General features: G+C 38.2%; 1 pseudogene; it reads left to right on the top strand.

Moving 5' to 3' along the window:
- Positions 1 to 29,626: 29,626 nt before the first annotated feature.
- Positions 29,627 to 54,891, top strand: LOC141594376 (CSC1-like protein RXW8; annotated as a pseudogene).
- The last annotated feature ends 17,198 nt before the right edge of the window (positions 54,892 to 72,089 follow it).

Raw genomic sequence — 72,089 nt, 5'->3', positions numbered from 1 at the left:
GACTATCAGCTCCTTATTTTTGGTCTTTCCAAAAATATAATATGTGTTAAATTGTCATCTAGTGAGGATCGAACCCATGACCTCTTGGTATGTGTACCCTCACTATTACCACTATGACACATTCATCTTGTTGATATTAAATACAACTGATTATATTTAATTACGAATTAACAGATTAATTCGTCCAAGCTAACATTATATATATTTAATTAAATATAACTTATTATATTTAATTTACGAATTGATTAATTGTCTCAACTAATATTATTTAATTTTCATTAAATAATTATCTCATCAACACATCGACTAACTTTTTAGTCATTTTGGGCATCAATGTGATTATATTTCTATAACCACATTTCTCAAACACATCCTATAGGTGTGACCTTTAGGGACCAGTTGATCACCGCCATCTGTATGATAATAACGTCAAACATTCTAGCAAGCCAACCGTTATTAGGTAAACGTTAATCAACTGATTAAATATACGAAGTATACCCTTGTGAACCTGTAAGAGATTTACAAATGTTATCACACTAATTTGTGGAGGACACAAGCTCCAACAAACTCCCACTTGTCCTCACAAGTGTATGTGCGATAACCGATTCTCATATCCTATAAATTTTCTCCCACTCAATGTAAAACAATTTGCAAATCCGAATTCACAAAGGTCGTATTTTACAAGCGATCAAAATCAAGAGTGGTTTCCCCGACTAGAGAGTAACTTAACTGATAAACGAATCAACATTCGAGCATGGCCATGCATTTCAGTTACAACTCCTCGAGTGGCCCTGAGAAATAACTATACCTGAAAAGGGTTGGATATTTTCCTCAACTCGAATCCTGCAGATGTAAGCACGATATGAAATGACCCGAAAAAAATCTACTTAGCCTCCGATTCACGGCGGACCGTGAGAAAGAAACCAAAGTCACCCAAAAACTGCCTTAATCTCAAGAGACAGTCGATAGTCAAAAGAATCGACTCTAGGAACACAATGGATGTCCTATCCACGACCTGGCACCGAATGTTATTAAACATTTAGGACTCCATTACGTTGTCACAAAAAGTTGTCCTACGAGGTATCGTCATAATCTCGTATCTGTGATCGACTAGTCAACCGTTTAACTTATGGCTCGTTGAACCCACCATCAATCGACTGCACAATATAATAGCTGGATTTATCAGCTCACATTGGGGATTACGGACCAAAATAAATATAATGTAATTCAGTTCACTTTGTGGCGTTCAATGTTGTCAGTACAATCCACATGAAAAACAAAATATTATATATATAAAACGATGAAGTTATAAATAGTATATGAAAAAGATAAGGTATCAAATCCATAATCAAGTACTACAACTCAGGAACATGTTTAATTCCCATGGAGTTAACATGCCCTACATGCTTATCATAATTCAACGGTTTGGTGAGAGCATCCGTGATGTTATCATCCGTCGCAATCTTGTTAATCACTATCTCTTCTTGCTCCACGTAATCACGGATCAGGTGAGCTTTCCGAAGTACATGTCTAGATTTGTTGCTAGACTTTGGCTCCTTAGCCTGGAAGATGGCACCTCTATTGTCACAATAGATGGTGATCGGGTCATTCGAACTAGGAACTACCGAAAGCCCTTGTAAGAATTGACGCATCCATATCGCTTCCTTTGCTGCCTCCGAAGCGGCATAGTACTCGGATTCAGTAGTAGAATCTGCTACAACACTCTGTTTGGAACTCTTCTAGCTGACCGCAGCACCATTAAGAGTGAAGACGAACCCGGACTGAGATTTTGAAGCATCTCGATCCGTTTGGAAGCTAGCATTTGCGTAACCGGTTGCGCATAGCTTAGTATCGCCTCCATAAGTCAATACCCAATCCTTTGTCCTCCGTAGGTACTTGAGGATATTTTTGACTGCTATCCAGTGTGTTTCACCTGGATTCTTTTGGTACCGATGTAACACCCCCATATCCAGAGGAGCCTTAACTAGGCCTTCATTAGCATATCAGGGCGTTACCATCTCGGTTGCCCGAGGAAAGTAGTTATCAAACGTCAATAAAAGAACTATTAAATTATATTACAAGTGATTTAAACCAAAATACGATACAAAGGTACAACTCAAAGACTACTCGCTATGACCATCATATCTCGTGAAGACTCATCCTGCGCCTTGACTTCAAACTATCACCAACATCAACACTGCTAAGACCGACCGATCACCATAAGGGATCACGGCGGACACATAACAAACAAACAACCACACAAGGTCGATCGAGACAAGATAAGACAATGGCAACTACAATCAACAATACAAACAATGATATCGGTCCCAACCGCAATCACAACAATCCAACCAAACTCATCATCGATCGTCCACCGGACCGATCCCGCGATGGGGACCGCAGTCGTTCCCACCTAAGCCCCGCTCATCATACCGAGCGATAACCCTGTCCATTAATGTGCACATCCCCTTCCGTGGCGGGTTCCACGAAGGGCGAAATTAGGGCGTGAAGTCACTCCCGCAAGTGACCCCACTCAGCCGAGAACGCATCTCGAGAACCATCAACAGCAATCACAACCACAAACACAGTACAATCATTATATCAAACAACCAAATACAACACAGCCACAATATCCGACACACTAGACCATCTACAGAAACTGAGTAGGCGAACCTACCTTTAAGCAACCGCAACCAATCCACGCCGACAGACAACATATCCAGCGACCAAGCAAAGCCTATAACCACCATACAAACATATATTACTAACAAGCAAACCCTAACTATAGGGACAAAGGCACGGATGATGACTATGACATACCTATTAGGGAAAACTCAGCAAGAGATCGCTACCCGACACCGGTGACGCCCTCCCAAGGTTCAAAGATCTTCAAAAAGGCTTCCATGGAGGTTTTGAGGTGAAGGGAAGGGAAAGGGGCGACTGAAGGATAGGAGGAAAGTGGCGGAAGTGATTTGCGGATTTAACAAAACGCGATATAAAACCCTCACTGAAAACCCGGCACTCGATCGAGTACCCAACATACTCGATCGAGTAACCCCCTACTCGATCGAGTAACCTATCTACTCGATCGAGTAGCCTCTACTCTATCGAGTACCACTCTTAACGCGCACCCTAAGATGGTTTTGGCATACTTTCCTAAGATTACTCCCGCTCCCAAGGACAGTCAATGATGGTCAAAGGGTCCCTAAAAGGGCGGGTATTACAGTCTTTCCCCCTTAAAAAGAACTTCGTCCCCGAAGTTCACCTCACCCATCTCCCGCTCGAGACACGAGAACAACACGTCCTCACTCATCTTCCCGCTCAACCCATTACTCCCTGGAAATATCATTCCCCCCCCCCCCCCATGTCATCGTCATCACCGTCTATACTTATATCTAATGACTTTTACTACTATCATGCAAGCACTATTACCGTTACAACTGCTCTGGCGGCTGGTAATGCAGGCACACGGTCTCCTTCAGGACATCCGCAAACGTTACTTTATATACATATAAACATCAAACCCGCAACGCGAATCACCACTCACGATCACCCGACATACAGTATCGACTATCAAACTATCGATCTAGAACATGTCTCATATCAACTTTCACGTGATACAACTAATGCCACCATGTTACTTGGCAACGCGATTCAAATACGATTCATCGCACTATAACTTTTCTCCACAACCACACTCTCTTAAGAACTAAAGCAAGTCGTTATAACTTTTTTTTTTCTTTTTTTTTTTTTTTTTTTTACATGATACCAACCACATTATAAACAATTACCAAAGTCTAACAACAATATCACCATCTAACATCAACTACTATCAACAAAGATAAGAACGAGGAGTATCACTCCTCCTGCTGCTGCTGCTGCTGCTCGAACATCACCTCATCATTACCACCACCACCTCCGGCCATGCCCGCACCTGATGAACCCACCCCCGCATCACCTCCTGCTCCTGCTCCCGGGCCACGTACCATGGAGTCAAGCCACCGTAAGGGAAGGACTGAGGTGCCCCCCACGTCGACTGATCCACCCCGTAGGAATGGAAAACCCCTTTGTAGTCCCCGACTCCACTCCACCAAACCGGGTGGGGTCCCTCGGTCCCTATCCCCTGAGTGTACGCCATCTCGTGCATGTTCCGGAGTGTCAAGGTAGATGACACTCTCTCCGCCAGGTAACTGGATCGCGTCTCCGGGGTGTCGAGGTAAGGGTAGCATGGAAAAGACTGCTGCTGCTGTGGTGCTACTGGCTGTGGCCTAGTCTCCGAGGCCCTCTCCCTCACTCGACGGGGTCCCCTCACCACTCTGGGTCTCTCCACCACCTGAACTCCCGTATTCTCACCCTTCGTCAGCTTCGGCATCTCCTCAAGGATGGTACCGTCGATGAGATAGGTCTGTAGCTGGCGGGGTCCGTCATCATCCTCCTCCTCCTCGTCACCGGAGTCCACCGTCACTACTGTCGGCTCCAAGGGCTCCGTGGGTGGGAGGTGCTCAGGAGCTGGAACCTTCATCCAACTCATCCCATACACCATCAATGCTAGGCTACCGTCAGCCAAGGTCCTCAACCATTTCAGGTCGAGATAGTATTCACGATCCATGGTAGGCACTGGAGTAGCTAGAGGCACGTACGCCGAAGAAGCCTCAAAGGAGGTTATCTTTTCAGCTAACCGAGTGGCAATGGCACCACAACTCGGTCCAAAAGAGGAAGAAGCCATCAAGGCAAGGGCAAAGACAAACTATAGAAGGAGCATTAAAGACCACTTTCCTGGCTCTCTCCGGGTTGAGGTAAGACATCGAAGTAAGACCTCATGATTGTTCAATTTAACCTTTCGGTCATAGAGGAGGTTCGAAAGAGAACGGAGAAAGATCCTCAAGGTAATATGCTGAACATCATTAATCAGCATGTTGCTCGAGGTGGGAGCTTGCTTCCCAATCAAGCAAGGCATTAGGCGGCAGACGCCGCACTCACCGGAATGTCGGTGATGGAGTCCTTGGGAGGCTTGCAACCCAAGGTAAGAGGCAAACAATTCCATGGTCACGTAAAACCCAATTCATCAATCTAAACTCGACATCGACCCGCTTTGGTCATAATTAAAAGAGCTCATGAACTCCAAGGTGAGAAAAGGGTAAGTATGCTTCCTCAGCCTATACAAACCCGTAAAACCCAAGGTCTCGAATATGTGACGGACATCCGTCTCTATCTCCAACTCCTCTAACACACTGGTGTCTATACACTTTGTAGGTCTCATTTTGCGTTTTTGTAAGGCTACAAAACGCTCCCTTTGCTTGAAGTCAACAAAAACAATCGTAGGGTATTCGGGGATCATGTACCACAGTCCACTTCCTTCCCCTAGCTCAGGTGGGTTACCCCTCCCCCGTTTACTTTGGCGGGTTCCAAGGTTCAGTCTCGGCATCTGCTTTAGGTATAAGTTCAAACAATTTGTATAAAACATGTAGGCATATACTTCATACAATTTGAGTTCTATATACTTAGCAAGTTCACTAACTCATCAACCAGTTCAATATTTGAAGCTCATAAATCATGCCATTAAACTTAGATGCTCAGCTAGGTACACACATTCCATCAATAGTTTCCTCAATTTTAACATATAGTCTCAGTTTGTAGCCACTTATAAACCGCAATTACGAAAATTTGGCATGTGAACACATATTCTCAGCAATTCGAATATCCTAGCATGCTTCTAAAGGTCGTTCCATTTACATTGCTAATTACATGTTACTAATTCAAAAGAAAGAATAATTTATGGCATACCATCATCACTTTCATATTATGTTCAACAACTCAACTAAAATTTTTAGACGGTCTTTACAGCTGAGACAATTTTGGCATATTTTCATCAAGCCTCGTTTCTATTACCATATTGAAGTTCAACTCGTGCTTGTACTATCAATTACAACATCAATTTTTCAGTTATAAATCACGAATTTCCCTTTAAGGCACTTTTAAGACGGAGTTCTAAGGCAACTTTCTAAGGGTAAAACCATCAAAATCTATCTTCCAACATGATATAAACAATACTTAAGGCTCAATTCTACCATCTAACCATTGTAAAACAACCAAAAATCGATTTCAATTTTGGAAACCCTAGAAATTTCGGGTTCATCTTTGCAATTTCTAATCTAATTTACAGCAATTAACCACCAACAAACATGGAAAGAAGGCATGTGAATCATGTTTCAACAATTAAAAGCACCAAATTGGTCATTATAATCGAAAATTTCAGATTGTTTTACTTTCCTAGCACATTCAAAGCAATAAACCATGTACATTAGGAAGAATAGCATACCTTGATTGATGAACAAAGTGGTATCAGAGCGACGATTTTGGAACCTGTAACAAATGAACATAATGAACGTAGGGAGTCTAATAAAATGAACCTGGCTCTGATACCACTTTGTAACACCCCCATATCCAGAGGAGCCTTAACTAGGCCTTCCTTAGCATATCAGGGCGTTACCATCTCGGTTGCCCGAGGAAAGTAGTTATCAAACGTCAATAAAAGAACTATTAAATTATATTACAAGTGATTTAAACCAAAATACGATGCAAAGGTACAACTCAAAGACTACTCGCTATGACCATCATATCTCGTGAAGACTCATCCCCGCCTGGACTTGACTATCACCAACATCAACACCGCTAAGACCGACCGCTCACCATAAGGGATCACGCGGACACATAACAAACAAACAACCACACAAGGTCGATCCAAGATAAGACAATGGCAACTACAATCAACAATACAAACAATGATATCAAGTCCCAACCGCAATCACAACAATCCAACCAAACCATGTCGACGATCCCACCGGACCAGATCCCCGCCAGATGGGGGACCGCATCGTTCCCACCTAAGCCCCGCTCATCATACCGAGCGATAACCCTGTCCATTAATGTACACATCCCCTTCCGTGGCGGGTTCCACGAAGGGCGAAACTAGGGCGTGAAGTCACTCCCGCAAGTGACCCCACTCACCGAGAACGCATCTCGAGAACCATCGGCGATCACAACCACAAACACAAGACAATCATTATATCAAAAAACCAAATACAACACACCACAATATCCGACACACTAGACCATCTACAGAAACCGAGTAGGCGAACCTACCTTTAAGCAACCGCAACCAATCCACGCCAACATGACAACATATCCAAATGACCAAGTAAAGCCTATAACCACCATACAAACATCTATTACTAACAAGCAAACCCTAACTATAGGGACAAAGGCACGGATGATGACTATGACATACCTATTAGGAAAACTCGAAGAGATCGCTACCCGACACCGGTGACCCCCTCCCAAGGTTCAAAGATCTTCAAAAAGGCTTCCATGGAGGTTTTGAGGTGAAGGGAAGGAAAGGGGCGACGAAGGATAGGAGGAAAGTGGCGGAAGTGATTTGCGGATTTAACAAAACGCGATATAAAACCCTCCTGAAAACCCGCACTCGATCGAGTACCCAACATACTCGATCGAGTAACCCCTACTTCGATCGAGTAACCTATCTACTCGATCGAGTAGCCTCTACTCTATCGAGTACCACTCTTAACGCGCACCCCAAGATGGTTTTGGCATACTTTCCTAAGATTACTCCCGCTCCCAAGGACAGACAATGATGGTCAAAGGGTCCCTAAAAGGGCGGGTATTACAACCGACTCGTCATACTCAATGCATATGCCACGCCTGGACGTGTGCATATCATGGCATACATGATCGATCCTATTGCAGATGCATAAGGAACACGACTCATGCGCTCAATCCCTTCAGGCATCGTGGGTGACTGAGACTTGCTCAACTGCATCCCAGTCGTCATGGGAAGGTTCCCCTTCTTGGAGTTGGTCATGCTGAACCTCTCAAGAACCTTATCCAAATAATACTCCTGACTAAGTGATAACGTCCGTCGTGATCTATCTCTGTAGATACGGATTCCCAAAATGCGTTGTGCCTCACCCAGATCTTTCATCTGGAAATGGTTCTTCAACCATTCTTTAACCGAAGATAGGAGAGGAATGTCATTCCCAATCAAGAGTATGTCATCGACATACAATATCAAGAATACAATCTTGCTCCCACTCGACTTGATATATAAGCATGGTTCTTCGACCGATCGAATGAAGGCATACTCTTTTATCACTTGGTCGAAACGATGATTCCAACTCCGAGAAGCTTGCTTAAGTCCATAAATGGAATGCTTAAGCTTGCATACTTTCTTAGGATGTTCAGGATCTATGAAACCTTCGGGTTGCACCATGTACAACTCTTCCTCCAAATAACAGTTTAAGAAGGCGGTTTTCACATCCATTTGCCAAATCTCATAATCATGAAATGCGGCAATCGCTAAGATTATCCGAATGGAACGTAGCATGACTACAGGTGCAAAAATTTCATCATAATGCAGTCCTTGCACTTGAGTGAAACCTTTTGCCACAAGTCGTGCCTTATAGATATCCGGTTGCGCGTCTACAGAACGCTTTATTTTGTAAAGCCATTTGCACTGTAGAGGTTTTACCTTTTTAGGTAAATCAACTAGATCCCATACGTTATTCTCATACATGGAGTCCATCTCGGATTGCATGGCTTCAAGCCATAGCTTTGAGTCGGAACAGGCCATATCAACTTTATAGGTTGCGGGTTCATTACTTTCTAGAAGTAAAACGTCATTCTCCTCGACCATACCAATGTATCTGTCCGGAGGATGAGAGTCTCTACCCGACCTCTTAGGTTCCTCAGGAATATTAACTGTATCATCAGTTGGAGGTACAGCTTCCTCCATCCGTTCCTCGGTTGTTGGTTCTGGAATCTCCGACAGCTCGAAGGTTCTATTACTCGACTTGTTCTCGAGAAATTCTTTCTCTAAGAACGTCGCACTGGCCGCAACAAAAACTCGATGTTCAGTAGGCGAATAGAAGTAATGACCAAATGTTCCTTTTGGATAACCTATAAAGTATGTCTTGACCGATCGCGGGCCGAGCTTATCCTCGTGTCTCCACTTGACATAAGCCTCGCAGCCCCAAACCCGAATAAATGACAAGTTGGGTCTTGTTCCTTCCACATTTCATATGGAGTCTTGTCGACAGCTTTAGACGGACTTCGATTAAGTATAAGAGCAGCTGACAAAAGAGCATAACCTCATAATGAATCAGGCACTACGGTGTGACTCATCATGGATCGAACCATATCAAGTAAGGTTCGATTTCTTCGTTCGGACACACCATTCAATTGAGGTGTTCCAGGTGGAGTAAACTGCAAAACGATTCCACGGTCTTTCAGGTGTTGATCAAACTCATTTGAAAGATATTCGCCACCCCGATCTGAACGAAGTGCTTTAATGTTTCTACCCAGTTGGTTTTGTACCCTATTCTGGTATTCCTTGAATTTCTCAAAGGACTCACTTTTATGCTTCATTAAGTAGACATATCCGTATCTACTCAAATCGTCCGTGAAAGTGATAAAATATTTATAGTCATCTCTAGCGGTAATTGACATAGGTCCACATTCGTCCGTATGTATGAGTCCTAATAGGTCACTAGCGCGTATTCCAACACCTTTGAAGGAAATTCGAGTCATCTTGCCAATGAGACATGATTCACACGTGCCATATGTAGAAAATCCGAATGCGGGAATAGTCCCATTATCGACGAGTTTCTTTACGCGTTTCTCATTTATGTGTCCCATTTGACAATGCCATAGATAGGTTTGATCTTTGTCACCAACCTTTAATTTCTTATTATTCATGTGTAATACTTCCGTGGTTTGATCTAAGATGTAAATTCCATTCATGGAAACTGCTTTGCCATAAATCATTTCATTAAAAGAGAAAATACAACTATTATCCTTTATTGAAAATGTAAAACCGTCTTTAGCAAGTACGGAAACAGAAATAATATTCTTGGATAAACTGGGTACATAGTAACAGTTATTTAAAGATAACTCAAAACAACTAGGGAGTTGGATTACATATGTTCCCTTCGAGGAAGCAGCAACTCGTGCTCCATTCCCGACTCGCAGGTCCACATCACCTTTTTCGAGAGGTATGATGTTCTTTAGGCCCTGCAAATGATTACACAGATGAGAACCACAACCAGTATCTAGTACCCAAGTTCCGAAACTTGCATGGTTAATCTCAATCATATGAATATAAGATGACATACCAACAGGAACGACGCGGCCTGCCTTGATGTCCTCACGGTAGACGGGATAGTTCCTCCTCCAATGTCCAGTCTTGTGACAATGGTGGCACTCTATGTCACCGCCCTTGCTCTTTGTCTTGCCCTGTGAGCCACTAGTCTCACCAGGTGCACTCTTACCGTTTCCTGGCTTCATAAACTTTGGCTTACCTACAGTTAGGTCGCCATGAGCCTTGCCCTTACCTTTACCTTTGTAAATCGTGAGAACATCCTGCTTCACGCTCCCACTCAATTTCATATCCTTCTCGGTCTGTACGAGGAGGGAGTGTAGCTCATGAGGACTTCTTTTCAAGTCATTCATATAGTAGTTCGCCCTGAAAAGGACAAAACCATCGTGAAGAGAATGAAGCATTCGGTCAATGACAATGCTCTCACCGATTTTACAATTCAAAGGTGCCTCCACTTCTCGACATTCTCAATCATGTGAAGAATGTGTGGGCTAACCGGTTGGCCCTTCTGGAGTTTCGCATCAAAGAAGCGACAGGTATGCTCATATGTAACGATTCTCGGTGCCTTTGAGAACTCGTTAGTGAGCGTGGTGAAAATCTTGTTTGCACCTTGGGCAATGAAGTGTCTCTGCAAATTGGTTTCCATTGCAAAGATGAGTACGTTCTTTATCGCACCCGATTCCATAACGAAATCACTATAAGCGAGTGACTCGTTGACTCCTGCATTTGGGCCGGGGTTGACCGGTATTGGCTCAGTTAAATACCTGAGCTTACCGTCAGCAGTGGCAGCATTCCGTAGTGCCGCCTCCCAGTCCGCAAAATTGGATCCATCATTCTTCAGTCGAGTGGACTGATTCATTTGGTCCATGAACATCTTAAGCCAGGACGAACGATCTAGTGTGGCACTAGGCATTGGGATTGCGTTATTTCCAGCCATTTCGTTGTAACAGTATTATGAAAAATAATCGTGTTCTACACTGCGAAAGAAGAATAAAATAATAAGCATGTGCATCGTTTTTATTTTAAGTCTAATGAGCTAATGTCATAACGCGAAGACTAAAAAACATTTATACAATTGACCTCCCTCAAGAATTATATAAATGACCCCAAGACTCAATTCTCTGTAAATTGATAAGCTAACCTTTTAGCTAATTCTACCGTTAGAATTCTTGGTCGATAAATTTCTGTAAATTCTATCTATAGTCCATCATAATCACGAGAAACTCTTCGGACTATGATGTTGAGGTAAACTAAGTCAACACAACTACTTACCCAACGTAGAAGGGGTCATATTAGGCCTACCGACGAAGAAGGGATTCATAGATGTTTGCCCTTATAAAGACTAATCTCAATTTCCGTTTTAGAGGAAGATCCCATCAACTTTATTTTAATTCATTTTAAGTGAACTATAAACTAGCATGCGAGAATGATTAAACTAAGGTGATGGCTTAAAGACTGTGACATCTACATGTCCATGAAAACTAACATACAACCTATATGAGTCAATTTTCATGCATTTTAGTAGTAGCTGGTTTGGTTTTTGGCGGAATATGATGCATAAACTAACATGTGAATGAAAAGCAATAAGAATGAAAAAAAAACGTAAAAACAGTAAAAGTCCTAGTGTGGCCTATCCTATCAAAATGAACAAGAAATACAAGTTTGGAATCCATCCTTGGACCCGAGAAGCTTGTCTTGATGTTCCATCTTGATCCATGTAGCGGGAGTGAGCTTCAATCTCCATCTTTAGTCTTCTTTGAAATTACAATAAATAAAATTACATAATTGACCTATTAATTACATTCTAATTTCAAAAACCCAAAACTAAAATAAAGGAGATTCGAGATCTCATAATTACATAAGAAATCATGTTTCCTTCATTACGAAAACATAATTTGACTAAGGCCACACTAAGTATTACAAATTACAACCGATTGCAAAAATAAATACGTAAATAAAATTCATTCATTCGATTCATTCAACAAAATTAAAAGCATCAACTAAAATAAATTAAACATACATAACACAATACATTAATTATGTTGATTAATTTATCCAAACCACCTATTTAAATTAAATTAAGTGACAATTCCGCAATTTAATCACATTAATTTCATACTTAATCCATATTAAACTTGTAATATGAATTCTATCCGTCTAAATTTTAAACCGCTTTAAAATAACTCGGTATCTTTAAATTGTGAACCGATTCACAATAACTAATTGGCCAAAATAAAATAAAAAAACAAAAACCAATTAAAATTGGTCTCGGCTGAAAATAAACAACAAATTTTTTTTTTTTTTTATTTGGCAATTTAGGAAAAACAAAAAAAAACTTACCATATTTTTTTTCTCGGCAATATGGCAAAAAAAAACAAGAAAACAAAACTTTCCTTTTTTTTTTCTTTCCCGGTTTACCAAAAAAAACAAAAAAAAAAAAAAACAAAAATAAAAAAAAAAAATTTCTCTACGGCAAACCCTAGAACCGTCCTTCCTTTTTTTTCTTTTGCGGCAATATGCCCTAAAACAAAATTTGATGACTAAATTGTTTATCTTTGCTATTAGAACATGATTAGCATATGAAATAATATACATGATTATATGCCAAAAACTATATAGCAAAAACTATCTTTTTATCATAAACATGACGATCCCATTTAATTTTAACTTAATCTGCATTAAATCAAAAATTACCAATTCTTCATATGATAATTTTAACTGATTATAAACTATGATATGAATAATAGAATGGAAAAATATCATCAAACTGAAAGAAAAAAAACGGCAGAAAAACGGCAAAAAATTTTTTTTTTTCGAACCACAAAAAAAATTCGAAAATCCTATTGTTCACATACAAATTTATGAAAATCGTCAAGATTAAAATCGTGGCCTAGTGCTCTGATACCACTTGTGGGAAATAATCTGTATACTTCCCTTAAACTAGAAGGATTATAACGAATTTAACAATGATGATTAAAGGTCATAAACAAAATACATAAACAAAGTATAAGGATTTAGAATTAACCTTCGGTCCTAGCAAAATTGGCCTAAGAACAATATCAAAATTGATATTCGCCTATTAGTTGCACCCAAGACGATCTGAGATATGCCATTTGATTATGCTAGAAATCGATCTAAAATTTTCTGTAAAATTTAGTTGTTTTTGTGTTTTTTGTGAAGAGAGAGAGGAGGCAAGGTCAAGAAAAAGCATTAAGGTAGAAATAATTCTCTCCCTTTCTTTTTATACTGACCGAATTATCGAGTCAATTAGGAAAGAATAATACTTTCCTAATTTTCGGCCATCAGGCCGAATTAAGGACTATCAGCTCCTTATTTTTGGTCTTTACAAAAATATAATATGTGTTAATTGTCATCTAGTGAGGATCGAACCCATGACCTCTTGGTATGTGTACCCTCACTATTACCACTATGACACATTCATCTTGTTGATATTAAATACAACTGATTATATTTAATTACGAATTAACAGATTAATTCGTCCAAGCTAACATTATATATATTTAATTAAATATAACTTATTATATTTAATTTACGAATTGACAGTTAATTCGTCTCACCTAATATTATTTAATTTTCATTAAATAATTATCTCATCAACACATCGACTAACTTTTTAGTCATTTTGGGCATCAATGTGATTATATTTCTATAACCACATTTCTCAAACACATCCTATAGGTGTGACCTTTAGGGACCAGTTGATCACCGCCATCTGTATGATAATAACGTCAAACTTTCTAGCAAGCCAACCGTTATTAGGTAAACGTTAATCAACTGATTAAATATACGAAGTATACCCTTGTGAACCTGTAAGAGATTTACAAATGTTATCACACTAATTTGTGGAGGACACAAGCTCCAACAAGCCCTTCTTATCCAAAGCTTGAATGATCTCGCCAAGCACCAACCATGATAGATCCCTACCATGCTCCATTTGCTCAACCACATGCACAAGGGTCATACTACCATAGCATTTAGACCCCTCCTTCTTCAAGGCATCGACAAGGAGGTATGCATGCACTAGGCAAAAGTCAAGAGCCCTTCTCCTAGCCACCTCCGAAACATTGACATCCAACCGGTTTGAGAAAATGTTTATAAGAGCCAACATATCCACACCGTGAGGAGCAAGGAGAAAGTTGACTTGACTTGTTGACAAGCCCAACATTGAACGAAACTTCTCTTTATATCACAACCGAGTCGAGGGAAGCACCGGAGTGCAACCCGGCCATCCACCAATGGCGCCTACTTCTTCGGCAAGAGGACAAATTTCACCTTTCGGGAAAACGAAAACATGATGTTTTGAATCTCAAAACCGAGAGCACGCTTCAGGAAACGAGAATTGCACCTTGACTTGACGGAGCACCAACAATTGACCAACTCCCATTATAACGAGTTCATACTTCTCGGGAGGTGACAAATCCCGACACCAATGTCGCAACCTATTTTCGAAAACATCCATGAATAATTTTGTGGAAGAAGAAGAACGGTTTTTATGGAGATGTTTTTTGTGTTTAGGATGATGAAACAATGAAGCACAAACGTCCCTATTAATAAAAAACAATCAGCGTTTTTTTCCGAAAAAAGGGGAAGCTCATTTCCATCGCCCAAGGCCTCGCGCCTCTTTGGGGTGGTTCTCAGGATCCGCACCTTGATTTGTCCCTTTCAAGTTGCGTTTCTTCATGACACCTAAAACCTCTCGCATTGGATTCGCGCCTCTTCAGGCCTATCCATGAATTTTTGTGTTTTCTTACACTTACATTTCTTTGTTTTCGCGCTTTACGAAATTCGACACGGTTTCCATGACGCAGCTTTAAACATACGGGTTTTTCTCTTCTTTTTTTAGGGGGGAAGGGCTAGTCGCCCCGATCCGCGATGGATCGTTTCTATGTCAGTCGAAATTCCGAAATTTTTTTCGCTTTTCGCATTTTCCACAAAATCGAAAATTGATAATACGACGTTAGTTTTCTTCAAAAATTGAAGCTCTTGCAAATCCGAGTCTTGATCTCACAAAAATCAAATCAAATACACTCGCAAAAATCTCTTTAAAATTCACCCGTGACGGTTTGAGTTTTAGTTTTTCGAGTTATAAATCAATTACAAGCAAAATTCGATGCAATTTAATTCAAACGCGAGTTAATTGCTCGAAATTTCAAAATCAATTTCTTTTTTGAAAAATCCAAACGTGACGACCTGTCGCGGAATTTTCAAAATGTCAATTTAAAATAAAACTTTAACTTCGAGTCATCGTGGTTAATTTTGTTATTATCAAATACTTTTACGTGTTTACGTTTGTGCATACGTGCTACCTGTTGCCTGTTTTCTACACTAACATTGCCGGAACTAATGCAAAGCAAAGGGGAACTAGGAGCTGACGGTGCTTCTCCGAAACACAACACAAAAAAAGGCAAACACAAACAAACCACAATCCAAAAACACATATATACAAACCGCCTCACGCAAAATGTAAATATGTACAAACAGAAGTCCAAAACACGGACAAATAACTACAACTACTCAGCGCCTCCCGTCGGACCAGCCCCGGTCTCACGAGGAGTCGCGGCCAAGAAAGACACCACCTCTAGCTTAGGCCTCCTCTCCGGAGAACTCTCCAACGTCACGTACTCCATCATGACACGAAGCTCCTCCGCCGCAGCCAGCTGAGCCCTAAGAGAGGCAATCTCCGCATCCCGGCTCCACAACCTGTCCTCGCAACGCCTCAGCTCCTGGTCCCGACTGATGATCCCCAGCTCCTGTCTCTGACGTCGACCTCGCTGCGTCCAACTCAGCACGGACCCGAGCAAGCTCCGCCGGATCCGGAGTACCCTGCAAAACACAATACAGGTCATTGAGATCTAAAACGTGAAATACAACACAAAAACACACAAAAACAACCAACAAAATGCACATGTGCAAGCCGAGACACCCTCGCGGTCAGGTCACCAGCAAGTGCCCTCCACCGGTTAGCCATACGCCACAAATCCTGATGACTAGCGGTCGACACCTATAACCAGAAAGGTCCTTCAATACAACAAAAATACAAGGCAAAACATAAACGGGGAGGAGTATTCAGACCAGAAACTCACCCTGAAAACAATCAATCTACACTCCATACAAATTTCGGTCACCTCAGCGGTCGCAGGCTCTGGCAGGTGCAGTTAAAGCTCCTCACCACCCGGCCCCCGAAAGGTGGTCTGTGTCGGGAAAACCAGGGGTTGGGTCCTCATCAACGCATTGACCCCCTACAATATGGATCCACGCCGAAGGTAACAAACCCTTCTGTCAAAAAGAGGCAATAAAAACGAAGAACAGAGGAATATATACCTCAATCGGGTAGAAGGCAAGCCTCGACAAATGGAAGGTCTCGTAGTCGGTCTCCCGCAACAACAACTCCTCACCTCCGTGACCATGAAGGTGCTCCTCAACCTCGTCGGGTGTTGACTCCTAGAACAACACCCTAGGGGGATCGACCTGTACCACAAAGGTCTCACTAAAGCACTGACGAGCTAAACGCTCGCCCAGGTACCAAACCAGCTCCATCGCCGTCTCAAGGTACAAACGCTGCGAGGTCGCAGACGCTCCTTGACAGCAGCTGACACGCCTGTCTAGTGCTCCCAAGGCCACCCAACAAACTCCACTCAAGGCAAAGATAATCAAATAACTGGGGGCTTTCTAGTCTACCTTGTCATCCTATCTCTGTCTGCTTCTACAAAACAAAAGAGGTAGGAAGCAATAACTTACGTCAGCAACTCGGAGGCCGTTTACCCGACGCCTGCAGTCCTCGTAAGTCGACTTAGTCGACTTCTTCCGAGCCACCGTGCAAGCCCTCATGGTAGGGTAAGCCAAAGGAATGCCACCAGTCATCCCCGGACGCAGAAGGACGAAGTAAGCGTACAACCAATCCTGTAACAAAACACAGCAATCACAAATCACCCAATTTTTCAAAAATTGACGAAAAATCAAAATCAAACCACAAATCAAAATCAAAATCAAAATCAAAATCAAATTCAGCAAAAAAAATAAACACAAAAAGACTCGTACCTCCAAGATGAGGCCGGGACCAACCAAAGCGGAAGAACTCCTATCCCACATCACCTCCGGACGCACCGTACGCACTCGTAAAGCCAATGTCACCAGTTAAACACCCAAAGTGTCTAGGTCGGCAAGTAAAACTTGCCAAAGCTAATGTCACCAAAGTACGTTAAAGTACCACAACCAAAGTGTCTAGGTCGGCCTCCGAAAGTACCTTGGCGCGACAAGAGCTCACCACTCTCACCAAAGTGATCCCTCATATACGAATTCGCAATCAAGTAAGGAGTGACGTCAGACGGTGCGGGCAAAACATTACCGATCAAACCTGTAACCACGGCGGAAGACACCCTCTCCGGGAACTCAACAGGCGTCTCGCCACAAGGGAGGCCCGATATCATGGCAAAGTCCTCTAAGGTCACACCGACCTCCCCAAACTCCATGTGGAACGACGACGTCGTGTCCCAGTAATGGTCCAACATGGCACGGATCAGACATAGGTTCGACCTAATCGAAGCCCTGTGAATATCACACCAAGCAGCCACCAACGACCCCATAGCCGACTTCTCTATCAACGCCCTCGTACCGGTCCGGAGAACGTCGTAAAAACCCAAGCAAGTCGAGAAGCCTGAGAAAGTCCTCATGGTAGCAATCTCCTAAAAATGGGAAACAAACAGTGTCAGAACACCTATTCAGGTCTGAAACGGCAAAAACAACAAAATTCGACAAAGCAGTAAATTTGCCAGGCCCTCGTGTGCCCGGTAGGAGAGGTGAGTGTCTAGCCGCAGCAATAACTGGCTACCGTCGAAACACTCAGCCCAGAAGATGTCGCCCGCAGGTTCAACCCCGCAGAGCTGTATCCCGTCTGGCGTCCCAACCCGCGACTTAAGCGCCATCCACTTCCGTCTCCGCCCCCGTCTCTTCAGCCCGCGAGACACCACACGACGGGGAGGAGGCCTCTCAACGACCCTAATGATGTTCCGAAGCTCTTGTCTAGTAGGCCAAGGACCCCTCCTCCTAACAGTATTAACCCTCCTCCCAAAGGTACCGGCCTCAGACCCTGTTTGAGCCCTCCCTGCACCAGCAGCCTCGACAATAGGCTCCTCACGAACCTCTGTGGCTTCCTCAGCCCTAACGACCTCCTCGGTAGGCTCCTCCTCCTCGGAAGCATCCTTTACTACCACCTCAGGTGCACTAACCGGAGTACTAACCGACCCGGTCCCAAACAAGACCTCTAGGGTCTCAGCAACAGACTCGGTGGGCCCAGAACACTCATGTGCAATCAGGACAAAACAAAATGTCAGCCGAAATTTCGGCATTACGACGGCACAAAATAGACAAATCCAAAAAGAAACACCTGCAAATGCAAAACAAAAACCAGGGCAAACCCGCCAAAACTCAACCAACAAAAAACAACACTTCACAAAACCGCACAAAAATGACTCGCCCTTCTTTTCAAGCAAAAGACGAGTCAAAACAACAACAAAAATTCGAAAATCACCCAACACCTCAAGGCCCGCAAAACAACGATAAAAATTCCCGACGCAATTGGGTATTTTTCAGAGCTCAAAAAGGCAATTTTACGCCAATTCGGGCACAAATAGGTCAAAATTTCAAAATACGACCACCACAAAACGACGTGAATTAATTACGTCCCAAAGTGACCTAAACTACCATTAAGGTCCATTTCAAATCAAATTGGCTCAATTGGAGCTCGAACAGACGCTCATTTCGACAGACATAAGGCCGTCGCAAAAGGCAAAAACTCAAAATTTTGCCCACAACACCCAACGAAGGTTCAATATGGCAAACACGGTCTTCCCCGACTACAATACAACCTAGTGGGGCACACAACTCAAGCAAACAAACTTGGCATGGTGAAATAAGATGGTTTCATCGTCTCATTCACGTTTTTCGAGCATAGGGAGCGGGAATGGGGACCAAAATGCGAACTAAAAGCACCCTTATACTCCTAAAAAGGTTTATAATCTAACGCAATCATCAATTTCGCTCGAAAATGGACTAATAAAAAACGCCCAATTCGATTTTCGAAAGCTTAGGGTTTTGCCCTAATTCAATTAACAAAAAGACAAACAAATTCAAATGGATTCAAGAGGATTTTCAACGCAACGCGGCTATTTCCCACAGTCGGTCAATCGACAATCAACATGGCTAGCGAGCGTCACAACGCACGTTTAACATGGCTGGCGATCCTTAAAACGCAACACAATCAACGCGGCTGGCGAGCCCTTTATATAGGCAATGCGGCTGGCGAGCCCCTTCATATAGGCAACGCGGCTGGCGAGCCCCTTCATATCAGCAATGCGGCTGGCGAGCCTCTTCATATCCGCAACGCGGCTGGCGAGCCCCTTCATATACGCAACGCGGCTGGCGAGTCTCTTCATATCTGCAATGCGGTTGGCGAGCCCCTTCATATCCGCAACACGGCTGGCAAGCCTTTGTCCACAAACAAGAAACGATTCAAGGACATATCCCGAAGATGCCTCAGGTATGACTCCTTATTATGGCTGGCGAGCCTTTATACGTAGTCTAATGGACTTTAAATGATCTGCACGGACAGTCGACAGACTCTAAACTTCGGTCTCCAAGTTGTAATCTTCGATTGCCCGTGGGCTATACTTTGACTTTCGCCCTGTCCAAGCCTCAGTCAAAGTGGGGGCTCTGTAAATACCCAGTATCTGCAAGTCTCCAACAAACACCCGATGATTATCGGACTACAGCATGCTTAGGAATCGCAGCGTTTGATCGACAGTTTTGTACAACTATATGTCGGAAAACTTAAAACGATTTCGAAAATAAAACATTTTAAAACTTTTCAAAAGTACCTGGAGTGTTTAATGCATGACGACGGGGTCACAATGACACTAATTAGAGTCAAAACCGACACCAGGCCAAAAATTGACTCAAAATTCAAATCCCGACTCCAACAACGAGTCAAATCGAGTCAAACACAAAAAACAAACCTTTCAAGACTTCCATGTTAAGTATTTCCCGGAATACCTCATGGTCAAGTACAAATCAAGTTCATCCAAAACATAGGATAGAACAAATCATGATTACAATTGCGTGATAGTGACAAGACACCTCGAAGACGCGCGAAATGGCTCGCGCCTCTTCGAGCAGCCCATGCGGCCACGTCACTCATAACACACACAACCACCCATTTTCCAATAAATACCCCTCAAATGCAACCATTTGAGAGTTACACGAGTGTCCGTCCCCTCATTTCTCCCTTAAAATTCTAGACTCGACTTTTTAAGTCACAAACTGACATGTGTTTCCGACCTACCGATCGAAAATACAAGCCTTACACATTGTTTAGTACCGTCATCGTGCATTAAATCACTTGACCGACCATTTGGACCAACTCCACCATCACTAAACTTAAAACACTTATTTACATTGCTAAAACGGTTTTCAAACCGAGTTTTCCGACCAAACAAGTTGATACACTTTCGTCGATTTCTCGTCTCAAGCATAGCATGTAAGTATGAGGGTGTAAAAATCCTCTTCTATCATGTTTTTCATTTGTTTCACGACTATAACATGCAAAAATATGCATAACATGGTCCAAACATGGGATAAATGAGCCAAAACCGGATTTTGGCCGAGACAGGGGCTGCTTGTATAGCATGGCTCGCGCCTAAAGCCCCTCTCAGGCCTTAATCCAGCCGTGTTTGGTCTCTTCTTCCCCTTTTATTTTCATTTCATATTTGTAATCGGTTTTTACCATTCCAAATATTTCAAATCATTTTTATGACAAACTTTTAACCATAAAACATTTTTCACCCTTGGTTTCTAATACCATGACGGTTTAATCCGTGTCTCGGTGATAATATTTGGTTAATTACATTTTAAAAGGTATTTTAAAACGTTTTATTTCATTTCTTTAAATTTTAAAAGGTATTTTAAAACCTTTTTATTTCATTTTACATTTTCAAAACAAATGTATTAGTCATAAATACAAAATCATCCTTGGTTCTACATACCATGTCGGATTTTAACCCGAGTACGATGATAAACATTGACTAATTAGAAACAAATGAACTTAAAACAATTAGTTCATAATCATTTTCAAAACTATTCATGTCAAGCTTGCAAAACCAAACCCGACATCGAAATTGTCAAAACAATGACGATTATTCAAGTCTCGTTCTTCACATCAACACAAAAGCGGTTTAAACGACCTTTTTAAATCAAGACGGGTTCAAACACCCTCTTTTCAAACCGTTTTACAAACTTTTTCAACGTTAGAAGACGTTATTCAATCGTCTGTTGACCCGCGCCTAATCAGGCCACTCATTTTTCCATTTTCAAGTCAGGACAGGCCTACTTGCATCGCCTGATGGCTCGTGCCTATATAGGCTGCCTGATGTAGGGTCTGTTTCCTTCCACCACTCATCTAGGATTATCCCGACTTCGATTAACCCGAATACAGGACAGATCAGATGACAAATCTGCCCATTTTACGTCATATTTGCAAAACACCTTACTAAGACAAATGGATCACGTTATGCACCATAAATCTAACTCGGTAAATGGATGTTTAATTTCCATCTTGCATACAAATCAACATTAAATCCAACTCGACATCAAATACTTGATACTTGGATTAAACCACCGACATAGAAAGTTCACATGTTAGGTTTAAACTTTTGGATGCTCTTTCATGCATTTAAACCGTTTTATCAACTTTTGCATTTAACCAACCAAGATCGATCAGTAGAGGCCGCTACCGCGGGCGGGATTGGGTGTCCGATTAAAGGGATTCCCAATACATACCTTCACCTCTTACTCAGAAACTTTGGATAGTGGACGACCTTATCCAGGGCGTACAGAGAGTGATTCTAGAGATATGATGCTAAAGAGGGACGATTCCTTATCTTTAGTACCTATGTCAAACACCGCTTTTTGCCTTGATTGACCTAGGTATAAAGTGGATTCGAACGGGTTCCAAGCATCCCATAAATGCTTGGTGGCGACTCCGAACATATCTTGCATCGTTTCGAGACCCTTGTCGAGACGAAACCGACCGTTCTAAAACGATCTGGTCGAAAGATTTTTATGCCGCCGAGCGTGGCTTTCAAAAAGACCGCTATACGTCCATAGATTGGCTTTGCGTGTAGGTGGCTATGTCCACAATTACGTGGTTTGTATAGGATGAGACGGTTCCTTGAGACGGTTTTGGTCCGAATTCGAGTAGCTTGAGGAGTTTGCTAAAAGGTAGGTTAATCCTACTCGATTTCAATAATGTGATGTTTATGTTGATGTTGTAGTTAGTTTTACATAATTAGGGCATTTTCATTATAACATGTTAGGGGTAATCACATCATTAAGAGGATAATTATGATATGTCGGTTGTGGTTCATGTATTGGTCATTATCACATGTTGGAGGATTTGTTGTTGTTGTTGTTGTTGTTGTTGTTGTTGTTGTTGTTGTTGTTGTTGTTGTTGTTGTTGTTGTTGTTGTTGTTGTTGTTGTTATTATTATTGTTGTTGTTGTTGTTGTTGTTGTTGTTGTTGTTTGGAGACGTAAGACGGTTGGGAGACCGTCTTACGCTTAAGTCACCTCTTGGAGTTTCCCACTCCAGGAGGGATGTGCACATTAATGGCTTGAGTTACGGAAGGACTCGTGTGGTTGAGACAAGGCATCTGGCAGGGGATCCGGTTGGCTTCCGGGCCCAGTACGTCTGGGCGTGTCCCGGTACTTGTTTGATATTGTTGGTATGTCTGAGCGTGTCCCGGTACCAGTGTGGTTGTCGGTATATTTGGGCGTGTCCCGGTACCATAGTGGCGGGGGTTTGATAGCATCACTTTCACATTAGTAGTCATGTTGTATGTTTACACTTGAGTCGTGTCATCTTTTATTTGTCTATTGAAACTAACGTTTGTTGTGTCTGTGTATTTGTCACCTGTCTCTCTTGGGGTGGCCTGCGTTGATCCATATGATGTTCTTTGGTCATATGGGGAGCAGGTTAGGCACAGGTTGTTTGGATAGTACGTAGGAGACGGGACAAGCTTGATGAGCCACGAGACTTGTATAGTTAGTTAGATGAGTATAGTAGCTACGAGTTGTATTTTAATCATTAGTTTATGGTTTGTAATCACTAAACTCATCATTTATAATAAATGTTTCTTTATCGTATCTCTGATTTATCGCCTCGGGAAACCGAGAAAGTAACATCTCTCAATTACCTTGGCCGGGTAAGAAGGGGGTGTTACACAAGGATTAAGTAAAGAGTACAGAAATTTTACCAACTTAGGATGATCAAATATAAAGCAAAGAATAATAGAAGAAAACTTGATGAATGATGAAGAGTTGTCAATTCTCTAATGAACCCAAATAATCTTCAAATTACCGACCTAAATCTAAGAACACTTGAATAATTGAAGAAAATTAAGATGTGATTAAGATTGAATTATGTAATAAAACTCTATTAACACTAATAAAAATTGATTAAAACTTGGTTATGAACTTGGTCAAACAATGGAGTATTTATACTAAGTACAAGTATTAGGGTAACTAAGGGCTTAAATGGCGATTAAGTCCCAAAAATGAAGATTAACGACTTGCAAGTCGTCCATGGAGACGCTTGAACTGCCTCTGTTGGACGCCCATGCTGTAAGGAAAAATGCTCGTCCTGCTTGTGGGACGCTCGGGTTGAGTCTTGGGACGCCCGTCTTACTCTTCAAGATGCTCGGGCCGAGCTTAGGACGTCCGTCTCAAGGGTCAGTTTGGCTTCTTCTTCAATTGGTTATCTCATGATCCGTGGGGATCATTGAGGAGCCTTGGGAGTCTTTCATCATTGCCCAAATACTTGTTTTATTGATCTAGGCCTTTAGAATTGGTCTCCTCTGTGTTGCTTGGTCATTAGATGCAATCCATTTAGCTCCGTTTTGCTCCATATATGCAAGGCTAGCATTCCTCTTCTACCAGGGACACAAAACCTCAAAGAATATGCAAAATAGGAACCTAAAGATAAGAAACGACCATAATGCATGCAAGAAAGCATAGGAATGAAGCTAGTTAGGGGACTAAATGTGCGTAAATACGAGTCACATCATGTATGAAAGCGGATTCTGCTATAAAGTTTCCGGTTAAGTGAGCGGGTGTTGGAATAACATTAGGTAGGTCCTCCTCGGTTGGTGCGGAATGTGATGAGAATTTAGGCATGATTGGTTAATTTTGTGGTTGGTTTGGAATTGGGTTTCCTTCTCCTTGGATTGCAAAAGGGTTGGTAAACTCAACTCTATACACTTGAACAATTCCTACTTCCACAAGTCTCTCGATACTTGAATTTGGTGTCTCCCTTGTTGAAGTAAAACCACCCCTAAAGGTAATGCGATTGTCTTTTAATCTCCTAGGCATGCAAACTAGAAAACACTAGAAAACAATTAAACCTACCTTGAAGAATTGACTTCCCCAAGGTAAAGAAAGACACAACTGAAAAGCAAAAATGATAACAACTTAACAATACACCATCCCCGACAATGACGCCATCTTGATTCGAGCCCGTGGTATACTCAGTAAACAATATTTATATCTCAACTAATAAGCATATCAAGCAAGTAGAGATAGAATTTCAAAGGACGGTTTGTTAAATGGTTATCTAATGCAAGCTAGCTATGTCTTAGTGTCATGATTGGGTTTGAATTGTAAGCTAAACTATTGCAATGAAATGTAAACAAATGAAAGGCAAAACAAGTAAGTAAAATTAGATGTGTAAACAAATGATTAAAAGAACTAGGGTGTTATGGATTCATAGGGGAAATATGGTAAGATCAAAATAACAAGTAATACAAACGATTAAAGTTATCATGGAATCGAGTTGATTTATGTCTTAGAATTCCTAGAGAGACTTAGGTCTCGGAGTCGAGTTGATTTATAGCTTACGACACCTAAAATGACTTCACTATCCCTATTCAAAAATATGCATGGTCTAACAAGCCTTGAGTTTATTTATGTCTTACAAGTCTTATTGAAAGGAGAAAGAATTATGCTAGGTTGTCAATCAAGCATTTCATCAAGCATAACATGTGCATAAGTTGAAATCACAACATACAATCATTCATATAAACTAATTAAGCACGGATCTAACCCATGATTACTCCCCTAAACCCCCCCCCCCCCCCCACACACACACACACAAACACACACACTAACCCTAGCTACGAGACTACTCACAAGTCATCATAATTAACATGTCACAAATGGTGTCAAACATCTTAACATGTATAAACATGATGAACAAGTAAGATAAATAAGAAAGGATTAAGTAAAAGATTAAGCAAAGAGTAAAGGAATAATACCAACATAAGATGAGCAAAGGAAATGAAAGAACAATAGAAGAAACTTTGATTGATTATGAAAAGTTTTCAATTCGCCAAAGTAAACCCAAGAATTCTTCAATTACAAAACTAGTTCGAAGACTACTTAAATAATAATTAAGGAAATATTAATGTGTAATTACGCTAATTAAAAGTATTCTAAACTAATATGAGGTCCCTCTTCTCATCTAATTACATGAGCTATTTTACTAAGTACAAGTTTTAGATTAACAAAGGGATTAAATAACGATTAGGCCCCTTACGAAAGTCCATTTGCCTTGCTATAGCTAGAGAGGGTCGCAAGAGCTGCGTCCTTGGAAGTCTTGTTCTGTCAGCTGGCTTGGTCGAGCTGAGCCTAGCTCGCTCGAGCTCAGCTGCTTTCCTCCTTGGCTCTTGTTTGACTGCCTCCTAGTTCATCGGAGCTGGCCTGGGGTCGTGAGGATTCCTCCTCATTGCCCAAAACCTTGTTTTAATGACTAAGGCATTTAGTCTTGGTCTCCTATTTGATGCTCGATCGTTGGATACGGTCAATTTAGCTCCGAAATGCTTCGATTAAGCAAGGTTAGCGCTCTTCTCTTTCCAAAGGCACGAAAACCTCAAAGAATAGCAAATAGAAAACCAAAGACAAGAAACAACCCTAATGCGTACGTCCTTGTTAGGGGACTAAATGTGCTCAAATATGAGTCACATCAAAGCACTAGTCATTTACGCTTATCAATGGACATGAAACCCCCACTTGAAAAGCACAACGTCCTTCCTGCGCCTGAGAGCATAACCACCCCCCCCCCCCCCCTTCTCGCGCGCTAAGTGGGTGATCACAATGGAGTGTGTAACAATTGCCTCCCATCAACACAAGACCACAGCGTTGCTCTGATACCACTTGAAGCAACCCGACCCAAACCATGGTTAGGAGTAGTTACTCACCGTAGTTCATCAGGCTGTTTATATGGCCCACGGATCAACACGGGTCCTTTTCAGCGCATTTTGTCCTCATTCATGTGCATCCTGTGAACCTTTCAGATTTAAACTTGTAGGATTTGCAATGTAGCAATGATATTTTAGATTTGTACTAGTTAATCATATATAGGGCATTTTAACATAACTTGAAGTTTTGAACTTTTCAGAATTGAACTTATACGATTTGAACTAAACTTATATGATTTTAATTTTTCTAAACTGTACTTATAAGATCAGAACTGAACTTATATAGGAGCTTAACTAAATCGAACTTATAGTATTTGAACTAAAATTATATAATCTTAACTTTTCTGAACTAAACTTTTAGGATTCGATCCAAATTTAAAGGAAGTGATTTGAAATCTAAAAGAACATGACCTAAGAGATAGCGCGCGCCGTGCGCTTAGACACACACAACTAATCATAAGACTAATCCATATAAAAACTAATCATCATTTTATTAATTGGTTTTGGTCATTTTAGGTTTGAGTCATTCCGATTTGGAATATTTTGGTCAGATTAGGTATGGTCGAGAAATTTTGGGTTCGTTTCAAGTTTGGATCTGTTATTGTTACGTTATCTAAATATAATTGTTTAAAACGTAACACTAACATTGTTTTGGATCGAATAGGATATGGTGAAATCAATTCGAGTTGTGAGTCAAATTTTGATTCTCTATTCAAATGTTGATTGGACCTGATCAAATTATTCAGATGGAGTCATTTATATCATAGATCTAGTAGCCTTTCTTAGAGACGGTATCTTTATAATATAGGGAGACCAATTACATTTGGAAGAAATATTACTAAAAATAATAAACTGTGTCTAATATAAAGTTGTCACAATCTACGAACTAGTTAAACGAAAGCGGCAAATTGTCATTTAAGTTAGTTATATCTGTCTTAAGTTTAAGATGAGTCAAATATACCCACGTGGGATGAATAAAAAAAGTAGAATGCATAAGAAAAGAAAAATATTTATCCTATATACACATGTGGAGACATTGTGGAGTGAATTTAACCCATTTTAATATTAAAATAGATACATTCCTAGGCTTCCTCTTAAAGAAGAATAGTTGCATGAAAACATGTGGAGTATTAAAAGAAAAAACGTAATTTTAAACCATAATAAATAATCAAAGAATTACACCAAATATATGAAAAAAAACGTAAAAAGGTCTTTAATAATAAAGGAGAAATTGTGGCTTTTAGTAAGAAGGGATATATATAAGACATTGATTGTTTCACAAATTATGTAGTCCATCTAGAACAACTCCATACATTACGTTCATTCAATCATTTCTTGAGATAAAAGTTTCTCGAGTTTTTCTTAGAACAATCCTCTTAATATACTAATTATTTTGTTGCTATTTCCCCAAAATTCCCTTCATACCTCAATTCTTGAATTCTTCCTCCATTTCTGGATGTCAGGTCAATTTACCATTTACCATTTTTCCTCTTTCTCACATCATTTTTCATTTGAATTCATTTCGATTAAGTAGACGAAGACACTTTTTTTTTCATGCTTTGTGATGTTATTTTAATTGACATTGAACATTTATCTTGTTTTAGCTAATATATTGTTAAATTGGTGCAATTTTACAATATTGTTCTTGATTATATGAATTTTTTGCAAGAAATTTGCAAACCAATATATATATATATATATATATATATATATATATATATATATATATATATATATATATATATATCAAGTAGTATATGTTTAAGCATGCGCGATTTGGATTAATGCGCGAGGTGACAATTGCTTTCTAATTTTCTGGTAGTATATGTTATTCTAGGTTGTAAAATTTTTTTCAAGGGCAAGTAAAGAGGCTTATTTAAAGGATCATTTGACGGACACATAACTAAACTAGTGTGGGCTTATCTATTGGTTTGAAGAGTTGCATTACTTGATTTAGGGGTTGGATGGGAGAGTTCAAGGAAGATTTAGTGACATTTATAAATACTTGTAAGAGCCATTTTTTGCATTAAATTATTGAGAGACATTTTTCGTACTTATTTATATATTTTTGTAATCGTTTTTATTGTTAATTCTGGCCGAGAGTGACTCTTTATCTAGCAACTATTTTCATAATGAGTGTGGAAATTTCTTGTTGATTGTGATCATTTTTACTATTTAAATTTTTTTTTTATATTTCATACTCACTGTTTACTTCTGATACCAATTTTTATTTAAATTATAAAATAGTCTCAAAGCAAACATATTGTGAGATTGTCTCTTAGGTGACTTACTCTAATAAGAGTGAAGCAATGAAAAACCTAGTTTTCTTACACACTAAAGATTTGACATGCTCGTTGTTCATTTCCCTCAAATTTATGTAATTGTTAAATCTCCTTCACAAATTTTTGAAAGTGTGCACAATTTTTTGAAATGGAAGTAATGTTATTTAGGTGGTATTAAGAAATTGGTTATTAATCTTTCGGGTGAGAACTAAGAGACTTGTTTGATACTATGAAGTACAAGTCTTGGATAGTAAAACATAAAGAATATAAGTGTGTTTATTAGGTTTCTTAGGTACATAGCATCACCAGTTTTAGGTGTTGAATTTTGCTGAAAGAGTTGAATTATCCTTCTTGTAAATCGATATTTATTGGTCTAGAAGGTTGAATGATGTTGGTTGTGGATTAAAATAATTTTCTTATTTATAAGATTCAATTATGTTGATTTTTCTCCTTGGTGAAAGTTTAGCCACAAAAATGCAGCTAACTAGAGGAGATTTTTTATTTCAAGCGAGCTAATAGTGTGACTGTTACCTTAGTTTAGAAATAAATCAACTTTTACTTTTTCATTTGAGTGAGAACATATATGATATATCCAACCTAATATTCATGTAATTGCTAGATTCTTGTTTTGTGTTGGTCCATGTTCGTGTTTATGTTTATTCTAAATCCAGCTTGTTTTTTTCTTGACTTGGCTAATCAGGTTCTATTCACGGTATCTACATCTCTCTATATTACATTTTTCTACCGTTCGAAAATAAGGCGAGCTTGTTGTGATACAAGAATTAATGTTCTTTTACCGTTTGCTATTTGGCTGACGAAAGATGCAAAATTTCTCCCAATTGTTAGGCCACAATGGAGTTATCTGCTCTTCTGACCTCCGCAGGGGATCAATATAGGCATTTGTGCTATACTTTTCTCATTGTATTCTATATTGAGAAAACAACCGAGCAATAGAAGTGTTTACTTTGGACGCAGATTAGCACAAATTCAGTCAAAAGGTCGTCATGATCCTTATTGGTTTGACAGATTTGTACCTTCTCCTAGTTGGTTACTAAAGGCATGGGAGACATCTGAGGACGTGATATTGACTATTGGAGGATTGGATGCTGTTGTATTTTTGAGGACACTTGTCTTCAGGTGATCAACCACTTGTTTAAAACTCATTAAATATTTGTTATTTATTTGATAGGATTAATCCCAACTATGTGTGGCCTTCTTATAATAATCTCAACTTCGTTTAATCTCATAATAAATCGCACTATTATACCCATCTTCTTGTAATAGACTCGAGTATTTGTAACCTATTATTACAGGTAAAAGGTAAAAGATAACTGGTATAACAAATTAATAGAATATTAAGGACTTTTAGAAGTTATCACTGTGTTAATTATTCTTTTTTTTCCCTTTCAATTCAATCTTCATGTTCTTTCTCCCCTTCATCTTCTTCCTTCTTAATGTTTCTCAATCTATATAAATCTATTGTTATCAATAAAGTATTTGAGCGACATTTCTACACCGTTTACTTTCAATTTCACACTAATTCAGAAGATAACATTGACCCAGATGAGTAGTTTTCCTATCTCGTGGTCATCTGGGTAACAGGTTTCTTCCTTATTCAACCACAAAGCTCACTTTCACTTTCTCCCTCTCAATTTCCCCTCATCCTTCTCCAGCACAATTCTTGTTAACCTTCTCAATGTCCCAAATCAAAACCACTTTCCACAATTGAAACAATATGGCGAGCGCGGTGAACATCATCCTTGAACACGTTGATCAATTATTGACTATGACTCTAACTTTAGAACTATTTCTTTGCCCACCAAATTAAATATAGGGTTTTGTTTCCCGGCCCCAAAGTTTCCCCCAATTTGTAAGGTTACCAAATTTGCTTAATATATTTAATTATTTATTAATGAAGGACGAAGAAGATATGCAGCAATGCAACACCGCAGATCTGCAAGATGACGAGGAATTGAAACTAAAGAGTGAGGAGTTGGTTGGAGAAGGTGACGGAGTTGGGGTTTTACCAGGAGACAGTAAGGTTGACGATGTCGAAAAACCAATAAAAGATGGGTGGTGGTTAGGGGTGTTAAAAACGGTTTTGGTTCACCGAACCGGTAAATTGAACCGGTTAACCGGTTCGACAAAAAAGAACCGAAAACGAACCATTTTTAGCGGTTATTTTCGGTTCGGTAAACCGGTTAAAACGGTTCAGTTTCACCGGTTAACGTGAACCGTTCCACCATCATAAAAAAAAAAAAAAAACAAATCCAATGTGGATGATACTGGCCACATTCCATGGGCCAAATTTATATCACTACTCACAATTAACACACAAAGTGTGTATATCAAAGATACATCACATAAATTAAGCAAATAAATCTTGGATCGGATAAAAATGGTACAATCGTAACTCTAAACCCAGATTTTAGAATTTATACATATGATGTGACAGTGGAACCACCCATCGCCTAAACCTTATCAGCGCGTGAAAACGAACTCCGATAGCCAATGGAAAGCAACGGAAGGCGGGAAGCGATGAACGACACTGAAGTGTAGCACACGATGGCGACGATGACGGGGATTGGGGAAGCGATGAACGACACTAAGGTATGACTGAACGATGGTGATTGTTAACGCCGACGACGTAGATTAGGAAACGATAGTGAGTTTTGACAAGGACGATGAAGTGAATGAAGATGATTTTGATTTGCGTGGTTGATACTTTCATATTGTGAGGCTAGAGATTAAGAGTAAGTAGCAGTAGTTTGAGATTTAAGAGGCATATTAGGTTTTTTATTATGGTATTGGACCAGCCCATGGACCCTTATGTCATGAGTATTTACCTTACCGATTTGGTTCGGTTCACCGGCGGTGATAAAAATGTGAACCTAAATCGAACCGGTTTTTTGTTATTTGAACTGCTTTGGTGAAACCGAACGGTTTGGGAATTTCGGTTCAGTTAATCGAACCTAAAAAATTTGCATTTTCGTTTTTTTCGATTCGGTTTTTGCGGTTCAGCTAATCATGAACACCCCTAGTGGTGGTGATTGAGTTTTGTTGTAAGCTCATTTGGCTGGAAAATATGACGGAGCTGGGTGGAGGTGGTTGACTTTGGTGGTAGTGGAGTTTATGGTTGGTGTTTTCTTCCTGGGTATTAATGATGCTCAATGGTAATAGTTAAGGAGTTGATAATGGCGGATTAACGGTGAAAGAGATGATGGTAATGGGATTTTATTAGAAAATTTGACTTGTTTAGCAGGTAGTCGGTCGTTGGGTCTGTTACGAGAACATTGAGTAAATAGTTGGGTTTATTGTGAAATAATATGAAGTTGGGATTATTCTTAGAAGATCGGTCATAGTATGGGGTATTTCTATCAAATAACCCTTTTTTATACGATGCATGTTTTCTAAAATCTTGTTTAGAAAGAAATAGTTTCTACTTACAAATGTATCTTGTTTAGAAATTGAAATAGTTTGTTTACGATCCAAAAATGTTTGACCATCCTATCCTAAATCATAGTTGTAGAATCTTACGATCCTATTAATTTGAAAATTTCTAGAGATGGGATCATACGATCCTAATTTTACGATCCTCTCCGATTCCATAATAAAAAAATTTTATATTTTTATATAATGTTCCAAAGTTGTTCCAATGATACTAGAATAATTAATTTAATTTATAATAAATATTAATAAATAAGTGTTTTGATTTTCAATTATATTTTTTAAATAAAAAAATTATATTTAGTGATTTTGTAGAATCTTGCGATTCTACGATCCGATTCTACCGATTCGATCCTACCTTCCTCATCGATTCAAAGTAGAATCCCGATCCTGACAACATTGCTCTACATACTAGATTTTCATGTTCCATACTTCCATGTACTTTTATTTCTTATAAGCATGAATTTTAAAGTCGTAAGAGTGGAGTCGAGATTCTAAAGGTAGGGTCGGTGAATGTTTTTAAAAGATTCATTAAATAACCTTTATCTTAAACTATGGTGTAAATTAATATTTATTTTGTATCTACTCCTTCCCCAGCAAAACAAATTCCGAAATAATTTAGGCACGGCTAGTAAATAATATCGCGTGGGACTGTTACTGTAAGGAGGCAAAACAATGAAATGGAATAAAAGTAAAAAAAAAAAAAAAGATTTACATGACCCACTAATTAATTAACAATATATCAGTAAACAAAAAAATAAGGGGCAAATAAGAGAATCGATGAGGAAATTGTGAAAGTTCGCGCGTGTGTGTGAGAAGCAAAGGACCCACCATTGATGGTGGGTCATTTGATGTTCTTTTCTTTTAGTCCACTATTTTTTAATTTTTATGAGAGTGTGAAAGAGGATTAAAGTATTTTAGGACCACTTATGTGGCTGCTTAGGCAGTAAGTTACGGACAAGATTAATTCATCGCATTTAAAAGGCATCATCTGATGTCCGCACAAAGGCATGCGGAATCTTTTGTTTCTCATGATGCTATGTTTCTTTCGCAGTATAAGAATTTTCGCCATTGCAGCTATTGTTTGTACTGCTATCGTGCTTCCGTTGAACTACTATGGGCAAGAGATGGAACACAAGCATATCTCTTCTGAATCAGTAGAGGTTTTTACCACTCAGAATGTTGAAGAAGGGTCTAAATGGTATGATTGTAATTTACCAACAAGTACTGTTGCATATATTATATTTTGTCCATTTGCTATGGATGCTTGTCTGGAATATTTTCTTTTTCTAATGATGTGCTTTCTATGATGTTTTTCTTTGTGATTAATTTTTTTTTACCAAGCATGTATTATCATATTTTCAGGCTTTGGGCTCATTGTCTTGCAATATATATTATTTCCTGCTCGGCTTGTATTCTTCTATACTTTGTAAGTATAAGCTACTACCATAATAGTACCCACTAAAGTCAATTATACACAATGTGCACATCTGGACATGGATATGACACCTCGACACCTCATTTTAAGCTAAATGTGCATATATTTTTCATTAAAATAATCGAGTCTGGCACTTGGACACACACACGTGTTGGATACTTTTAAACAAACGTGAGTAAAATAGTTCACAGAATCCAAATAATGATACTATATAATCTGGACATTATTGGTATTTCGTCAGGAAAGCAAAAACATAATCAGGAAGAGGCTTGCCTATATTAAAGGATCTGCTCGAGATTTAAGCCAATTTGTAGTTCTTGTTCGCGGTATCCCATGGTCTGCGGAGGAGTCCTACAGCACCACACTAAAGAACTATTTTGTGAAATATTATCCATCAACTTATCTTTCACATCAGATGGTTTATCATTGTGGTAAAATTCAGAAGTTGATGGTACACATTCATATTCTGAATAAGTAGCATGAGTTTTACATACATAATCTCATATGTACCAACTATTACATTTATTTTTTATTATTTTCCATGCTTATTTACGAGCTTCTGAAATTGGAAGACTTTTATCAAACTATTTGTTGCACTGCAGAAATTCTGATTATCGATTTACCATACCATTCCGTTTCATATTAATTTTATTTTTGTTGGTATGGGGAGGGCTAGATGTATACAATCATTTCTACATGTTTTCAATGATGATGTTATTGCTCGTTGATCTTTGTTTGGTCAGAAATTCTAGAGTGAGACTAACTCATATAAAAAAAAAACACAAATGAATGACAAGTAATTTTTTTTAAAAACTCCGAAAAAAAAGTCATGCCCTAATCCTTTCCTCTCTGTCATCATGGTACCACCTTCTCTCGGGGATATTGCTGTGGTATTTTCATGTGATCTCCAAAGTAATTTTTAGATACTTTTTCCAGGATTCAGGGCCGCATATTTCTTTTGGAAGTCAAAAATACAAAAACTTTCAGAAACCGAAAATATGTTTGCTTCTTGTAAGATGTGTAGAAAATTAATCTAAGTTTTTATTTTTTATTTTAAATTTTTTTAGTCTTATTCATGTTAATATCCTCTCTACTTTACACTGTGTAGTGTTATCTAATTGTCACAGTTTGATGGGACATTCTTAGGGTTTTATAATTGTAAAAATCTCCTAATGAGTGAGAGATGAATTAGATGCTGACCATATTTTCCACATTGATTGTTCAGTTAAAAAAATGCCGATGGTAGTGTAGAATGATGAAATTTGACATCTTCTTTTGGACATCCTTTACGTTGTTTCTCACTAGTCTAGACCCTTTTACTTGAAAATTTGGTAGTTTAGAGTTCTATTGAAAATAAGAGGTTTTGGGTGAAGTACTTTTTAGAGTAAAATTAATACTTAAAAAGGATTTTTCTAACGTGTGCTTTTAGGACACACATTAATAATCCAAAAATAGAAAGATTGTTGACAATATATCATGATTGTTTGATATACAAACTCACATTTACCATAATTAGAGAAATATTCTCAACAATGTTTCACTAATAAGTTTATTAACATGTGCCCTTATGGCACACATTATAAAAACCCTAAACAGTAGTCTTTGATGCTTTATGCTTGGTCAAAATATGTGTGATTTATTTTGGAAAGATTGTGAGACTGGTGCCCTTATTTTTTTTGGATGGTGATGTTGCCTATTTCTTGTTGCCGAGGTTAATTGGAGAATGTTAAGAGCATTGCCAGTGTCTTGGTACTCTAATTAATTTTCTCATTCTCATAATTAATTTTCTCATTCTCATAATTTTAATTTTATTTGAGCAAGATTTGCTTTTCTAGCTTGGCGAAAGTTTTGAGAGGTGGAGGGGAGGGGGGGGGGGGGGGGGGTTAGAATTTCCTATTAGAGGTAATTTTAAGGCTTCCTCATAGTTGATGTGAACGGAGGATCCCACATTCTCTATTACATCATTAATGACTTTTTTTTATATATAAAAAGAGTTTTGTCTCTTAAATGTGAAAAGCACCAACATTAAAGCTAGGAGTCTTGTTTATGAGATAGTCTGCACAAATGCACTATCCAATAACTGGATAGAAACTAGACATGAAATTAACGAGTTCGAGGCAAGCTTTCTCTGCTTTTTTAAGTGACAAGAATCTGAAATATTATTATCCGGACATTTAATTGATTTGTACTAGTTAATCATTTTGTTTAGCCTGAGTATTTCTTAGCTCCAACTCCAATTCTCCTAGAAATATCCTTCCAAAAACTAACCACTGCTATCGTCATTTTTTAATTATGCAGGGAAATGTCAAAGAGATGTACGATGTTCTCTACCATCATGATACCATTCCTAGCTGTCAATCATGTGGTTTCAGTAGAGGGCGTGCCAATGTCTTCAATGTTCTTGTTAATGAGCCTGAAATGACAGATAAAGAGAAAATGGACTTTCTTAGTTTGGATTTGAGTGAAAGAGGAAAGGTTAGACTCAATTACTTTATTTTCCGACTCTTCAAGTTTGGTGATGGTTAAAAAACTATGTAAAACCCATTATTTATCTTACGTGCATTAACCTCTTTCTTTTGGAATAATGGTTAGAGAGAGCTAAGAGAGAGTCAAAACAGCTCCATTTATGTTTTACCTATATGATTTTAATCATAGTATATGACTTTTGCTACTTTCTGTCTTACATTATGTAGTTGAGGAATTCTTCATTCTCTATAGCAGTTGATGAAGAAATAAAGCATGATGACAAATAAACACATATGCCTACACATGCAGTCCAACAAACGTAGCTTTTAGATATCTAACTTTTTCAATAACACTAGCCAATTAGTCTGCCATAGACTTTTAATCTAACATGTGCAAGAATCTAGACACACTTATATGTTACAGACATCTTCTTCAATTCTATGCCACATTTTTCTGTGATTCCAGATCTTCTGAATTCTAGATTGCTAAGTTTATGAGCTTTTTTCTTGTTTATAGAGTAGGGTGGGGGATGTTTTATTAGCTTCATTTCGATTTTGGGATAAGGAATCATGTGTTTTTTTAACGTAATATGAATTACTTATCCTCCAATTAAATTGAAAGCACTTGCAATTTCTTAGCACAAAATACTTCTTGTCCTCGTAAGCTTGAGTTCATCTTAATGATACATCTGTCAATTAAAGTTCAGCACTTTCTTATGGAATATAATATGTCCTTTTGTTACTTCTAAACAAAGACTTATCATGCTTGTGTCAACCGTAAACACTAAAGTATGTTGAATAGAAAATGGCTTCTATGGAACATTAGAGATTTGTGTAATAGAAAACAATGTTTATCTAGTGTTGTGCTCAAACCAACCAATTATTCACATCCGGAATGATGTCAATAGATTTATGGCATATTTATCTTGTCATACACTTCTTTAAGATCAATGGAGCATGTTTAATTCATTAGTGCCTAATATTATATTTTTCCTTCCATTCTTTTTAGATTGTATTACCTTCGCACCAATGTTCCAATGCCAACCCCAATTCATCCTTTATTTTGTTTTCTCACGGTTTCAACCTATGTTCAAATAGTAACCTAATATTTCATTAAATGTGACTAATAAGATTACTTTCCAAATTTATATGAGGGAAAGTTATAAGACCATAGGAGTGTTTTTGCTGTATTCCATTGAGAATTAATAAAAATAATTCATAATAACAACAACAACAACAACAACAACAACAACAACAACAACAACAACAACAACAACAACAACAACAAAGTCTTAGAGCATTAGTAATAGAGGTTCATCAAAGTGGTTTGTCTACTCTTTCAATGAGTTATCAACAAACCCCCTATTATTGGGTATTGAGATTCATGAATAAGAGGGGTACAATTTTGTATACAGGTATTTATTTTTGATTGCTATTTTTAGTGGTACCCATGAGCTAAAACGTTTTAGAGGATTGTTTACTTTTGAGATATTTATCTATTATTATATAGAGGTTTGTTATTGAAAAGGTTTGTAAGTTGTATTATGTAGCGTGTGAATCATCATAGGTTGGGATCGGCTAACATGAATCATCATTTGAATTAGTCAATACGGTCAAAGGTGAATAAACAAAGTAAAAGAAAATAGATAAATAAAAAACAGGACAAACGTATTTGTGTGTGTGTGTGTGTGAGAGAGAGAGAGAGAGAGAGAGAGAGAGAGAGAGAGAGAGAGAGAGAGAGAGAGAGGGTGGGGCGTCGACCGAGATTAAAGCGGCAAAATTGGCTTGTCAAGCAAAGAGGGAATTTAAGTCATTTTAAAAATAAATCAATAAATAAAGTTTAAGAAAAAGAATAAAAGATATGTAAATATCTAAAACTCAAACTAAATCTTCAAAATGAATTAAATTAATAAAAAGAGTTTATTTTAGTTTTTAATTATAATTTTAAATTAATAATCATATTAATTACCAGGTAAAATGATTTCTTTTCCAGGAGTGTCCAGCTGCTTTTGTGATTTTTAGAACCCGATATGCTGCTTCATGTGCTGCAAGAGCTATTCAATCATCAAACCCAATGTTATGGGTTACACATATAGCACCCGAGCCTCGTGATGTGTTTTGGCAAAATCTTGCAATTCCGTATAAACAGTTTTGGTTGCGCAAAACATTTACATTTCTGGCTACTGCTGCTTTCTTGGTTTTCTTTATTGCACCCGTTGCTCTTGTGCAAAGTTTGGCTAATCTAGCTCAGTTACAACAAATGTTTCCTTTCTTGAGAGGATTGTTGAAGAAGTAAGCACCATAAAATTATAATTTTTGTTGTTGTAAAATTTGTTTTCTCAAATTATATGTGTTTTGATTTGTGAGTGGGCTACACCGTGACAATATAATCAAATTTAACATGAGTAAGTATCTAACTATCTCAGTGGATGTGGTAAGCGCTATCAGTTCATAAATGTCCATGCGTCAGACTGCCTAGTGAATCAACATATGAGAGAATGTTGATATTTGATGTATAGCCAGTTAACATGTACCTTTAAATATTAGTGATTCAACAATATAGATATATTATAGATTTATAGTACTTATTTTTTCATTAAGATATTGCAAAGTATCTAATTTATACAGTTTTTTACACTAATTGAGATGTATCTCCTAAGCGGCCGAGCCTCCCATATCTGTGATGTGCATGATCATGATCCCCTAAATATTAACGTGTTTTTTTATTCTAAATCCAATAAGTAAAAACCTTTGATATCCATGTAGCACGTACCATGATCTACCCCTTCATCATAACTTTACATGTTCGTATACGAAGCCTTGATTCGACAAGCTACTTTTGGTTAGACAGAAGTACAATGGAACAAAAATACAACTTTTGGTTAGACAAATATTTTTTTGTCCCCGTGTACTTTTGTTGAACCCAAAGTTTTTTTTGAGATGCTAATTTGAGGAAAAATAGTTACGGTGCATGATCTCTTGTCATTTTCTCAAAAGTTGTCATCTCTTCGTAAATCATCATTCCTTTATAGATTTTTTTTATGGTGTCAGGAAATATATGAGCCAGTTGATAACAGGATACCTTCCTAGTGTGATTTTGGTGTTGTTTTCCTATACGGTCCCGCCATTAATGATGCTATTTTCATCTATTGAGGGATCAATTTCTCGAAGTGAGAGGAAAAGGGGTGCATGCTGTAAAGTCTTGTCTTTCACCATCTGGAACGTGTTCTTTGTAAACATTGCATCTGGGACTGTCCTCAACAAGTTGGATGTGTTTTCTGAACCAAAAAGCATTCCCTTACAATTAGCATCCGGAGCAGTGCCGGCAGCTGTAAGTTTGTATTTCTTATAGCCGTTCTCATGTGGAATATTTAGTTCTAACTGTTTACCCCATATAATTCTACACACTTCTTAATTTTTATGCACGGTAACCACGATAGTTTTAGTACTCTTTCTCATTCTAAACGTTCTTCCAACTTCTTTTGGGCACAATTCTTAAGAAATATCACATAATAATGACTAACATTGGAGTGGGGTACAACTAAAATAAACATGTTTGCTCAATAAACCAAGGTCACTCACCACATAAGTAACAACTGCCGGATGTTAAAAACCGTTGTATGAAGTGTTGAAGATCGATGCGTACGTCGTCGGTCTTGTATTTTGAAGTTGGGTTTTACTTTCTAGTAAATCTGGATAAAGAAGGGATTTAGCAGTGTGAAATAGATGGCATCAACGGAGTGCATAGATGGTATGGAGGGGGTTACCGGTGTGGAGCATTGGTGTCTCCGACATAAAGAGCAGTAGTCACCCATGTGTAAAGGAGTAGGAGCTTCCAGCGTGCCGAGGAGTGGTAGTTGATACAATATAGAGGAGGATTTGTCGGTGGGGGCTAAGAAAGGAATCGGTGTAGATGGGTGATTATTGGGGGAGGAGATGGGTGGAGGTAAGAGTTATTTGTGGGTATATTAATCATAACATTAAGACAAACTAGGTTTAGTTGGTAATTTTAGCCTTTGAAACATAGCACATAAGAAAGGTTTTAGAATGGGAAGAACAAAGTGAATTTGCCATATAAGAAAAGTAGGATGAACAAATTCAATGGGAGGGTGTATTATAATTGTTGGGTGTTTTTTTTTTTTATGTTGTACTTTCTAATTTTTGATTATTCTATAATGTATCCCTATCTTTTTTAAATAATATAATGTATCCCTAAACTTTACTAGTATCTCCTAACTGTGACCAAAGTGAAAATTCTGTCAATATAGTCAGTTAAGTGATAAGGTGGCAGTTAAATTAATACAAATTGACATTAATTAACCTTATTTTTTTATTCAACCTTTATCAAACATCCATTTTCACAAATTCAACCTCCTTATCCATAACTTATCCATCTCTTTTCCTCACCATCCACCATAGCCCTGGCCCTACCTTTGCTCTCTCTATTATCAACCTCCATCACTTTACCATACCATTCTCTACCAGTCGGTTCAATCGGCCACCAATAAAAACCCTCCGAATCCACCACCATTTTCACTAATATCATCATGCTCACTAACCTTACTGCCCGTAATCGACGCTCGTTGTCTACCACTATTAAGCAGCAAACACTAATATGCAAATGTGACGATACCCAAAACTGATTTTGACACTACCTCAAATTGATTTCGCTTCAGGTTTAGTCCCAAAATGGGTATAATTTGGGTGATTTCTTATGCAAATTAAGAGAGAAATAACATTAATATTCATCAAAATCAAGGTGTTTAAAGAAATATCAATGTAATTGAATTGAGAATCATTGTCAATGGAGAAAAACTTGATGAAATATATGTAAAATTTAGTACCGGAAAAATTTCAAGAATAATAGTTGGAGGATAATGAAACGATGAAATTAAAGTCATATATATAATGAAAAAAAAATAGTAGAGGAACGGCTTATGTAAATCAAGTAAGCAATAAAGGATAAAATTAAAGAAGATGAAATGGGGGTGAAAGGAAGGTTTTAGAGGTAGAAAAGGGGTTAATAGATCTAAACTTGTGGTTAATTAACAACAAACATGCCTTAAAAAAATATTAACAGAATGTAGCTATTTAGTCACGGAAGATACGATTAAGAAAATTCAGTGGTATATCATGTGTTTTTGAAAATGTAGGGGTATATCATAAAAAAGCTAATAACTAAGGGGTACACCATAGAAAAATCCATAATTGTTAAATTAATTTATTTGTTTATTATTTAATTCTGGGAGATTTTTTTTGCTTTTCAATCTTTTTCACGTAACTTTCTTCTATCACTGGTCTCGATATTTGAATAATTTTTCTTTTATGCTGATTATATTTTTCTTACAGTTTGTATTCTCATTTATTTATTCGATGGATGTATTGTGGATAATAGGTCCCAAGTCCGAATCTCTTCTCCCCTCTATTGTAATGCGACTATATGCGCTTCGTTGAACCAAAAAATTTTTTTATCACTATTCATAGTTTATTTATATTAATTTTTCTTTCGTTTAAATATTTTTGTAAAAATAAGTCTTTCTTTATGACATCCAGAATTTTATTTCTAGATCGCCTATTTATCATAGTTTCCTTTTCTAGGTTTTCATTTTCTACATCATTCATTTTATTTTATTTATGTAGTTGATCTTTGATGGTTTCAAATGATAATTCATGTTAAACAAATTCCAATTATATGAGGATTAAAGTTATCATCTTGTTATTCTATTTCTTTTGTTACTCAGACTCGCTGACACGGAGCCGAGTGTTTGACACTTTGTTTTAAAATTTACGTGATAAGTTGATACGTTAAACAAGCGTCTTGACCAATTAGTAGACAAGAACATGACAAATTTCGTAAAATATTTAAAATAGCCATGCGGTATGCACCTAAAGAATTGAGAGGAAATTTTTTTGCCTCTTTGTTTCAACTGACTTGCCTTCCTCTTGATTTTTCTTGAAAGTGCTTTTATTTATACCCTTCTCTCTCTCTCTCTCTCTCTCTCTCTCTCTCTCTCTCTCTTATTTGACGGTGTTAAAATTTATATTGAGGATATAAATGAAGTGTCGGTGTCTGATTTGGCATGTCAGCCACGTTTCTCATATTGTGTCGGCCACGGGTCTTGACCGACACACAATACCGTGGCAAAATAAAGTGTCGACGTAATGCAGACTATGCAGATGTCTCTAGGCGTAAAACTTTGTTTAAAAAAGCTTTTCTCGGGCTCAGTGAGTTGCTAGCCAAACGCCTTGGTGCTCCTTGTAAATAAGGCGTGCATAGCATGACACAACTCCTATGGAAATTCATTTATCCTTTTTATTACTAACTTCTTGTTCCTACATTGTCACTAGTTTTTACCCATGCATTTGATAGCCCCCTTTGAATCAAATAGGGTAGTATCGCATAAAAAATTACTCCTTCCTATTTTTGATTTCTATTCATTTGTTTTTACGCGGTCTCCAAGAAGGTTCTTTGAAAATCATATATTGTGAAACATGTTTTGATGATAAATGGAAATATATTAATTTCATTTTGGTGAAAATATATGATTTTTGGAGTTATTTATGGTCAAAATTAAGTTCGACAACTTCGACTCTAGAAAAGGAAATGAGAGGAAAAAAGGGGGGGTGGGGGGGGGGGGGGGGGGGGTATTTTAAAATGCAAACTTGTCTACAATAGTGTCTTATGTCTATGAGGTGCGTTGCTTCACCTTGTTCCCTACCTTCTGTCTTTTTAAACTTAAGTGTTAACTAAAATATTCATGTTTGCAGAGGATGGCTCTCCTAGATAGGTGCAATAAAATACTAAAAAGGTTAGAACAAATTTTAGGAGTTATAATTTATAAATATGGAATTATTAGATCAATGTGTTGTTTTAGTAATTGATTGAAATTACAATAGTGACACAAATCTATCATGTAACTTTTTATTATAGAAGCTGAAGGTGTGTTGACACTTAAAGATTATAAAAGTTGGAAGTTAAATATTCTAAGATAATTTCTTTGGTTTCATTTTTCGCTATTTTGAGATTTGTGTAACAGAAGTAAATGCACATTTTTTTACTTTTGAGAACAAAAACATAGGTAAATTAATTTATAAAAGCGCACATGAAGTTTGAAGTTACTCTAAAATAATTTGAGGGGCATTTTATGAACTGGAGCATCCGGGCAAGCATATCAAAGTCTGTGTCAGCATGTTCTAGGTATGATGATGGATGTTTGTATGTATTCGTTATTATTTATGGGACGCGAGATGTTGTAGTACTAGAATGATACGATCTTTATTTTAACCCAGAACTCTGGGTGGAATTTCAGAACTAGGCTTGAAACATTCTAATTTCGAAACCATATCAATTATTCAATCCTGACTTTGGAATGCCCATGTATCCCTAATGCAGGTTAAATTTTTTATGGCTTACGTCTTGACATCAGGGTGGACAGGTTTAGCAAGTGAACTTGTACAACTATTTCCTCTTATGTGTAATATTATTTATAAGTTCATCCTCATGAAGAACTATGGTCCATATGATGAAGGCCTCACTTTCCCATATCATACAGAACTTCCAAGAGTTCTCTTATTCGGACTTCTAGGTCTCAATTTTGCTGTACTTGCGCCTTTGATTATCCCATTGCTACTGGTTTATTACTGTCTTGCTTATCTTGTGTATCGTAACCAGGTGTGTCTACTTTACAACTATATTGAAATTCATATTTAATTTGAACCAGATGAATTTATAATCTCAACTAAATGTTTCTGAAGTGGTTTGGTTTGTTCTCATGATTATGTATAATTGGGAATGCTTAATGTTGTATTCTTTTTTCCACTTCTACCTTGCATATGATTTTTCATAGAGCTTATATATATATATATATATATATATATATATATATATATATATATATATATATATATATATATATATATATATATATATATATATATATATCTTACAAGTTCCTTACATCTATTGAGTCCCTAAGTTCCTATATGGGTATTTGGATGAAGGGATAAAATAGCATCTCAATGGATAACCACAAATTCATCTCCTCTAATTACCTCCTTAATCTTCTCCCTCACTAATCATTCATCCTCCTCTCATCTCACAAATCACTATTCACTACTCACCACATCTCACTCCTTTTTCTATAAAAAAAACCCCAAAAAACCTCTCATCCTAACAAAAAAAACCCCCAAAAAATACCCTCCTCTCTCTCTCACTCACCCCAAATCCGCCGCCATAACCCGACACCCACCACGCTCACCATCCCTTTTTAAGACAGGCTCTCCTAACGACGCGCCTGATCACTGTCGTCAAAAACAACCGCCTGATCCGCCCAGATCCCGAGCCCACTAACACGCGTCTGCTGCCACCATCGCCACCTCCCCACTGCCACCTCCTACCCACAACACCAACTCACCCAACAACCACCTCTCTCTCTTCATCCACACCACCGGCTCACCCACAACCACCCTCATCTTCGTCTCTTTTCTTCTTCCTCTTCTCCCACCACCACATCATCATCTCCCTCAGCCACCATAACCACCTTCACCGACCACCTCTCCCACACCCACCACCTGATCTGACCACAACAACCAGCCCACCACCATCACCTTCACCTTCTGACCACACCCATCCCCTTGCCTTACCCACCAACCACCTTCTCTTTATTTTTCAGATCCCGATAACACCATCACCTTCTGCCCAAGCCGACGATGCTACTGCTCCCGTCGTCGACGCCATTTCAGAGCACCTGTTGCATCATCGCCGCCGCCACGAACCACCGCACACTTCTCTCTCACTCTTGTCGTCGACTTCCGCCTCCTCCTCTTGTGCATGTGAACTTTTATTTTTCTATTAATTGTTGTTGGTGGTTTATAATTCATTATTTTTTTCATATTTGGAAAATTACATTTTAATTAGTTTTTATTATTTTGGGCATGAGAACTTTTATTTTTCTATTTTGTATTTTTTGTTGGATTTACTATATATTTTCAGATTTAGTATTTAAACCTCAATCTGTATAACTTTAATGGTCACTATATACAACTTTAATGCCCATTATGTGTAACCTCAAATTTCGTTCAAATCTCATCTTATTATTTATTTTATCAACTCTCGTCTTGTAAATTCGTCTTGTTATATGTTTCTTTTAGATCTAATAATATTTTTAAATCGTCGTTGTTGTGAGACGGTTTTTATTAACAAATTATATTTTTAAATCTACTTGTTAATTTTTTTTTATTTTGAATTTTCTAGATCTACTTGTAATTTTTGCTAACAACTTATATTTTTAATTTTTTAATATCTATTTGTTAACTTCAGTGATATTATGTGCAACTTAAATGCCCATTATGTGCAACTTCAATTCCTATTACGTGTAATTTTATGTTTCGTATTTCAAATCTCGTCTTATTATTTATTTTGTCAAATCTCGTTTTTTGTTTTTTGTTTTTTTTTTTTTAAAATCGTATTGTTATATATTTTGTGGTGGTTTCAAATCTATTTACTCCCTCTTTTTAGATTTTGTATTTAAAATATCGTTTGTTTTTTTTTTTTTTTTTTCAAATCCCATCTTGTTAAATCTCATTTTGTTATAATTTTTTCAGATTTCGTATTTGAAATCTCGTATTATTCGTGTAACTTCAATGACATTATGTGCAATTTCTATGCCCATTTTGTGCAACTTCAATGACTTTATGTGCAACTTCAATGCCCATTATGTGCAACTTCACCAACTTTATTACACATTATGTGTAACTTCAATACCATTATGTGCAACTTCAACGTAAATTTCAATGACATTATATGCAACTTTAATGCCCATTATGCGCAACTTCAATGCCATTATGTGAAACTTCAATCTCATCTTGTTATTGTGTAGGGTTCATATCTGAATTTAAATTTGGACTAAAGTTACACGATTTTGGACAAAAGTTATATAAAAAGGACTAAAGTTACGGTAACACTAAAATTATATAAACTTGTCTTAAAATTAAATAAATTCCAATTAATTTTGGACTAAAGTTACACAATTTTAGACTAAAGTTATACAAAAAGGACGAAAGTTACAGTAGGACTGAAATTATATAAACTTGTTTTAAAATTAAATAAATACCAATTAATTTATTAAAAAGGATTAAAGTTACATAAATTTAGACTAAAGCTTACACTCTAAAAGTACTGAAATATCGTAAACTTGTAATAAAATTAAAAAAAAAAGTCAAAATAATATCCTTCAAAATCACTTTTTAGTTTAAAGTTACACTATTTAGTATTAAAGTTACACTCGTAAAACACAGAAATTACACTCTAAAAATAATGAAATCTCCTAAACTTGTCTTAAAATTACAAAAGGTCAAAAAAAATATCAGTCAAAATCACTTTTTGGTTTAAATTTACACTATTTAGTTATAATGTTCCCTTTGAAAGTTACACTGGGGCCAAAACATAAAGGAAAAATAAAATAGGAGTAAAAGAGTTGTGTGGGGTTTGGTGATAGGAGAGAAAAATGAATAAAATAAGAGTAAAAGTTTCTAAAAATAGAAAGGGGAACATTACTTGAATAATCCGTTTTGTTTATAAAAGTATTAAAGTTACACTCCAAAAATATTGAACTGTCGTAAACTTGTTTTAAAATTACAAAAAGTAAAAAAAAAATCCGTCAAACGTAAAAAAAAAAAAAGAAAGAAATCCGTCAAAGTCTTTTTTAGTTTAAATATCCGTCAAAAGTCAAACAAATATCACTCAAAAAGTATCCGTCAAAAGTCAAAAAAATGTTACACTCGCAAAATTTTAAAATGTCGTAAACTTGTGTTAAAATTACAAAAAGTCAAAAACATATCCGTCAAAATTACTTTTTAGTTTAGTTACACTATTTAGTATAAAAGTTACACTTGTAAAACACTCAAGTTACACTCTAAAAAATACTGAAATGTCGTAATAAAATTACAAAAAGTCAAAAAAATATCCGTGAAAATCACTTTTTAGTTTAAAGTTATATTATTTAGTATTAAAGTTACACTCGTAAAACACTCAAGTTACACTCTAAAAAACACTGCACTGTCGTAAACTTGTCTTAAAATTCCAAAAAAAAAAAAGTATCCGTCAAAGTCAAAAAAATATCCGTAAAAAAGTATCCACCAAAAGTAAAGAAAGTATCCGTAAAAAAGTATCCGTCAGAAGTAAAAAAAAAAATACCCGCCAATGATTAGGGAGAAGTGAGATATAGAGAGAAGAGGAGAAGGTTGTGATAATGAGATGATGAATAATTAGTGAGGGAGATGATTAAGTTAAGAGGGCTGTAAAACGTCATCGACGTTTTGTAACGAATCGTCGACGTTTTTTTTAAAAAGACACTCTTTAAATTCTCTCCCAAACCCACTTAAACAAACAACAAACTTAAAAAAAAAACACTTTGTTCATCCGATTCAATGGACAATCTACATTAAACGCGAACAACGAATCATCGGTAAATAATTAACTACTTATTTTATTTCTCGTTTGAATCGAATTAAACGTAATCTTCGCTATCCGACATCTGCATTTACGAGAATTAAACGTTAGATAAACATCGATACAAAATAAAACAAACAATTAAAGTCAATCTAATACAAAAATTATGGTGAAAAAAAAATCAATTTTGGACCGCATTCAACTCCTTCTATTCAACGTCTGTCACCAACTCAGACGTATGAATTCTACGTCCGTGACCATTACGGACGAACAATTTCCACGTCCCTCACCAAAAGACGTTGATACTCAAAACCATCCCCAGAAGATTCAAAAAATGCTTATGATGAATTTCATCGTCTCTATCCATTTCGATATTGAAATTCATCGTCCATCCCCAACCCAGATAACAACAAAGACGACGAACAATTGGGTTGAAATAATTAAAAAATAAAATCAATCAATCCTAATCTACAAATCAAACAACAACAAAGACGACCAACAACAACAAATCCATCAAAGATTACAAAAATAAAATCAATTTTACAAATCTAACTTATTTAAAATCAATTTATATAACCAAAATCATACACTAAATACAAAAATTAAATCGAACAACTTACTTGTGGTGGTCGGCATTGGTGCTGCGGTGCTGGTCGTCGGAGGTGGCGAGTGCGGTGGTGTTTGGTCCAGTTGTTGTCGCGTAGTTGGTGTTTGTGGCTGGTGGGTTTTTGGTGGAAGAAGAGAGAAGAGAGTTGAAAAGAGTTGAGAGAGAGGGAGAGAAAGGGTAAGGATGTCTTTTTTATGAAAAATGTCGACGATTTGTTATAAAACGTCGACGACGTTTCGCAACCCGGTTAAGTTAAAGAGGTCATTAGAGGAAGCCATTTGTGGCCTTGCATTAATCTCATCCTTCTATTCCCTTCATCCGATGGCTTATGTGAGGATTTATGGACTCAAAAGATCAAAGTGGACTTATATATATATATATATATATATATATATATATATATATATATATATATATATATATATATATATATATAGAGAGAGAGAGAGAGAGAGAGAGAGAGAGAGAGAGAGAGAGAGAGAGAGAGAGAGAGAGAGAGAGAGAGAGAGGATCATGTAAGTCCACCTTTTTTGGTTGAGTCCATAAGTCCTAATCTAAGCCTTTGGATGAGAAAGATAAAGAGTTGAGATTAGATCTAAGAAAGTGAATGAATGGCTCAGATTATAATAAAATATGTGGACTACAATAACCCTATATAAAGAAAAAAACCCTATTTTTTTCCTCATTTCCTGCCTCCCTCTTTCTCACTCATCTCTCTCTCTCTAAACCTTCTCCTCTCTAAAAACCCTAATCTCTCCTCCCTCAACAACCACAACCGCCTCCTGCCACGACACCACAGCCCCCTGCCACGACACAATCACAAACATCCACACCCACGGCTGACATCCGCCCCCTGCCGCTTTCGGCCACCACCCGACACCGCCAATACTCCTCTTCTGCCGTCGCCATTCCGCCGCCTCTTTCCATTTTTTTTTTTTTTTTTTTTTTTTTTTTTTCCAGATCTGAGAAGAGGTGGTGATGCCGAGGTGGGTGGTGGGTTAGGCCGCCGCCGCCGCCTCCTTTCTTTTTCTTTTATTTCAGATCTCGGTAATTTCAGCGGGTGTTGTCTTTTTTTTTTAGGTTTTTTTTTTTTCATGTTGGTGGTGGTGGTCAGAAGAGAACCGTGGTGGTGGCGGCGTTGGCAGCCGCGGTCGTGGGTGTGGGTAGGTAGGTGGTGGGTTTTATTTTTTTTATTTAGTGTACTGTTTTTTTTTTTTTTTTGATTTCCTCTATTGGTTGTGGTGGCTCGTGGTGGAAGTTTGTGATGGCGGCACAATTTGTTTTTTTTTTTTATTATTATTTACGATTGGCGGTGGCGGTCACAGGTGGTTTCATGACGGGTTGGGTGGTAGTGGTTCTTATTCATTAAAGTTACAACGCTAAATGTCTAAAGTTACGCTTATATGGACTGGAGTTACAATCGTAACACGATAAAATTACATCTATATTGATTAAACTTCCACCCCCATGCTAAAGTTACATTCTTGAAAGGCAAAAGTTACACTTGAAAGGACTAAAGTTACAATAATAATGTATATTAATTCAAGTTTCTACCTACAAATCACCATATAACTAAAGTTACGACTTCAACGACTAAAGTTACACTTAAAAGGGGTAAAGTTACACTCGTAAAAGTATACAAATTCAAATTTATGCATAGAAATCATCCTACGACTAAAGTTATACTCAAAATGACTAAAGTTACACTTGTAGGGCAGTATAGTTACACTCCTAAAATTATATAAATTCCAATTTACTTATTTAAAATTTCATTTTTATAACACAAATTTAAATTTTTGTGAATAAAATGTCTTGAAAAGGTTAAAGTTACACTCTAAAAGTTAAAGTTACACTAAAAAGTCATTAAATGAATAAAGTTACACTCATAATGCAGTAGAGTTACACTCAGAAAATATGTGGCTGAGAATAGGACTTAGAGACTCAACCAAAATGAGGGACTTACTCCGAACCTATATATTTATATATATATATATATATATATATATATATATATATATATATATATATATATATATATAGTTGAGATCATGGAAGTCCACCCCTTAAGTATGAGTCCATAAGTCCTCTTTAAGGCCATTGGATGAGGGAGATGGATGATTGAGATTAAAAGGAAAAAAATGTGATTAACTAGCCAATTTAACACTTTCTTACTCTACCCTCATTAATCCACCTAATTAAAAACTAATTTACTATATATAATTTATTTTCACACTCACTTATCTCTCATCTCACACAATTTCACTCATTTTATCTCTCAAAAACCTCTTCTCTCTCAAAAACCAAAAAAATTCAAAACCTAAAAAATCAAAAAAATTTCTTCCATCTTCTTCACCAACCCACCCCCACCGGCCCCCAATACCCACCACCACCCACACCCTCCATCCTGACACCACCCACCTTTACATTCTCACGGCCACACCCACCACCCACGCTCACCATCTCACACCCTCCACCACCAGATCTGACCCCACCACCACCCGGCCTCCTCCAGACCCGCCTACCACCACCCGACAACAACCCCACCGACCACCACCATCCCCCACCACACCACGCCACCAAATCTGACCCCCCAACAACACCACCACCTGACACCTCCTCTCTCCTCTTTACTAATTCTACCCGACAACAAAACCACCAACAGTCGCCACTCCCACCACCACAACCACTCCTCCACAACCACAACCACTCCTCCATAACAACCACCATAACCGACTCTCCGTCTCCGTCGATAGCACCACCATGAGCACCACCACAAGTCGTATTTTTCATATCTGAAAAAAAAAGAAAGGAAAAGGGGAGGGAGGCCGTGTTGTCGTGAATGGAGGTGGTGTATGTGGTGGTTGATTGTTGTTGTTGTCTCTCATTATTTCCTCTTAATCGTTTTTTTTTCTATTTTTTTTTAATCTTCTTTTGTATTTTCTGAATTTTTTTGTTGTAGTATTCTCCCACTCTTTTTTTTTGCTTTTTTAAGAAATTTTTAGCCCTTTAAATTTTAAGATCTAGTAAATATCTTATCAAATTTTTTTCAGATCTTTTTTTTTTTAGATTTTTTTTTTTTAAAATTTGGGAATTTGTCGTTATAGGTGTTGGTTGTGTCCTAGATCTATTTTTTTCTGAGATTCTCTTTATTTGTTGATTTTTATCCTCTATTAAAGTTAATATTACACTTATTTCTATTAAAATTACAATTATCTTTATTAAATTTACATTTTTTTCTATTAAAGTTAAAATTATTGTTTTCTCTATTAAAATTACACTTTTTTCTATTAAAATTATAATTATTTATTAAAATTATACTTTTCTCTATTAAAATTACAGTTATCTCTATTAAAGTTAAAGTTACATTTATCTCTATTAAAGTTATATTTATACTTTAATGGATAAAAGTAACTCTCTCAATGACTAAAGTTACACTCTTAATATACTAAAATTACACTTTAATGGACTAGAGTTACACTTTTAATACGGACTAAAGATACACTCTCAATGGACTGAAATTACACTTTAATGGACTAAAGATACACTTTTAATAAGGACTAAAGATACACTCCCACTAGACTAAAATTACAATTTTATGGACTAAAATTACACTTTTATGGATTAAAGTTACACTTCTAAAAGACTAAAGTTACACTTATAAGTCACTCAATTTATAATGAGTTGTGTTAAAATTTGAAAAATTCAAAATAATATTTTTTGTAAAAACAAAAGTTACATTCGTAAAACGCAAAATTTGTCGTAAACTTACTTCAAAATTTCAAATTTCAAAATAATATCCGTCAAAACCACTTTTTTTTGTTAAAGTTACACTTTTTATTGTTAAAGTTACACTTTTTATTGTTAAAGTTACACTCGTAGACTTGTAAAATGCAAAATTTGTCGTAAACTTGCTTCAAATTTTCCAATTTCAAAATAATATCCGTAAAAACCTCTTTTTTTTTTTTTGTTAAATTTACACTTTTTTTTTGTTAAAGTTACACTTGTAAAACAGTAAAAGTGTTACAAAATTTGTATAAACCTTCTCTAAATTTTTTTTTATAAACTTTAAAGGATAAGAAGACAAAAGATAGTGTTAATTGTGTAGTGAATGTATAATTAAAGTAAGAGAGAAAAGTGAAATTAATTAGTGTATATGAAACTAAATAGTGTTAAGTGTGTTTCTTGCTTTTAATCACAACCATCCATATTGGAAGATCTAAGGGATATAGTGAGGACTAGGGACTCAAATATTTAGGTGGACTTATAAGAACTTGACACACACACTCTCTCTCTCTATATATATATATACTCCCTCCACTTTTTTATATATGGCGTTTTGCATTTACGAGGTAAGCCTTTGACTTTAATACTCCCTCCCTCCCGGTCAATTGTTGTCTTTTCGTTTTGGCACAAAGATCAAGAAAAGAGGAGAGGGCCAATAACTTAATGACAAGTGGAACAAATTGAATGAGAATGATCAAATTTCTCTTCAAGTTCATTATTAAAATAGAAAGGACAACAAATGACTGAAACACCCCAATATGGAAAAGGACAACAAATGACCGGGACAGAGGGAGTATTTACAAAAATATATTTGTTCAAAAAATATAAAAATTGTACCATTAAACTCCTTACGAAAAACTCTTTCATATGAGTATACATATCATAATATTTAGTCTTATATTTTAAGAGATATTGAAGAGAGAAGGGAGTGTCTCGAAATGTGAGAAAGTCATATATAAAAAAAAATAGAGGGAGTATATGTTTAAAATTTGCATGACATCTATATTAGCGCTTCCAATGACGGTATCATCTATTGATAAGTCTGGGTGACATTTATATGGATGACTGAAAGCCAAAAAACAATAGTACCTTTACATCTTGATCTCTAACAATTCATCGTTACACATGTGAAAATGCATGTTCTCATATAAGCTGAACTATCTTTACTGTGTTGCCACTGAATTTTAAGTTTGCATTTGCAGATGCTTAATGTTTACATTACAGAGTACGATAGTGGCGGGAGGTATTGGCCCATAGTTCACAACTCAACAATATTTTCTTTGGTTATGGCACAAATTATTGTCATGGGTCTCTTTGCCCTAAAAAAATCGACAGCCTGCTTGGGTTTCACTGTTCCCTTGACTATATTGACCCTTCTATACAATGAGTATAGTAGGCGGAGATTTCAACCAGTATTCCACGATATTGCCGCAAAGGTAACCCTTAAACATTAATGCCTCATTTTTCTACAGCCATGAGCCCATGATAGTAGTATAGTACCTCCATACCAAAATAGTCGTCCCCATTTGAAATTAATGGCCAGCTCACATAAACATTAACCATTAATGTCTAAATAGGCATGTTTAATATATCAAACCAACTATTCCTGTTATCACTTTAAAATGGTTGTAACTTGTATAACGTCAGAGAATGCAATTGTGATAAACTCTCTAGGCCGGAGATTTGTCGTTGCACTCCAAATGGTCATTTATACCACCTTACATGTCACAATTACGTTTGTGAGTTTGTGACCGATATTAATCACGCCCAAAACCATTGATTTGGATCATGGTTGCATGTTTCGAGATTTTCTTTAATTGAATTGTCCTTAGTGAAAAATAATTCATTCGATAACTAGGTTGCGTGGGCTCCTTTTTGACCCAGTTGTGGGGTGGCGGCCTTCTACAAAATAGAAATCATTCCTCGAAGCAAATAAAACTCCACAGCATTCAAACATGTTTATTAATATGATCTCATGTATGTGATTGTAGGTTCTCATTGATTTGGACCAGGAAGATGAACAAAGTGGGCAGATGGAGGAGATACATCAACAAGTCCAGTCTGCCTATTGTCAGCTTGATTGGTTTACCTACGGTTCCACCAGAATAAAACTACCTTACCACTCGGACGAAGATGATTGTTGGAGAAGATATACACAAGAACTGAAACCAGGTTTCTCATTGCCCTATGACTAGATAATAACTTGCGCCATTAAATTTCCCAGTGAAAGGAATTTAGTGTTTACTTTGTTAAATTAGAACTTTGGTTTTCCTATAAACTAAAATTTGGGGTATGTCTTTGACATTCTTAAGTAGGGTCTCTCAAATCCCTGTTTGCCCCCTCCGAATTTCAAACAAGGTTCTTTCTGCTCATTCTTGACATTATTGTTGTATTTTACAGGAGGTGGATTCAGCCGAGAACTTGGAACAAGTGAATATAGTAAAGAACTTAGAGCAACTGAGCATAGTCGAGCAATTAGAGTTCATGAACCTATCCAAGTTGGTAAAAAGTTGCGACCACACCACAGTACAGATGTTGAAGCAAAGTCATAGTACTATGTTGTTTATGTTTAAATGGGTTTTCTTTTTCACTTTTAACTGATGGCGCCAGGAAAGGTTGGAGCAGAAAGCATCATCTGGCATAAAAAACACTAGAACTTTTCAAGCAATTGGTGAATAAGCGTGCGGTATGGAACGGTAAGGTTCGAGGTATATATCAAATTGATGTCACTGAAGACCGTAGTACAAGTACTCTAGTAAACTTATTATGGTTTTCAGATATAGTAATATATATACTAAACTTGTAGAATATACTCGTATAAAATAGTGTTGTAAGATTTATAAGATAATGCAAGGTAGATTTGTTACCGTATAAACCTTGAGAACAATGACTTCATGTATTCTAAAAAGGGAAGTGCATTTGTTCTGCTATCTGACAGGTAATCTTATTGGAGCATTGCATATTGTTAACTGAGATTACATGGTTTATATACTAACTTAGCTAAGATTAGGGTAACAAATAACATAAAAATAGGAGGAAATAATACTAACAATATATACAAATCAGAGGAGTTGAATATGCCTAATATAAACAATTGACTAAATCAATTTCCTTGATTCACGTTGGGATTGGTTGGAGGATTATTGACTGATGATTTGTTATGATTGACATTCCCGCTCAAGATGGACGGTCGGAGACGAAGACCAATCTTGAAAGACAAGGTAAGAAAACGAGGTTTATGTAAGGGTTTGGTCAAGGTATCTGCTAACTGATCACGGCCGTTGATATGTTGTATGCAAATGGAGCCCAGGCGGATTTGTTCCTTGACGAAATGAAAGGCGAGAGCTAAGTGTTTCATCCTTGAGTGAAAAACGGGATTGGCGGAGTAGTGTGTTGCACTCAAGTTGTCGCAATAAATTGTGGGTGATGTAGTGACCTTGACACCGAGTTCAGAGAGAAGGGAGGTGAGCCATAGAACTTCGGAGGTGGTGTTCGCAATACCACGAAATTTAGCCTCTGTAGAAGACTGAGAGAGAGCACGTTGTTTGCGAGATGACCATGAGATAGGATTGCTGCCTAAGTAAACAATGTATGATGTAGTAGAAACGTAGTCAGTTGGATCACCACCCCAGTCGGCATCACAAAAGGCATGAATACATAATGGAGACGATTTGGTGAGCTGAATGCACAGGTGAAATGTGCCATTGAGATAGGGTAGGAGACGTTTAAGGGCGAAGCCAATGAGTGGAGGTAGGGTGTGTCAAAAATTGTGCTAGCTTATTGACGGAGTATGCAATGTCCGGTCGAGTGAGGGAAAGGTACTGTAAACTTCCAACAATGGAGCGATAGTTACTTTCATTCTCGATGGGTTGATTAGGTTCTTTTACAAGAGGAGGGTGAGATACCATAGGTGTTGTGGCTGGTTGGCATTCATGCATATTGTGTTTATGAAGGAGGTCCGATAGGTATTTGGTTTTGTTCAGATGAAGCCCGGTCTTGGTGGGAGTGACTTCTATGCCTAAGAAATAGGACAGAGGTCCAAGATCTTTGAGGGAAAATTTATTAGAAATTTGAGCGATGAACTCAGCTATGTGGGTAGGATTTGGGCCGGTGACAATAATATCATCGACGTATACCAGCAAATAGATAGTTCGTTGTGGTGTGATGTGGAGAAATAGAGAGGGATCCGAGATGGAGTTTCGAAATTGGGAGTCTAGGAGATATTTCTTGAGTTCGGTGTACCACGCTCCAGGTGCTTGTTTTAGTCCATAGATAGCTTTATTGAGGCGGCAAACATGATCGGGTTTGTCAGTGTCTATGAAACCAGGAGGCTGACTCATGAAGACGGTGTCAGTAAGGGTACCCTGGAGGAACGCATTATTGACATCAATTTGGTGGAGATGCCAATTGTGAGTGACAGCAAGGGATAGGATCAGACGGATAGTTGTGTGTTTGATAACTGGACTGAAAGTTTCATAGTAATCAATTCACCAGGACGTTGATGAAAACCTTTTGCAACAAGACGAGCTTTGTGTTGCTTGAGACTTCCATCGGGATTATATTTGATGCGATAAACCCATTTGCATCCAATAATGTTTTAGGTGACGAGGAACTAGGGTCCATGTGTTGTTACGGGTTAAGGCTTGATGCTCGTCGATCATTGCGGCACGCCAATGAGGGTCGATGAGAGCTTGTTTGATGGTATTGGGTGTGACATGGGTGGCGGTGGAGATGGCAGTTTTGGCATACTTGAGGTTTGGTTTGACTATGTTGTGGCAAAGGCGTGTTATGGCTCGAGAAGGAGGTGGAGGTGGTGGTGTGGGGATGCTACTAGTGGTCGATGAGGTGGAGGGCGGGGGTTAGAGTGGGTGGGAGATGTCAGGGGTGTGGAAGTAGAGAAGGTAGAGGAGGCAGGAGTATGGGTTGAAGGTGAGGTCAGGGGAGTAGAGGAGCTGGACGACGAGGTAGGAGTGGTGGGTTCGGGCTGAGTTGAGTTGGGCTCGGGTGTGGGTCCAGTCGTGGGTCCAGGGTTTGGTGTGGGTTCAGACGAGTTGGGCTCGAGTGTGGGTTCGGGTTGAAGAAGAGAAATAGCTAATTCACACCATTGATCAGAGGACGGAATAATTGAATGGGATTGTTTTGTAAGAGAATTATATGGAAATTCGGTTTCGACGAATCGAACATGATGCGAAGTGTAGGTTTTTAAGCGTCAGTGGATCGAAACAGACCTAGGCACTTTGAGTTGTGGAGTACCCTATAAAAACACAAGGGGTCGATTTTGAATTTAGCTTATGAGTATTATAGGGACGAAGCCACGGAAAACATAAATATCCAAAGGGACGGAGTTTGAGGTAATTGGGTGATTGTTGGAATAATTTTTTATATGGAGATTTATTATGAAGAGTTGGTGTTGGAAGTCTATTAATAAGATAGACAGCCGTGGCAAAAGCATTTGGCCAGAACGTGATAGGCATACGGGCTTGGGTGAGAAGGGCAAGGCCAGTTTCAAGATGTGACGATGGCGACGCTCTAAAAACCGTTATGCTCGGGGGTGTGGGAAGGTGAGGTGAGATGGGTTATTCCATTGTCAAGAAGAATGGGGTTCAGTTTTTTGTACTCGCCTCCATTATCGAAGTAGAAGCATTTAATTGGTTTAGCAAAAAATTTCCTTGATTCACGTTGGGATTGGTTGGAGGATTATTGACTGATGATTTGTTATGATTGACATCTACAACCCGAGGGCCCTTTTTGTGTTTTAGAGTTAGGATTTCCCCTTTTTTTGTTGTTTTGTGTTTTTTTTGTCAAAAACTACCTTATAGTTAGGATTTCTACCTTATATTATTTTTCTTTGGTTGTTTCACAATAATCCACTAAGAGTCTAGACATATTTGGTGTTTTGTTTAACAATATTTCATGGGACCCTCATAGATTATAGTCCATAAAGATATTAACAAAGACATATGAGATAGGTTAATGTCGCTAAATCGACGCTATATTTTTGGCATAGGTAGTTATTGAAAAAAATGAGAAAACACAAAAAAATCTCATTTTTTTACAAATACCCCTAAATATAAGGTAGTTTTTTACAAAAAACCCATAAAGATATTAACAAAGAAGCGTATGCGATATGGTACAGTTTTAAACACAAAATCTCATTTGGAGTGATACGGATATCATTTCTCTCACAAATGACCCAAATAGAGGAGAGAGGGAAGTATATGGAGGTGCCCCCACCTTGCCCCCTATTCGTTTTGTGAGTGGCATTACCCGTCACTTGCTCCGACCCGTCTTCAGCAATACTAATTGAGTTTTAAATTTTCTCAAAACTTTTTCGTTGGTTTTGTGCGATATGGTATATGGTTTTAAATTTCAATATATTTATTTATCAAATTAAACTAGTGTTGGTGTCTGGCCCCGCCTGGATTACCTCTATTTATTATAAATATTAAAAAGTCTTTTCTAGGAAATAAAATTTGCCTTACTTATACATTTACCATTTAATATATTTTTCTATAACATATCTTGAAATTATGATGAAATAAATTTATCAACAAATTATAAGACATATTCAATACTCTTGATGTTAGTATTATTATTTCACGACATCCATGTTGTTACTATTACGTTCACTATTATTTCTTTGACTACTCCAAATATTTTTACGGTTAAATTCACTATTCCCATTATCTTTATCAAATTTATATATTTAAATAAATAAATAATTTTCTTAAATTGATTAGTTAGCTAATCATTCATATATTTTTTTTTGTTATTACTATTGTTACTTTTACTACATTCATACTGTTACTTTTACAAATAATGTAGTCATTATTGTTATTTTCACTACTGCCGCATTAATACTGTTAATTCACTGCTCCCTTGTTATTATTGTAACATTGAGTGTTCACATAGGTGATTACTATTTAAGTTACAACATCCAATTTTGTTACAATAATTTTCACTCTTAACAAAGTTATTTTTGCTACTTACACGATTTTATCAGGCTTATATATTTATATATAAATATATTACATATATGCAGGAAATCACTGTTAATTTATCAAATAGATTTTTTATTCAGCTGGTTATCTATTTGTATTAGAGTTGTATATTTAAATAAATATTAATTTAAAATATCAATTAAAAGCATTCATTATTATAATCTAATTAATGTACCAATCGAAGGAGTTATGGAATGTTGTATCTTTTGAAAATCTTGATTTAATTACCTTGTAATAGTTTCCAAAACATAACCTGTAATACCCCCATACACCGATGTGCCTTAACAAGGACCCCTTAGCATATAAGGTGTTGCCATCTCGGTTGTCCGAGGTAAAGTATATCAAATGGACCATCAAAGAACATTTATTAAAAGTACATAACCGTTTAATCAAATACAACCTGATGTCAAAACAAAAATTGTTTAAAACCTTGAAACAAACCAAAAGAAACTAATGTTTAAGCGACATCGGAAGCCAGCTAACGAAAAGGTGATGACTCGACCCATCCGTAACCCGCGAGCTACATCTACTTCCATTACCTGCTAAACCAACTGTTCATCATTCCCGAATGGATCGCTACAATTTTGAAAATAATAAACGGGGTCAATCAACTGCATAACCAAATAAGAACTCACAAAAATGTAATCCAAGACAAACAGTAGCCAATCAATCCTCCAAACTCCATCAATGAGTAACCGACTACATATTGAATGTGTAGCCCTGCTAGGTTACTCATCGCAACAGATAACCTACACCGCCAGTGGGGGACCGCAACCTTGCCCACCAAATCCCCGCTCATCAAAACAAATAAACTCAGATCATTAATGTGCACATCCCCTTGTGACGGGAGCCATAAGGGGCGAACATGGGGTTGGAACCATCTCTCGAAAATGGTCCCACAACAACAATCAAACAACGATACAATCTCAATCAATCTCAATCCAAATGATACATGTTATATAATCAACTACAACCAATCTTATACTCAATCTTATTCAGCCGATAGTTCCCCTTATCTAATAAATGTGAGGAGTATTATAATTAAAGGGGAAGTATAGGCTGAATAGGAGGGAGTACCAATTATACAATCAACTGAGTAGGGAAATCCTACCTTATTGCAATCCAATTAAAGCACATAAATCATGCTAAAGCCTCCTCTATAAAGTCCTCACATATTTGTGGACATAGCCACCTACACGCCAGGCCAATCTGCGGACGTATAGCGGTCTTTTTGAAAGCCATGCTCGGCGGCGTAAAAATGCTTTCGACCGGATCGTTTTAGATCGGTCGATTTCGTCTCGGCAAGGGTCTCGAAACGATGCAAGAGATGTTCGGAGTCGCCACCAAGCATTTGTGGGATGCTTGGAACCCGTTCGAATCCACTTTATACCTAGGTCAACCAAGGCAAAAAAGCGGTGTTTGACATAGGTACTAAAGATAAGGAATCATCCTTCTTTAGCATCTTATCTCTAGAATGACTCTCGTACGCCCTGGATAAGGTCGTCCACTATCCAAAGTTTTGAGTAAGAGGTGAAAGTACGTATTGGGAAGCCCTTTAATCGGACACCCAATCCCGCCCGTGGTAGCGGCCTCTATTGATCGATCTTGGTTGGTTAAATGCAAAAGTTGATAAAACGGGTAAATACATGAATGCATCCACAAGTTTGAACCTAACATTTGACCTTTCTATGTCGGTTGTTTAATCCAAGTATCAAGTATTTGATGTCGAATTGGATTTAATGTTGATTTGTGCAGGACGGAAATTAAACATCCATTTATCGAGTTAGGTTCATGGTGCATAACGCGATCCATTTATCTTAATAAGGCATTTTGCAAATACATTGTAAAATGGGCAGATTTGTCATCAGATCCGTCTTTTATTCAGGTTAACCGAAGTCGGGATCGTCCTAGACAAGTGCTGGATGGAAACAGACCCTGCATCAGGCAGTCAATATAGGCGCGAGCCATCAGGCGATGCAAGCAGGCCTGTCCTGATTTGAAAATGGAAAAATGAATGACATGTTTAGGCGCGGGTCAATAAACGATTGGAAGATGTCTTCTGACCATTGAAAAGGTTTGTAAAATGGCTTGAAAAGAGGGTGTTTGAACCTGTCTTGATTTGAAAAGGTCAATTAGACCGTTTTTGTGTTGATGTGAAGAATGAGACTTGAATAATCAACATCATTTTGACAATATTCGTTGTCGGGTTCGGTTTTACAAGCTTGACATGAATAGTTTTGAAAATGATTATGAACTTGTTTTAAGTTCATTTGTTTGTGATTAGTCAATGTTTATCATCGTACTCTGGTTAAAATCCGACATGGTATGTAGAACCAAGGATGATTTTGTATTAATGACTAATACATTTGTTTTGAAAATGTAAAGAAATGAAATAAAAGGTATTAAAATACCTTTTAAAATGTAAAGAAATGAAATAAAAGGTTTTAAAATACCTTTTAAAATATAATTAACCAAATATTATCACCAAGACAGATTAAACCGAATTGGTATTAGGAAACAAGGGTGAAAAATGTTCCATGGTTAAAAGTTTGTCATAAAAATGGTTTGAAATATTTGAAATGATAAAAACCAATTACAAATATGAAATGAAAATAAAAGGGGAAGAAGAGACCAATCACGGTTGGATTAAGGCCTGAGAGGGGCTTTTAGGCGTGAGTCATGCTGCTATACAAGCAGCCCCTGTCTTGGCCAAAATCCGGTTTTAGCTCATTTATCCCATAATTGGACCATGTTATGCATGTTTTAACATGTTATAGTCATGAAAGAAATGAAAAACATGATAGAAGAGGATTTTTACACCCTCATACTTACATGTTAGGCTTGAGATGACAAATCGATGAAAGTATATCAACTTGTTTGGTCGGAAAACTCAGTTTGAAAACCGTACCAAACACGTGTCGGTTTGTGACTTGAGAAGTCGAGTCTAGAATTTTAAGGGAGAATTGAGGGGGCGGACATTTGCGTAACTCTCAAATGGTGGCATTTGAGGGGTATTTATAGGAAAATGGGTGGTTATGTGCACTTTGAGCGACGTGGCCACATGGGCTGCTCGAAGAGGCGCGAGCCAATTCGTGGGTCTTCGAGGTGTCTTCTCACTATCACGCAATTGTAATCATGATTTGTTCTATCCTATGTTTGGATGAACTTGATTTGTACTTGACTATGAGGTATTCCGGAAAATACTTAACATGGAAGTCTTGAAAATTTTGTTTTTTGTGTTTGACTCGGTTTGACTCGTTGTTGGAGTCGGGTTTTGATCGGTTTTTGGTCCGGTCTCGGTCTTGACTCTAGTTAGTGTTGTTGTGACCCCATCGTCATGCCTTCAACACTCCAGGTACTTCTGAAAAGTTTTGAAATGTTTTGTTTTCGAAATATTTTTAAGTTTTCCGACGTATAGTTACACAAAAACTGTCGATCAAACGCTGCGATTCCTAAGCTTGTTGTAGTCCGATAATCATCAGGTGTTTGTTGGAGACTTGACAGATATTGGGTATCTACAGAGCCCCCACTTTGACTGAGGCTTGGACAGGGGGAAAGTCAAATTATAGCCCCCAGGTCAGTCGAAGATTACAACCCGGAGACCGAAGCGACGTCGAGGCGGCTCGAAAGGATTCGGGCCAAGGACCTGCCATTAGGAAGGGCAACGCCAAGGCAACTCGAGCATACGAGTCAAGGACCTATCATCGGGAACAATTTAGAGTCTGTCGACTGTCCGTACGGGTCATTAAATGTCCGTTAGACTACGTATAAAAGCTCGCCAGCCATAAGAAGGAGTCATACCTGAGGCATCTTTAGGAAATGTCCTTGATATGTTTCTTGTTTGCGGGCAAAGGCTTGCCATCCGTGTTGCGGAAATGAAGGGGTTCGCCAGCCGCGGTGCATATATAAAGGGGCTCGCCAGCCGCGATGCGTATATGAAGGGGTTCGCCAGCCGCGGTGCGTATATGAAGGGGCTTGCCAGCCGCGTTGCGTATATGAAGGGGCTCGCCAGCCACGGTGCGTATATTAAGGGGCTCGCCATCCACGTTGCGTATATGAAGGGGATAGCCAGCCTTGTTGCGGATATGAAAGGGCTCTCCAGCTGCGGTGCATATATGAAAGGGCTCGCCAGCCGCGATGCGTATATGAAGGGGCTCACCAGCCGCGGTGCGTATATGAAGGGGCTCGTTAGCCGCGTTGAATTTGATGCATTTAGAGGCTTGCCAGCCATATCGAATGTGCGTTATAAGGCTCGCCAGCCATATCGAATGTGCGTTGTGAGGCTCGCCAGCCATATCGAATGTGCGTTGTGAGGCTCGCCAGCCATATTGAATGTGCGTTGTGAGGCTCGCCAGCCATATCGAATGTGTGTTGTGAGGCTCGCCAGCCATATTGAGTGTGCGTTGTGAGGCTCGTCAGCTATGTTGAATGTGCGTTGTGAGTCTCGCCATCTAGATTGAATGTGCGTTATGAGGCTCGCCAGCCATATCGAATGTGTGTTGTGAGGCTCGCCAGCCATGTTGAATGCCGATTGATCGATTGTGGGAAATAGTCGCGTTTGATGGGTCTATTTCGAGAAGGTGTTTTGAATTAGCGGGCTTTGTGAGGAAGGCCTCTGATATCCTGTTGGGGAATTTCAATGTGTTCATTGAATGTTTGTGGCGCCGGAAAGGGATAGGCTCCTGAGCTTGGCTCCATTGGTCGACGGTGATTTTGAATCTCGAAGAGAGAGAGAGAGCGGTTTTATTGCATTTGTTTGAGATTTGTGAATGTTGTTGAAAATTTTTGAGAATTGCGGATTTGAACTCCGCTATTGATTTTGTTTTTGAAAGATGGCGGCTCTTAATGCCGTCGCTAAAAATTTGTGAAAATAGCGGATTTGAATTGGGCTATTTTGTTTTTTTTTTTTTGTATTTGAATAATGACGATGTTTAATGCCGTCATTTGAAATTGAGAAAATAGCGAATTTGAATTTCAATATTGTTTTTTGAAAAATGATGACGGTTTTTAATGCCGACGTTTGAAATTTTGTGAAAATAGCGAATTTTAATTTCACTATTTGTTTCTTGTATTTGAAAAAGATGACGGTTTTTATTGCCGTCGTTTGAAATTGAGAAAATAGCGAATTTGAATTTCACTTTTTTTTTCTGAAAGATGGTGACGGTTTTTAATGATGTCGTTTGAAATAATTGAAGTTTGTGGGGGAAATTAGGCCCAAGCCCAAAATTTTGCTGATTGAAGCAGGGAGTGCCTCTCATTGAGGCGCGAGTAAAGCTGCGAAGGAAGGGAGCCTCCCTGTTTTTCGTAAAAAGACGCGAGAATCAGGATGATCCCATTTCACTTCGTCTTCTTCGACAAACAACTCAAAAACCCGATAAATCGCCATTTTTGATCTCGTTCCTTGCTTGTCTGTGTACCATTGTTACATGTCATCCCAAGGTATGTAAATCCTCTTGAATCCATTTGAATTTGTTTGTCTTTTTGTCAATTAAATTAGGGCGAAACCCTAAACTTTCGAAAATCGAATTGGGCGTTTTTGATTAGTCCATTTTCGAGTGAAATTGATGATTGTATTAGGTTAGAAACCTTTTTAGGAGTATAGGGGTGCTTTTAGTTTGCATTTTGGTCCCCATTCCCGCTCCCTATGCTCGAAAAACGTGAATGAGACGATGAAACCATCTTATTTCACCATGCCAAGTTTGTTTGATTGAGTTGTGTGCCCCACTAGGTTGTATTGTAGTCGGGGAAGACCGTGTTTGCCATATTGAACCTTCGTTGGGTATTGTGGGCAAAATTTTGAGTTTTTACCTTTTGCGACGGTCTTATGTCTGTCGAAATGAGCGTCTATTTGAGCTCAAATTGAGTCAGTTTATTTTGAAATGGACCTTAACGGTAGTTTAGGTCACTTTGAGACGTGATTAAATCACGTTGTTTTGTTGCGGTCGTATTTTGAATTTTTGACCTGTTTGTGCCCGAATTGGCGTAAAATTGCCTTTTTGAGCTGTAAAAAAGTACCTAATTGTTTGGGGAATTTTTTGTTGTTGTTTTGTGGGCCTTGTGTGGGCTTTGAGGTGTTGGGTCATTTTTTGTGCGGGTTTTTTTTGTGAAGTGTTTTTGTTTGGTTTTTTGGTTAGGTTTGGACAGGTTTGCCCTTGTTGTGTTTTGCACTTGCAAGTGTTTTTTTTGGATTTGTCCATTTTGTGCCGTCGTAATGCCGAAAGTTTGGCTGATGTTTTTGTTTTGTCCCGATCGTAGGGGAGTGTTCTGGGCCCACTGGGTCCGTTGCTGAGACCTTGAAGGTCTTTTTTGGGACTGGGCCGGTTAGTACTCCGGCGAGTGTACCTGAGGTGGTGGTGTAATACTACGGTTTTCTATGTCTATGGGTACTCTATCGAGTGGGGCTTACTTTGTCGAGTAAGTAGTTTTTACGCAAAAAAGTAGTCTGCATGCAAGGAACTCGATCGAGTAAGTGTGACACTCGATCGAGTAAGGGGCACTCGATCGAGTAAGTGACTTACTCGATCGAGTAAGTGTGTTTTATGGGATTGCTTAGATGGGTTTTGTTAATAATGCGAGATTAATATAAATGCTTCCGTCATTATTTTCCAAAACACTTTTAAACATTCTAAAACCTTTCAAGAGAAGATTAGGAGTTACGTTGTTTGCATCTCTCGCGTTATTGGCAAATCCCAAGGCTAGGTTTGTCGGATCGTCTCGTTCGTTATACCGTTGTGATCGTTGTGTCAAGGGTAAGCTTTTTTTATAATTTTTATAGTATTTCGTTGAGTTTGGTTAAACCCTAATTGGGTAGATTTGGGGGATTTGGGAGTATTATGATGTGTTGGTAGTAATTGTATGTATACATGTTATAGGAGGAGGATTCCTAGAGGAAAAGTTCTGATTAGCTGCTTGACGGTCTCATGTATTGCTATTCCAGGTAGAGTTTCCCTACTCAGTATTGATTAAATGATTGTGTTGGTGATTAACTGTTGTGTTGAATATCGTATTGGCATTGGATTCTAAATTGGTGGTTGTTTATAGTATAATATGATTATCGTATAATTGTCTGTGGTTTGCGAGGTGCGTCCTCGGCTGAGTGGAGTCATTTGCGGGAGTGGCTTCACGCCCTTGATTCGCCTTCTGTGGAACCCGCCACATAAGGGATGTGCACATTTAGGAACATGGGTTTATCGCTCGGATGAGATGAGCGGGGCTTAGGTGGGAACGACTACGGTCCCCCACTGGCGAAGTGGAATACTTGTTGCGATGAGTATTCTGGCAAGACTACACACTTTAGTGTGTAGTCAGGTGTGTGATGATGAGATGGAGTTGTGTTGATTGATTGGTTTGTAGTATTGTTTTCTTGCAGCTGTTTATATGTGTTATCTGTACTGACCCCGTTTTATTGTTTTAAAAACTGTGGTGATCCATTCGGGGATGGTGAGCAGTTATTGAACAGGTATGAGTAGATGCGCATGGGATAGCTGGGTTGAGTCATCACGAGCCGTTTAATAGTCTTCCGCTGTGTGATGAACTAGTTTGTTGTTTTTGGATTAGTATTTTGGGAACATTTGTATTTGCACTTAAACAGTTTTGGTTTTGACGTTGTATCGCTTTAAACTATTTATTAAAGTACGTTTCTTTATGGTGTACTTGATATTCATTGCCTCGAGTAACCGAGATGGTAGCATTCTCATACCTTAACTGGTCTTGGTAAGGCACTTGGTGTATGGGGGTGTTACAGGTGGTAGAGGACGCTTCCGAGGAGGAGGAGCCCACCGAGGAGGTTGTAAGGGCTGAGGGAGCCACTGAGGTTCGTGAGGAGCCCGTTGTTGGGGTTGTTGGCGCTGAGAGAGCCACTAGGGCTCGGGAGGAGCCTATTGTTAAGGCGGCTGGTGCTGAGAGGGCTCAAATGGGGTCTGAGGCTGGTACTTCTGGGAGGAGGGTTAGTACCGTTAGGAGGAGAGGTCCTAGGCCTACTAGACGGGAGCTTCAGCACATCGTTAGGGTTGTTGTGAGGCCTCCTCCCTGTCGTGTGGAGTCTCGTGGACTGAAGAGACGGAGAGCTGTAGATACCTCATTTCTGCACCTCTCGCAAACCACCCAGTGATCATTGGGCCGCATGTTTGGTACGCGAAACGATTTGTGATAGTTCGTAAGTTTATCGTCAAGTGATTGCTCAAACATTAATGTCTACCTCTTAGTTGTCATCTACGTGACGATACGGTCGTTTTGACAGTAATTAGAGTACATTTGGAGTCCGGGCCTAAAACCGTCTTCATTTTCTTATAACCGTTAAATCCCGAGTCAGAATGTTCTGGAATGTTCCGGATATTTCTATTCCATATTTTATAAATATTTCGTAATCTTTATTCTTTGGTAAACAATTTCCCGTAATATTCACACAAAATATTAAGGAAAACCAAATTATTCCGTCCTTCTATAACTCAAACACGGAAATCTTTCTTCCGCAGGAGGAAACCACTTGGGAACAGACCCAGCAGGTGCTGCGCCTCTTCCAAGAGACGCAGTGATCGCTGCGCGCCTCTTCCCAGTCCTTTTCGTCGTTTTTTCGTATCTTTTCATATCTTTCCGAGATTCACTTCCAAAGACTCTCCGAAACCCTAATTCCTTCACGTGATTAGTATAAATAGGAGCCTTCGCTCCTCATATTTCTCACGCGAGTGTCCGCCCTTCTCTTCTCCCTTTGCATTCTAGACCTTTGTTCTTACTTTTTGGCGTCTACGTGCTTGAACATTCGACCACGTAAGCTTGGATCCTTCTGAGTACCAGCCTCATTTGCATGACCGACCAATTTGACCAATTCCACATCAATCAACTTAATTAATCTAATCGTTTTCCTCTTACGAGGGCACTTTCATATTTGCATTATAGTTCGAGTCGAGCATCGCTAATCGATAACTTAGTCCTTCTCGTTTCGTCAAACATGTAAGTCTGAGGTTGTAAATCTCTCCTTTTATTATTGTTCTTTACTTTTTGTATCATCAATTGTAAGGTTTATGTCGAAAATACCAATTAAAATCGATTTCTAAAACCGTGCTTTAAAACCTCTTTTTACGGATTTCCAGAAGACAAACCGTCGAGAAAGGACGCAAAGAATCGCCGCGCCTCTTCTTCGAAGGAGCGCATTCTCCGCCGCCTCTTCGTGAGGCCGCCAGCTTCATGTTTCCTTTCTTCTTCCTTCGTCCTCTCGTAATTCCAACCTTTTGTTTGTTTTCGTTTGTTTCTTGTTAATTTTTTGCCATAATAGCATATTAATTTCACATGTATATTAATTATCATCGTTAACATGTTTAATTCATCATTAAGATCCGACTTAAATCCCTTATAATCTCATATTTGAGGGTTTTCGTCATTAAAATCAATCCGGGTTATAGAGATTCAATTTGTTCATATTGAGTTTCTGGAATTCGATCTTTGATATATTTTTGTCATATTCATCGCATGTTCGCCATTAATTTGCCATTAATTTGTCATATATAACCTATTTTGTTCATCCATGTCACTAATCAATCATCCTTCCATGTAAATAATTCGTTTGCATCCGTCTCATCCATGTTTTATTGCTTTCATGACCATTTATCACATGTAAATAACCTATTAATCACTTCCATCCGAGTAAGTATATTAATTGATCCTTAAATTCACCAATTCAAATTTACGATTTGCAGTTCCGGCTTCACAGCCAGAACTCACCCTTGGAACAGACGCAGCAACTGCTGCGCCTGTTCCAGGATGAGTTCTGCCTCTAAAATCCGTTGTTGCTTGACCTAGTTTAATTAGCTTACGTATAATTAACTATTATCCGCATTATCACCTTCTGATGTGTTCATTATTTATTCTTTTATTCGTTTTCTCAAAATTATCCGTTTTAAAGGCATTTTCGACATAAATCGCTAAATCCATTGTAATTATTGTAATTTTCATTATTGTTATTGTATTTGTCATATTTTCTTGCATCATTTGTATGTTTTCACATGTAATTGAACATAAATTCCTACTTCGACATTAATTGTATGTTAAATTACGTGTTAACCGACTTAGTCTAATCTTCACATGCTAGGATTAAAACTTGGATGTTGTATTGCATGCATATAATCGACGATATATCGAGTATAGATAATGTCCCTAATCATTAGTAGAGGCCGCTATCGAGGCGGGCGGGATTAGGTGTTCGATCAAAAGAGCTTCCTAATACGTACCCTCACCCCTTACTCCAGATCTCTGTGAACATCCGTGTTCATTGGCATCCACGAGAGTCATTCTAGACATAGAATGCTAAGGGTAACGACTACTTGGTGTTCATGTCTCTACTTTGTGTCTTGACATGACACGAGGTATTCGAACGGTTCCAATTTCCCATAAAAATTGGTGGCGACTCCACAAAAATGCAAACGCTTGTTCTCTTCCTCCCAAGCGCCCCCGTGGGCCCCCGTTGTCCACAGTTTTGCGACTCCGCTGGGGATATACAATTACGTGTAGCCAAGGGTGAAACTTGAACAATGTTAGGGAATAGTTTATACAAGACAATTGTCGATTTTCATAACTCGGTCTTCCTAGACCGTTTCATTCGGCCTTCCTAGGCCCAACCCAACCCATTCGACCAATCGTCCCGTCTAAACGGTCCTAATTCTTATTTGGGCCTAAGGATGGATAGCGATTGACGTCATCCATACCATGATGCTTACTCTTGTTTGTATCAAGGGCCTTCACTACTTGAGGAAATGGACTAGGAATCGGGGCCTTACTCTTGTTTGGTATGAGCCTCTCCACAGACTTCGGGTTTGATGGTTCGGTATGGCAACCCACCCTTTAAACCAAAACCCTTTTAAATGCACTCAGCATCCCGTTCTAATGCTTGTATAAATGTTTGTACCTTACGTGATCACCATTTCTAAACGAAACCATGACAATTTTTGTAAAAATCAAAACCTTTTTTAAATAAAAATTTAGAAAAAGGCCATTGGATTAGTGCAAAACCCAGTCGAAACTCTGTCCATTTGTCGAGTCAAAATTCGGGCCACAAGCCCATTTCAAAACCTCACTTCGAGTCCACTCCTACAACTACACTATAGTTGACTAGGATACACATTTTCAAAATTTTGTCCTTTCTTCAAAGCTCACTCAACGCAAGTGGCACACACCCACTTCACGAGTTAAAACATTTCTTCTTTTAGCAAGTGTGTTGGAATGGTCGATCGTGTTTTGATTCGTCATCGATCTCTTATCCAGTTTTCAAGATGCCTGGAACCAGCAAAACAAACCTCCACCAACTTCAAGATGGTAATGATCGAATCCTAGCCGCGCTAGCCCAAATCCAAGTTACCCAAGACCAAGTGCATGATCGCCTTGAGACCATCGAAGGTCGTATCTACGCCGTAGAGGGGAGATTGCCTCCTCATGAAAGTGAAGTAGTAGGTGACTATGCGGATGAATCCAGGGACAAAAGTCCTCCCATGGGACTGACTGTAGCTGAGAAAAGACTCCAATACTTAGAGGAGAAATTGATGTAACTTAAAGGGGATGACATTTATAGGGAGAATAATCGTAAGTATGAGGCCGTCAATTCCAAATTGCCAACCAACTTCAATATGATGGATATCCCTAAATTCAAGGGGCACGAAAACCCTTTTAACCACATCCGTGCCTTCAAGGATTACATGTCTATCAAAGGCATCAAACCCGAGATGTTCTTAAGGATCTTTCCTTCATCTCTTGACACCATCCCAAAGCAATGGTTCTACTCTTTAGAACACAAGAAGATCGCTACTTGGGAAGATGCCGCGATCGAGTTTGGTAAGCAATATGCGGATAATGCCGAGATCCAAGTTAACATGCGCACTCTAGAGGTTCTTACCCAAAATGACAAAGAAGGATTCACCGACTTCCTAAGTAGGTGGAGGAAGACTAGTACCCAACTAGTTGAACGCCCGGATGAGGCTACCCTTGTGGAGAAGTTCGTGGACAATCTCAAACCCATTTATGCCAACCACTTGAGATACCAAAACATCAAAACTTTCAAGGACTTAACCGTACTAGGGACAAGGATTGAAGATGACATCCGTAAAGGGCTCTTGTCCAAAAGGGTAGGTCGAGGATATCAAGGCTCAACAAGTCGTTCATACGGCTCCACTAGCAAGACTGATGAAGTTAACCTTCTCGAGCCATCCAAGAAAAGTACCCCACCAAGGAAATTTACAAATCTTGGGGATACTTACTCCAACGCTCTAAAAAGGTTAATGAAGAAAGGCAAACTCCAACCCATAGGACCTACTCCCGAACCTGAAAAGAAATCCAAGTTCTGGGACGAGAACTCGTACTGTGAATACCATAGGGGTAAGGGGCATGACACAAAAAAATGCTACAAATTGAAAAATGTGCTTCAAGACATGATTGAAGATGGTCGACTACCAATACCGCCGGGAGAAAAACCCAACAACATTTAGAATCCTCTTGGAGTTCTAGTGATTACAAGTGACGAATCTACCTTAGATTGTTCACACCTCATTTCTCCAATTGAAGATGAAATCCATGCAATCGAGAATGAAGGGTTCTACTCTACTATCTCCCCTACCATTTCCGACTTCATCATATGGGCAAGGAGTGTGGATAGGCAAGTTTGGGAATTAGAAAATGTGGTGACAACTCTACATGATCCCAACGCAACACCCGAGAAGCATGTGCCACTAATCTTCTCTCAAAATGCTACTATGCAAGAAATAGTCGCCGTGGTTGATAAACTAGTCGACCAAATCATACGACTAGAAAATGAAATCATGAGAATGAGGGAACTAGCTACAATCAATGGAGTTTGGGCCGATGATGATAAGGACGAGTACCTCATTGAAAACTCCCTAGTCAAGGAAATAGTCCAAAATGGTGAAGACCAAGATGTGGACCACCTAACTCGTTCAGGGTGTCCATATCAAAGTACTACTCAAAATGGTCCAACCAACGTTGTCACACCAAATGATAACGAAGATGACTCCACTGACCATTTGCTCAAGCAATTACAGAAGACAAAGGCTGATCTTTCAGTCTGACAATTAGTAGCAAGCTCATTCCCACATCGCCAAGCTTTACTACAAGCTTTGGCCAAACTAA

The sequence above is a fragment of the Silene latifolia genome, chromosome 8 (assembly GCF_048544455.1).
Source record: "Silene latifolia isolate original U9 population chromosome 8, ASM4854445v1, whole genome shotgun sequence".
Lineage (NCBI taxonomy): Eukaryota > Viridiplantae > Streptophyta > Magnoliopsida > Caryophyllales > Caryophyllaceae > Silene > Silene latifolia.
The sequence above is the reverse complement of the archived record's forward strand: the minus strand, read 5'-3'. Positions and strand labels throughout refer to the sequence as shown.